The 61,835-nt window shown below is 38.4% G+C and overlaps 1 protein-coding gene, 1 long non-coding RNA gene and 1 pseudogene across 3 annotated transcripts; 2 read left to right on the top strand and 1 right to left on the bottom strand.

Moving 5' to 3' along the window:
- Positions 1-2,128: 2,128 nt before the first annotated feature.
- On the top strand, positions 2,129-4,646 carry LOC610188 (proteasome subunit alpha type-1-like). The gene is made up of 2 exons (XM_038579853.1): positions 2,129-2,220; positions 3,710-4,646. Exons 1-2 carry the CDS (start codon positions 2,129-2,131, stop codon positions 4,587-4,589), a joined length of 972 nt encoding a protein of 323 aa, XP_038435781.1. The 3' UTR covers positions 4,590-4,646.
- Positions 4,647-18,250: 13,604 nt separating this feature from the next.
- On the bottom strand, positions 18,251-20,372 carry LOC111093127 (annotated as a pseudogene).
- A 2,595-nt stretch (positions 20,373-22,967) lies between these two features.
- LOC119866712 lies at positions 22,968-49,840 on the top strand. 2 transcript variants are annotated; one of them, XR_005381080.1, is made up of 5 exons: positions 22,968-23,029; positions 25,129-25,200; positions 38,923-39,006; positions 39,996-40,146; positions 49,743-49,840. It is a non-coding gene; the product is annotated as an uncharacterized LOC119866712 (long non-coding RNA). The 2 variants fall into 2 exon arrangements; XR_005381081.1 differs by lacking the exon at positions 38,923-39,006 and having other exon boundaries at positions 23,014-23,029.
- Positions 49,841-61,835: the final 11,995 nt, after the last annotated feature.

Genomic DNA, 61,835 nt, shown 5'->3' with positions numbered 1-61,835 from the left:
GGAAAATTTAGAATGTGTTTTCTTTTTCATGCAGCAGTAGTTCAAATTCAGCTGAAAGGCAGGGACATATTCAGGAGCCTATCAAGAATGATCATTGAGAATACTGACCTTGGAGTTCTAACATGGGATAAAATCTAGGCTTTGCCCCTTACTGGCCATGTAATCTTCGCAAGCTTCTTAACCTCTCTATCCTCAGTATCGTAAACTGAAGATAAATAGCACTTAGTTCATCAGTTTATCGTGAGGATTCCATGAGATAATGCAGGAAGGACTCAGTACAAATGCAGGCACATGGTAAAGATTCAATAAAGGGTAGTGCTAATATTGCTATTATTGTCATCATATCATTATCATCTTCTTCATCGTTGTTCCGATTCCCTGAGGGTGAGACTTGCAAAATTCACATCAACTGTATTGAACCAATTACCTGAAGATGTCCAAGGTAGAAAGAGTATCTTGCTAATCAAAGCAGTGAGACGTGGTATTATAGTCCCCTTAATTAAAAAGAAGATATTCTAGATGCAAAAATAGAGCTGTAAGATAGGAAGAGATTATCATATTAAATGATCTACTCAGTTGTATTACTTCACACAAAGAAATTATAATAAGGGAAGAAAGTTTTGTACCTGAAGGGTAGAAAATAGGAGGAAATAGGAATTTTGGGTGATTATTCAGGCCTGTCTACCAAGACAAAAAGCCACAAGACACAGCACATATGAGTAATCTGGCCGTTAAGGGGGTAAGGGTAATAACAAAGGGTTTTCTTCATTTCTGCCTAAAATACTATCTCTCACAACTAATGCAAATGATGAGCACATATATAGCATCTACTGTGTGCCAGGTACTGTTTCAAGCACTTTATCCACTGCCCTGACTCATTTACTTCTCAAAACAGTGTCATGAAGTAGATACTACCATTACTCCCATTTTTTTCAGGTGAGGAAACTGAGGCACACAGAGAGTAAGTAACTTACTTGCACAAGGTTGAAGCTAGTAAGTACCATATTTGAACCAAAGTAGCATCTTAAACACTGTCCTGCCTCCCAAAGACTTGGCTACTAATATCCCAGGCATACCACTCCCCTTTTCATTTTGCCAAGAGGATTTTTTTGTTGTTGTTTTGTTTTAGGATTTATTTATTCAAGGGCCCCTGGGTGACTCAGTGGTTGAGTGTCTGCCTTTGGCTCAGGTCATGATCCCAAGGTCCTGGGATTGAGTCCCCCACTGGGCTCCCTAGGGGAGGCCTGCTTCTCCCTCTGCCTATGTCTCTGCCTCTCTTTCTGTGTCTCTCATGAATCAATAAATAAAATCTTTAAACAAAATTATGTATTCATTATATATAGAGAGAGAGAATGCACAGGAGTGTGTGAGCACAGTGCGGGGTAGGCAGGGGGCTGGACAGAGAGAAAGGGAATGAAAAAGTCCTCAGGCAGACTCCCTGCTGAGCATGGAGCCCCACATAGGGCTCAATCCCACAACCCTGAGACCTTGACCTGAGCTAAAATCAAGAGTCAGATACTTAACCAACGTCGTCGCCACCCAGGCACTCCTTGATCAAGAGGTATTTTGATGACTAATTTTACTTCCCTAGTGTGTTTATATGGAAAAGGAGTAGGGCAAGATACTGTGGTAATTTTCTGGCCACATACAAAATGAATATACTGACAAACTGCGTGTATATCTCTTGTATGTTTGAATAATGATAATCAATCACATTGGGACTGATTCTAACCTCACTAATAACTGACTAACTGGACCTACACAACTCAAATAATGCTGCCAACTTACAAAGCCCTGCATTCAGCTTTCTTAAGTGACACTTCTGTCTTTAATCTCCATCTTTAAATATTAGGTTATAATGTTTAATTTTTAATATGTGGCATATTTATTAGCAATTATCTAAAATACTTCATGTCAATATCTTTTTATCACTTGTTTATTTCAATTATATTATGAATCACTTGAAGTAAATCTATCAAACTGTGTAGACACCTTTCTTATGAATCATCAATAAACTATTAACTCTGATATGCTTTTTGCTTATAATTTCCAAAATGATGCTGTCTTGATTTTTCATCCCAATTAGTGATAGCCTTTGTTAGGAATTAAAAAAAAAAAACCTTAAGCGATGAAAAATGTTACAGAATGCTGTAACATGATTGTGAATTTATTGAAAAGAAGGAGAAAATTAGAGCAACGAAGCAAACAAAAGATGACTTGGTAAGGAGAAACTATTCTTCTGCACACTGGGGAGCCAGATACTCTGTCTAGGACAGGAGGTGCTATTCCTCCAGTCTAGCTATCAAGGAGTAAGTAACATGGGACCTACTTCTCAAACATGCATCTCTGTAAATGCCAACTACTGCTCAGTCAAGCAACTTATCTCAACAACCCCAGCAGCACTAAAGGTTATGTTGTGCCCAAGATTGTGAATCCGAGAAACCACCGAGGAGCCGACACCGATGCAAACACACGAGGGTTTATTTACAAGCTCGAGCTTGGGTCCAAGTATACCTGACACAGCGGAGCAGGGACTTGGACCCCGAAGTGGGTTACAGCTGGGTTTTTTATAGGCTGGTCTAGGGGATTTTTCAGAAGGGATGGAAGAATTTTTCAAGTTCTGTTTACATTTTGATATGGGGCTTTCAAGGGTATTGAGCTCTGTTCTCATTCTAATATGGGACTTTCTACCACTGGTGTGGGCTCTGTTGTCTTTCTGGTATGGGATTACCTGCCGAGGACATTGAGGACATTCTGCAGTTTTTCCTGTAAAGTTCAGCTCTTATTCACAGGGGCCTAAGATGGCTGTACTTGTGCTGATGCTAAACTTTAGGTGGGATGGCCTTAATTTTTTTCGGCCTCCACAGTTAAATATATATTTCAGCAGAATTAGTGGAACTCACACCAGCTAGACCCCAAGACTGGACCTTTAGTGCCCCTTTGCTTGTACTTACTGACCTTTGTCCTCATTTTTCTTTAAGTTCTTATTTCCAGCTTATCTCTTAACTCAGGCAAATGAAAACCAAAACCACCCCTCAAGCGATAGTGACTGCCCTGAGAAGACTTCCAGTGTCCCAGACCACCCAGACCTGTTAGAATCCAACCTCAAACTCATACCGGCACAGAAGGACCATAGAGTGACCTCTCGAATGACTGACAACTACTTTTACTTCATTATAATAGGAAAATCTCTGCCCCAGGAAGAGCACAAGCCTCATTTACATAACAGTATTGTGCATAGGCACATTCCTTAAGGCACATTCAAGACCTTGTGCCCACCTCTACAAACAATCACAGGGCTCCCCTTCCTGGGGGAGTTTATATATTCATCCTAGCCCTAAATAAAAGGAACCTATTCACTTGCTCAGAGAGTCACAGCTTTGGAAGTCATTCCCCGTGATCTCCTTACTTGCTGCAAATAGTTTACTTTGTGTGACAATTCCCACCTGGTCTGTGACTCACCAAGGAGTGAACTCACATTGGTTCAGTTACAGAACCACCATAGCCTAGAGTGAATTTAAATTAAAAAAAAAAAAAAAAAAAAAAAGACAACTCTGCAAAACCACTCTCCTTCCAAAGCAAATGTTGGCCTATTTCCTATGGATGATACCTCTCTCCAATCCTCAGATGGTTTTGATCCTGAGAGAGATTTTTGTGATGTGTAAGGATATGCTAAGGTTCCACAAACACGATCACGCTGACTTACTAGGTATCTAACACAAAAGATTTATGATGGCGGCCTTGCTCCTGAAGCCTCCACCTCTGCGGGAGGCCACAGCTGGACCCGCAGGAACCACGTTTCCAACCAGTATGACAATGACGTCACAGTTTGGAGCCCTCAGGGCAGGATTCATCAAATTGAATATGCAATGGAAGCTGTCAAACAAGGTTCAGCCACAGTTGGTCTGAAATCAAAAACCCATGCAGTGTTGGTTGCATTGAAGAGAGCACAGTCCTCTGACCTTGCAGCTCATCAGAAGAAAATTCTTCATGTTGATAACCATATTGGTATCTCAATTGCGGGACTTACTGCTGATGCTAGACTGTTATGTAATTTTATGCGCCAGGAGTGTTTGGATTCCAGATTTGTATTTGACAGACCTCTTCCTGTGATTCGTCTTGTATCTCTAATTGGAAGCAAGACCCAGATACCAACACAACGGTATGGCCAGAGACCATATGGTGTTGGACTGCTTATTGCTGGTTATCATGATATGGGCCCTCACATTTTCCAAACCTGTCCATCTGCCAACTATTTTGACTGTAGAACCATGTCCATTGGAGCCCGTTCTCAATCAGCTCGTACTTACTTGGAGAGACATATGTCTGGGTTTATGGAGTGCAATTTGAATGAACTGGTTAAACGTGGTCTGCGTGCCTTACCAGAGACACTTCCTGCAGAACAGGACCTAACTACAAAGAATGTTTCCATTGGAATTGTTGGTAAAGACTTGGAGGTTACGATTTATGATGATGATGATGTCTCTCTGTTCCTGGAAGGTCTTGAAGAAAGACCACAGAGAAAGGCACAGCCTGCTCAACCTGCTGATGAACCTGCAGAAAAGGCTGATGAACCAATGGAGCATTAAGTCACAAACCAGTCTATATGTGTATTATCAAATATGTAAGAATGCAGGAGCCCTTACTGATGACGGTAATCTATACTTTGAACCGAAAGATGCAGCGTGGTCTTCTGGTATGTTTTAGGAATCGGTCCAGATGTGTTTTTCCCAAGTAACTTGTCTGAACCATATAATGGTGTGCATTTTTCTTTGAGAGGGTCTATATAATCATTTTCTAGAAAGTATAGTTATCTGTACTAATGTTTTTATATGAAGAACATAGTGTCTTTGTGGTTTTAAAGACAACTGTGAAATAAAATTGTAAAATAAAATTTCCCACTTGCCTGTGGGGAAAAAAAGAAGATTTATGATGAGGTCATGAGGAACATCAGCTAAACCTACTAATTTTGACTGGGAGGATTAGGAAATCAAAAATTGAATGAATGAATGAATAAATGAAAGAATAAATGAATTTTTAAAAGAAAAAATAAGTGGGCCCAGGTAGCTCATTTAAGCATCAGACTCTTGATTTCAGCTCAGGTTATGATCTCAGGGTCCCGGGATGGAGCCCCAAATCACACTTTGCTCAGCAGGGAATCTACTTGTGGTCTCTCTCTCTCTCTCTCCCCACTCCTCTCAAATAAATAAATCTTTAATAAATAAATAAAAGAATAAAATGCTGGTAATTAATTAGGTAACCATGAAGCATATCTAATAACCAGGTTCTCAATCTCTTATGTTTAAATTCCCTTTGTACATACATAATTACATCTAATTGATTTTGCTCAATAGAACATTCTTCTAAATATTTATGAGTACTCAAATACAGTGTTTGAGTAAGATGGCAGCATTGATTTGCCCTTATGTATTTCTTTAGACTCTCCTCTTCAATTTGCCACTTTTCTTTCTTTTGTCTTTTTTTTTTTTTCTTTTTTTTTCCTTAATGCTTGTTGTTCATCTTCCAGTCTAGGCCTGAAACAATTGTCAGTGGTCGATGAAAACCAATTGGCTAGAATTGATAACAAATGTTTTCTACTACATCTGTCTCTAAAATGTATTTTAAGATCCCTTTGTCTGTAATGGTTGCCATTAACAGTCATATTGCTAGACATATTTTATTATCAAATCATTGCCAGAGAACCCAAGATTTCATAAACCTTGGTATGGTTATTCCTTACTATCAGCATATACTGACTCATGTAATCTGTTTAGCTCAAAAAAAATTATCAAAAGCAACACATTTTTCTACTTTTTATTTCATTATTTTTAATAGAATGGCATTATAGCAAAAACTTGTGGTCTTAATTAAGCAATGACAATATTTCAGAATATTTTAGAATTCCAACAGACAACAAAGATGTATGTCAAACCTTCTACAAATTCCACTGCTACTTAATTTCAAAATAGTCTCCCTTCAGTGAAGACTTGCAATTAGGTTGTAACAAACTGGTTCCTTATGCAATGAAATATGCAAGACTAAATTTTTCTAATATGTGTCCTATCTCTCCTTGGAATAAATGGGCTCTCTCTGTATTTGTTCAGCGTTTGAGTTACTATCTACAAGTTTTGGGGGGGGGAGGTGGTTTGGGTTTTTGTTTTGTTTTGTTTTACCACGTACAAGTTTAAGTGTCTGACAATTTTTGTTTCCTTCAGAATGCCTAAGGTTAAAATATGGGTCAGCTACTTACAACTGTGCGACCATGATCATCTGTCATTATCACTCTGCATTTTACATGTGTGGAAACCAAGGGCAATAGCTGTTTGATAATATACTAGTTGTTAGAAAAGTCAAAATACTAATCTATCTTATTCCATATGATGCTCTTTCACTTTATTTCTAGGGATCAGTTTGAATTGTAGTTGAATCCTTTGAATATCCAATAACACCTCAATTATCTCTTGCTTCTGTAACATTTTTCTTTTCTTTTCTTTTTTTAAGATTGTATTTATTTATTAATGAGAGACAGAGAGAGAGAGAGGCAGAGACACAGGCAGAGGGAGAAGCAGGCACCCCGCAGAGAACCCAATGCCAGACTCCACCCTGGGACCCCAGGATCATTACCTGAGCCAAACATAGACGCTGAACCACTAAGCCACCTAGGCATCCCACATTTTTATTTTCAAAGCTATTTCTGTCTAGAGGAATATTCATTAAGGTCCATTAATGTACTTGTAATGCAATTGATCAACTCATATTTTCCAACAATAGAAGTATGTGTTTGAACATTGTAATATAATTTTTTGGTAATTTCTTACTACCTGTTTTTAGAATAAAAGAGGTCATTTTGGAGAATGTTTAAAAAACACAGGCTTGGAGTTAGACTTAGCATTATTTATATTTTTTAAATTTTATTTCTATTATGGTATTTTGTCATCTTAAAAATCTTGCAGGCTAGGAAGAGACTCCCCATCTCTGGGCTAGCTCATTCATTTCCAGATAAAGAAGAGCTCAGCCACTCAGCCAGAAGCTTGCCTTTGATATGCAAACTAACCAATCCAGAACCTGATTTCTCAATCTGGCACACAGGTCATGTCATCTGGCAGAGGCAATATTCCTCTGCCTTAATCATCCAAAGAGCAGCTACCAGGCAAGTAAGTACCATCCATATAACTCAGAGCCCAAGAAAATTATTTAAACTAGCCAATCCTAAACCATTCGCCTTGCCCTGCCTTGACCTTGGAAACCTAAATAAATGTTCTAGCCTCAGCTTTCCTTTTGCTCTTCCTTTCTACCTCCTCACCACCCTGAGGCAGCCCCATGTGGCTCTGTGTGGTGTGCCTGCTTCCAGACTTGAGGACTTGTGAGTATAATTAACTTTATTTTCCTGAGACTCTCCTGTATCTGCTTCTGTGGCAACATCTGACCCTCTATCTCATAAAAGAACACCGCCTTCCATGGATTTGAACCCTAGTTCTAGTACATACCAAGTTTGTAGATTTTAAGTCTCATCTGCCTCAGACATACAATCAACAATACTAATAGACCCATATTGTAGGGTTGATGTGAGCTTCCATGAGAAAATGTCAAGCACTTAGCACAGTGCCTGACAAGACATACTCAAAAAATTTTGACTGTAATGTTGTTGATTATACTGGAAGATATGTCAGAGATAATCCGTATTTCCTCCTCTTCCTTTTCCCCATTTTAAAGGTAAGCAATGACTAGCCAAAAAAAACTAAATTGATTTTCTCACTAATCTTACCTCTTACTCTAAATTTTTTTTTTTAATTTTTATTTATGATAGTCACACAGAGAGAGAGAGAGAGGCAGAGACATAGGCAGAGGGAGAAGCAGTCTCCATGCACCGGGAGCCCAACGTGGGATTCGATCCCGGGTCTCCAGGATCGTGCCCTGGGCCAAAGGCAGGCGCCAAACCACTGCGCCACCCAGGGATCCCCCTCTTATTCTAAAATAGCTCCCATGTCATCAGTCTGCTACTTATGAAAAATTAGAGATTTAAATGATATATTCTTATTGGTCAGAATTTAATATTTTAACAAATCTCAAATGCCAATATTAAAAACAAAAGGGGAAGGAATCCGGAGAAAAGAAACCAAACCATAACTTGGAAGTTATTGTTGACAGTCTAATAGATTTAAATTTTTATTAGATGACACATATTCATAACCGAACTAAAAGAAAAATTAACATAAACCGCTAAGGCCTAGTTTAAAACAATATATTCGGGATGCCTGGGTGGCTCAGCAGTTGAGCATCTACCTTAGGCTCAGGGTGTGATCCCAGGGTCCTGGGACCGAGTCCCACATCGGTCTCCCTCTAGGAAGCCTGCTTCTCCCTCTGCCTATGTCTTTGCCTCTCTGTCTCTCTCTCTCATGAGTAAATGAAATCTTAACAATTAAGAAATAAAAATAAAACAATATATTCTACTGCCTTGTGTCATAAATAAGGAATACCTTATATTGATAGTGCCTTATATATTAGTACCTTATATTGATAAATTTTATTTTTGTTGTGCGTGAATTATTTAAAAACAACTAACAGAAGGTTGGGTAAGGTTTTTTTTTTTTAGGTTTTTAAAATTTTATTTATTTTTAAAAAGATTTTATTTATTTATTTGACAGAGAGAGAGCACAAGTAGGCAGAGGGGGAGGAAGAAGCAGACTCCCTGCTGATAAAGGAATCCTATGTGGGGCTTGATCCCAGGACCCTGAGATCATGACCTGAGCTGAAGGCAGATGCCTAACCAATTGAGCTCACCCAGTGCCCCTTTTTCAGGTTTGTTAAATGAAATTTTTCCTCCAGCCAAAATTTTGAGATCTAATTATATAAATGCACTCTTGACTGTGTGATAATCCTACATAAGTTGATACATACTCTAAAAAGAATAAGCTTTTTTTTATAAGATTTTATTTATTTATTCATGAGAGACACAGAGAGAAAGAGAGAAGCAGAGACATAGGCAGAGGGAGAAGCAGGCTCCATGCAAGGATCCGGATGTGGGACTCGATCCCAGGATTCCAGGATCATGCCCTGGGCTGAAGGCAGGTGCTAAACTGCTGAGCCACCCAGTCATCCCAAGCTTTATATTTTGACAAGGAACCTCCACAAGCTTTCATGCTTTTAATTCCCAAGACCATGTTTCAGGCCCAGACCACTCTTCTGTACTCTGTTTGGTTCCTGGAAGAGGCTTGAGAGCCCTCTGATCACTTTCTTTCATATTCCTAATGCTAATGGTCACAACTTCTCTCTCTTTTTAGTTGTTCTCAGTAGTTATAGGACAGTATTCAATTTCCTCCAACTCACTTCTTTCTTACTACTTCTAAGAAGAAAAGACATAAGCTCAAGACTACTTGACCACTCATCATAAGAAAGTAAAAAATCTGAGAGAAGCACAGGCTAAAAAAAAATAATAAATAACATCTTACCACTTCTATTCTGCATTGTATTGGAAGTTCTAGCCAGCAAAATTAGGCCAAAAAATGAAATAAAAGTTACTCTAATCAGAAGAGAAAGATAAAACTATATTTGCAGATGATAGATCTTACATAGAGATAAGTCTAAGGGATCCACTTAAAAAAAAAAAAAGAAAAACTGTTGAAACCAGTATATTAGCTAGGCTGCCAGATTGAAGCTCAATATACAGAAATTAATTGTATTTCTATACATTTTCAATAAACAACTCAAAAAGGGAATGAACATAACAATTATAACAGCATCAAAAAGAATAAAACAGGGGATCCCTGGGTGGCTCAGCGGTTCGGCGCTTGCCTTTGGCCCAGGGCGCGATCCTGGAGTCCCGGGATCAAGTCTCATGTCAGGCTCCCGGCATGGAGCCTGCTTCTCCCTCTGCCTGTGTCTCTGCCTCTCTCTCCCTATGTATATCATGAATAAAAAAAAAAAAATTTAAAAAAAGAATAAAACATAAAGATACTTAATAAAAGAAGTATAAAACTTATATTCTGAAAAGTATAAAACGTTGGAAGAAATTTAAAAAGACCTAAATAAAATGAAAGCTATCTTCATAAGTTGGAAGACTTAATATTGTTAAAATGATAATACTCCTCAATTGATCTACAGATTCAGTACAGTTCCCATCAGAATTCCAACTAGCTTCAGCAATTTGGCATGCTGATCCTAAAATCCATATGGAAATGTAAGATAGAATAACAAAAACAATTTTGAAAAAAAAAAAAGAGCAACGTGGGAAGGTATACACTTTCTGAATTCAAAACTTACTACAGAGCTCTGCAGTAATCAAAATGGTATGGTACTAGCATACGGACAGACATATATATCAGTGGGATTAAGTTTAGAGTACAGAACTAAAACCTCACATTTATGGTGTGATTGATTTTGATTTTAGACAAGAGTGTCAAGATAATTCAAAAGAGAAAGAACAGTATTTTCATCAAAGAGTGTTGGTACAACCAGATAGCACATGCAAAAGAATGAAGTTGGACACCTACCATATTATACACAGAAATTAATTCAAATGGATCAAAGGCTTAAATGCAAGATCTAACCTATAAAATTTTATTTAAAAGGGGTGCCTGTGTGGCTCAATCCATTAAGCGTCCAAGTCTCGATTTTGACTCAGGTCATGATCTCAGGGTCGTGAGGTGGAGACCCATGTTGGGTTCTACACTAGGTGTGGAGCCTGGTTAAGATACTCTCTCCCTCTCCTTTGCCCCTCTGCCTCCTCCTCAGCTTCAGCTTTCTCTCTTTAAAATAAATAAATAAATAAATAAATAAATAAATAAATAAATAAATAAATAAATAAATAAATAAAAAACGTTATAAGAAGATGTGCCTGGGTAGCTACTTGGTTAAGTGTCTGCCTTAGGCCCAGGTCATGATCTTGGCATCCTGGGATTGAGCCACACGTGGGGCTCTCAGCTTAGCAGGGAGCCTGCTTCTTCCTCTGCCTCTCCCCCTATTTGTGTTGTCTCTCCAGCTCACTTTCTCTTTCTCAAATAAATAAAATATTTTAAAAATTTTATAAGAAAACATAGGTATTCATCTTGATGGCATTGGATTAAGAAATGTTTTTTCATGGGGTTCCCTGGGTGGCTCAGCAGTTTTGTGCCTGCGTTCAGCCGGGCGTGATCCTGGAGTCCTGGGATCAATCCCGCATCGGGCTCCCTGCGTGGAGCCTGCTTCTCCCTCTGCCTGTGTCTCTGCCTCTCTCTCTGTATGTCTCTCATGAATAAATAAATAAAATCTTAAAAAAAAAAAAAAAAAAAAGGGATCCCTGGGTGGCGCAGTGGTTTGGCGCCTGTCTTTGGCCCAGGGCGCGATCCTGGAGACCCGGGATCGAATCCCACGTCGGGCTCCCGGTGCATGGAGCCTGCTTCTCCCTCTGCCTGTGTCTCTGCCTCTCTCTCTCTCTCTCTCTCTCTCTCTCTCTCTGTGACTATCATGAATAAAGAAAAAAATATTTAAAAAAAAAAGAAAATTATCAAAGGAGCTTAACAGACATTTCTCCAAAACAGATATACAAATGGCAAATAAGCAAATGAAGAGGTACCTAACTTCTCTATCCATTTGATAAAAACAGATCAAAACCACGTGAGATACTACTTACACCTAAGAGCATGGCTATATTAAAATAAGAAGATAGATAATAACAACTGTAGACCAAAATGTATAAAAACTGGAATCCTCATACCCTGCTGGTGTGTACTTAAAAGGATGCTGCTAATTTACAAAACAGTCTGGCAGTTCCTTAAAGGGTTAAATACTGAATTATATCACCCAGAAATTCTGCTTTTTACGTGTATACTCAAGAGAAATGAAAACACATGACTACACAAAAACTTATACACAAATGTTTATAGCTGTAATATTCGTAATAACCAAAAAGCCAAAATAATCAAAACACTCGAATATCCATCACCTGGTAAAAGATTAAATTAAATGTGGTATGACCGTATGATATAATATGATTTGGTGATAAAAACAAATGTGCTGATACATGCTACAGCATGGATGAATCTTGAAAACATGGTTCTAAGTGAAAGAAATCCATCCTAAAACACCATATATTATATGCTTCTAGATATGAAATATTCAGAATAGGCAAATCCATATAAACAAAACATACAAAAAAGTAGATTCATGGTTTCCTGGGGCTGAAAGAGAACAGGAGGCAGAGTAGGGGGGAAATATGGTGGATGAGCAGAAGGTAAGGGCCAGAAATAGGGAGGGGGATATAAGGGGGTGGATATGGCATTTCTCTTAGGGGTAATGAAAACGTTCTAAAATTTATTGTGCTGATGGTTGTACATTCAATTGTACAGTTTAAGTAGGTAAATTGGTGTGTGAATTATAACTCAATAAAGATGTTATTTTAAGAAATAACAATAATTGTTAAACTTTGTTGGCTCCAAGGTCCTCTTGAACTCCTGTTGTGTTTTTGTTAATTGTTTGTAACAGAGAAAAATATTGCTATAAAACAGAAACACAGTTATAAACAAATCCTAAAAGGGGGAGCTTTATTTGGTGAGCAGGATGATGAGCTTAAAATGCAAGTTTAAAAGCAAAAGGAAGTTAAATGACTTTGCATAAGTTTGAGACCTTGTGCGTGTGTGTGGATTCGGGAAATGAGAGATGCTTGGTGAGACCAGAAAGAGGCAAAGATGTAGTATGGAGAGAAAGCAGAGTAACAGATAGATTGAGTTGATTTGAATTTTGGTGAAATAAATGAGAATATTTCCTATTTAGTAAAGCCACCGTTCTATCTTTCTTGCCATGCTGCTGGGCCTGTTTTGAAGCTCTGGTCTGCACGGGAAATACTGAGCCCAACAGAAGCCATTATATCTGCAATGTTGGTGTGGATTTCGTTTTTGAGAGAAGTCCTTTTTGGTCTCTGCCTTGACTCACGTTAAGAATTACAATTTTTTTTTTTTTAATTCTTTCTGATTCTCTACATTTCAGCTCTTAGGTTTAATGCTGCAAATGCTCTGCAACTTGTCTTTCTTTTTCACAAAAGTGAAGCTTTTGAGAATTATCCCTGATGATACATGTCTACAGTACATTGATTTTCACTGCTCTGTGCATTCCATTAAACCAATATAGCACAATTCATTTATCCACTCTCCTGTTCCAAGTTTTTACTAATGCAAACAACATTGCAATAAAATTCTCATCCATGTCTGATTTTCCCCATGGCCTAGAGTTTTCTCCAGCATATAAAACTAGCAAAGGAATTGCTTTGTCATAAGGATGCACCTATTCAAATTCACGGGACATTGTCACATTGCTCTCCAAAGTGGTTGTGTCAATTTATAATCCCTCCCACAACTTTTGAGAGTTCCCTTAGCCTGAATCCTCACTCAGGGTGAAGGGGTAGCCTGAATCCTCACTCACCTCACTCAGGTGAAGGGGTAGCACTATCAAGATGTGGGTCTGAATCCCAACTCTCTCTCTCCCTGTACTGGTACTAAATTCAAGCCACCTGGGGCAGCCCGAGTGGCTCAGCAGTTTAGCACTGCCATGGGCCCAGGGTGTGATCTTGGAGACTTGGGATCGAGTCCCACGTTGGGCTCCCTGCATGGAGCCTGCTTCTCCCTCTGCCTGTGTCTCTGCCTCTCTCTCTCCCTCTCTCATAAATAAACAAAATCTTTAAAATAAATAAATAAATTCAAGCCCCTGGATTATTAAATATGATAAATACCACACCCCCACCCCGACAGACACCGTGTCAGCTCTGCGGTTCACTGTTCTTATCCTCAGTTCCTTCTTCATTTCTGACCTAAGGCGATTTTCCTGCCTTTCTTAGCAGTTCAGCCGTGCATTTATAAGGATGTTAGTTATAATTTATTGAGCAATTCATGTTTGTAGCTAGAGGGTTTTCAAGTTATCTGTACCACCAGACCCTTATATGCCTGATGACATTTTCAGCACGTGAGCAATCTTTAAACTTTCAGCTGCCCAGATGTTGGGCATCATAAAGAAAATAAGTGAAACCAAGTTAGCAACTACAATGAGCAATTAAACTGTCTTTACATGTATTCATCAGTCACCACACTGCAGCACAGAATGGCATTAAATGGTAGGGACCCTACGGATAATCTGGGTTTAATCCCTAACTCTCTTGCACATTAGCTGTGTGACCTTGGGCAATCTATTTCATCTTTCTGGGCCTCGGTTTCTTCATCTGCAAGGTGAGGATGTGATCATAGAACCTGCCTTTGTAGAGTTCATATAAGGATCCAATGGGTTAGTATTTATAAAAAATACTTAGAACTATATTGACACACCGCATGTATCATGTCATCAGGTGATAAATAAAAAATGGAATAATAAATATTAGAAATTCATTTTTGTATTACCTATGAATATTTGAGTAATGATTTTTCCCTCCATCCCCAGCAGGACGAACTAACATTGGCAACATCATAGCTCTTCTTTTCAAGTTTAATGATTCTAGTGTTAAATGGCTTTTACCTAAAAGAATCTCTGTGCCCCAGAGCAAAATCCTTGTGGTCCATTGTGCCCCACACACAGGAAAAATTTTGCCTACCCAACCAAGGGGTTACATGGGCTGGAAACAAGGATGCTAAGAGATGGTAAGATGGAGAAGGAAATAAACATGAGAAGAAGGAGAAAAGAAATGTAGATGCATTTTTCCTCCCACCCTGGGACAAGGAGGCTGGCTGAATGTTCCCTCAAGGAACCTCTTTCCTCCTCGCTGGGTCCCCACAGCCTCCCTGCTTCAGCCACACAAATTTCTACCTGCTCCCCACACGGTCTCCTCAGCTTGCTTAGGTTCACAGAGGAGAGCTGAGCAAAATACTGCAAAAAAACTTCCTCTTAGTCTAGACAATTTGCATGCCTGAGAGTGTTGGGTCTGTGAGAAACTGCACCTCGGTGATCTGACTCTGCACCAGAATGGAACCTTAGAAAAAAAAACCCATGTGGCACTACCTGTTCTGTCATCATGCCGTGTGTTGTCATGACTATCCTTTCACACCATACACACACTACAATATTTTGTCCATAGCAGATACAAAATGCACTTTACTTAAATTGAGATGAACGGATTGAGGCTCGCCACATGGCCCTACAACAAACCTGGCAATGATGCCTCGTGATAACATGGATTTGGGATATAACATGGCAGCAAGTTAGCTCCCTTCCTCTGCACCACGTCCACTCTCCACAAGGCAGGCCAAAGTCAGTTCTCTTCTGAAGGGGAGTGAGGGGAGGTGATTACCCCATGACCATGGTGGACTTGCTCATGCCTAGAAAGGTATATATTCTGTTAGTAATACATAGTTAATTTCTTACACAGCTAATGGAAGTCATTGTTTCCTTTTCTCACACCATAACTGGAAGACTGCCTGGAAAAGTTTGTTGTAATATTGTTTGCAATCCCACATTTGACTTGAGTGAACTTTTAGACCTGGCTTACAGTTTCACAGGGGAGTAGGGGAGTATCACTTTATTTCAAGCATAAAGATAAAAAAATTCTCTGTCCAATACGGGATAATCTACATGGTGGACACATCACTTACTAATTCTATAGCTTTCCTTTTTTTTTTTTTAAGATTTTATTTATTTACTCATAAGAGACACAGAGAGAGGAAAAGACACAGTCAGAGGGAGAAGCAGGCTCCATGCAGGAAGCCTGATGCAGGACTCCATCCCGGGACCCCAGGATCACGCCCTGGGCTGAAGGTGGCGCTAAACTGCTGAGCCACCCGGGGGTCCTTAGCTTGTCTATCCCATAGCATTCATGATTCAGAAAGAGATGTAAGGCTAACCAATGGCTGATTTTGAAGGTAAAAGAATTTAAATTGTTTTTAATTCTTGAGATAAAATAATGTTCTAGTTAATGAACTAGATGGCAGGAATCCTTTCAAATGTATACATGTATCAAATCATCGTAATGTAGATTTCAAATATCTTATAATTGTATCTGCCAACTCTATCTCAATAAAGCAGTGGGGGAAGGGCCTGGAAATACAGTATTCCTGTATGTATATTTTTGGAGGAATAATTTTTTCAAAAAATAGTTATCTGAATGATTCAATGTAACATCACTGCAAATTAAATTTCATTTTCTTATTTTTTTCCTAAAAAGTCAAATCACCTTATAACTTACGATGGAAAAATAAAAATTGTCTTCTAGTCTCTTCCTCACCCCTGATTTATGTTTTCCAGAGAAAAGATGTTTGACTCATTTTCCTCTGTTATTTACCATCATATTCCTAAATTATACCATGTATTATTGTTTGACTCTTTCAATACTAATATCTATTGACTTCATACTATGAAAGATGAGGATTTCATTTCCTCATTTCCAATATACCCTTTCTCTATTCACCTAATGTAGTTATATACCATGTTAGGTTTATATTCAATTTGACATTAATATTGTCATATAATAATCACAGCTGAACCATGTACTCATTAACGAAGGAAGCATTTCCTTGTATAACTTTATTTCCCTGGCCTCAATCAATGCTTCTTATTGGTTTAATTCGTTTCATACGTACCTTCCACTGATTCATGCCTAACTCCCTCCCATTAGTGTGACTAAAACTCACCAGAACATGTCCATAAACCAGAGGTAAATATAGCTATTTTGTTTCTTAGAACAAGCTTTCCAGAATCCCTGGATATTCTTGCTCTAACTGGATGAGTTTGCTTCCTGGACCTGATTCCCTGCCACCATTCTAGGATTTCTCTTTACCATGATGTCAGGAATTAACTTTACCTGGCTCTCTAGTTGGGTCTTCTGTTACCCAAATTCCATATCTTTTCTAGAAATTTGTTTTACTTGAGCATCATCCAGGAGGTTCCTGAGAAAGGATGCATGAAGACCAATGTTTTGCATCTTTTAAAATATTTTTTTCTAATCTCACCACTTGACTCTTTGAACATACCATCCTAGATTGGAAAGAATTCTCTCAGAATTTGGAAGGCACAATTCCATCATCTTCTGACAATAGTGTTGCAATTAAGAGTCAGATGCCATTGTTGTTCCTAGCTTTGTTGACAACTTCTTCTGCTGCCCTGCTCATCCCACCCCATACCCCACAACCCCTCCCCTGCACTGTGCTTGGAAGTTTTCCAAATCATAACTTTATTCCTAGTATTCCAAAACTTCTTGGTGGTGGTAATTTCTCTCCCTAGTCACTGTGCTAGGCACTTAGTCATTCAGCTGAGGACAGTACATTCTTTTCAACCTGTTGTTGGAAATATTTTTCTATTATCATCTTCTCCACCTCTTCCTCCTTCTTTGCTAATTTCTTTTGTCCCATGTTTTTAATTCTTACTACCTGGAATACCACTTAGTTAATGTTGCCTAATTCTCTAATTTTTTTATTGTCTAGTTTTATCTTTTTGTCTTTTGAGGAGATTGACTCAACCTATACTTCCCATCTCCCGTTGATTTTGTGCATATTTGGGAGATAGGATCTACTATAAGACATTGTTGCTATCTGAATACTCCTCATTTAAAGCATCTTATTTTTTAAATGTTTTAATACTGCTTTCATTTTTTTTTCTTTACTGAAAGAAAAGTGAATTTGCTTTTAATCTGGCTTATTTTGTCCTGTGCTTCATCTGTCGATGTATACATGGACATGTCCTCTACTAATAATAAAGGATCTTTGTACTTCCTTCGATGAATTCAGTCGTCTATTTTAGTTCTGTGTATTAATCTGAATAATGGATGCTTATTTTCATTTTCAAGGCAGATGGCAAACTTTCCTACAGGTCTCATGAGATTTCACTTTCTCCTGGACTTTGTTTTTTAAGGTTGAAGTAATGAAATGTTGAGCAACTAAACAGTGAAGCTCCACAGGCAATGGGACATGGCCTCAGATGCTCTCACGTCCTCTGCCTCCCTTTAGTTGGGGTAACTTTCTACCTGCCACAGTGCAAAACAAGAACTGCTATACAATCTGAAAATGAACTGTTCTATACCCAAATCCCAGAGCATTTCAGTAAGCTCTGCTCTGGGCATTTTTGAAGCATTTTAAGGAAAGTGCTAAGGAAAGCTACCTCTTCAGAACAGATCTAAAGAAAAGCTCTGCTTCCCGATAGGATCTTTTTCAATACCATCACATTATGTTCACTTCTTTTGCTAACCAGGGTGAAGAGCCTTAGACCAGCTTAAATAGTGCAAACTGCACTTTTGTTAATGCTATTTTTCTCAGTTCTTCACTGACATTTCCAGTTTGGGAAGTACAAATACTGCATTCTTTGCATTCTTTCATTCCCAGAGAGTTCCTCTTTCTACCATCTTCTTCTGAAGGATAATCAAGGGCTTGACATGGCTGTTTGAAAACATAAGCTGCTGCAGGAAGACCCTCTAGGCTCACCCAGATAGTATGTGCCTTATGCCATACATGTCTGATTAGAAATAATGCCCTGGTAGAGCATTTCTTGGCCTGGTAAGCAATAGAACCTGGCCTGTCTCAGGTGCACAGATACAGCTCATCTTGGTAAGCAAGCTGCATAAAGGTTACAGTTTCTCCTCTCTTCTTGGAGGTCATTCTTCTTTCAAATGGCATATCTGTTACAATAGTATCCACAGAGCCAGGTCTCAGTGGTGAGTTGCAGACAGTCCAGTGAACAGCATCTATGGGCAAGCACTGGGACAGTCTGTCTTCATTAATTTGGCTCTTGGTCAATCAAGAAGAGATATTATTTGCTGTCCTACTCACAGCCAATGTATTATTATCACCAGCTTCTGTAGCCCCCTCTCTTGGTGTTGCCCTTGTCCTACACATCCCATCAACTATTGTATCAGCAGGTTGAGGAACACAGGGCCTGAGCATCCTGCACATGAGAGCAGTTCTGAGTCAGAAGTCCAAAATGGAGATGTTTCTCTTCTGTGAATGCGATGCCCACAATGATTTGATTATCATGGATTTTCAAAAGATTCTCCACATCAGAGTTGGTGTTGTCAACTTTCCACTTAATCCTAAACAGCATCCCTAGAATTTCTTGCAGCCTGATTTAAGTGAGATACAGCAGCGTTTCTCTCCTGCCTTTTTGCATAGGACTCTAAGCTTTAACACTTGAAGATCAGTTTCTTCTTTTGAGCTTTTGTCAGTTTCATCTTTTAATGTATTTAAGATTTGTTGGAAGGACCAACATATGATCTATCTCAGTGAACATATCAAGTACACTTGAAAATAATATGTATTATGCAACTAGCTATTGAGTGTAATATTCTATAAATATCATCCAGATCAAGGAGTTGTTAGTTTGTTCAGATCCATCTATATATTTTTTAAAAGATTTATTTATTTATGCATTTATTCATTTATCTATTTTTTTGAGAGAGAACGGGGAAGGGAGAGAGAGAGAGACAGAGAGAGAGAGACTGAGAGAAAGGGACTTCTCTTCAGCAGACTCTGAGCTGAGAGTGAAGCCAGACTCGGGGCTCAATCCCAGGACCCTGAGATCATGTCCTGAGCCAAAATCAACAGTTAGCTCCTTAACCAACTGAGCCACCCAGCTATCCCAGATCCATCTATATCTTTACTGATATTCTTTAGTTCTATCAATTGCTGAAAAATAGTTTTAAAAACTCTTCAACTACGATTACAGAATTGCTTATTTCTCTCCTTCTGTCATTATCTCATGAATTTTGAAGCTGTTATGAGAGAAAAAAATTTTATAAATACTATGTCTTCCTAATGAACTGACTCTCTTGGCATTGTGAAAAGTCTCTCTTTATTTCCAGTGCTCTTAATTCCTTCTTGAAGATTGAATTTTAGTGTGTGAAGATTAAATTTTAGTGTGGTGTCATTTCCCTTCAGCCTAAAGAATTCCTATTAGCATCTCTCAAAGGGTATGTCTGCTGGTGATGACTTATCTTTTTCTTAGCTACGGTTGCCTTTATTTAGCCTTCTTCATTTTTGCTGGATATAGAATTTTGAGTTGTCAGATCTTTTTTCACTTCTCTTTCAGAATTCTAAATATGTGTTCTGCTTTCTTGTCCACCTGTATAGAATGTGTTGTTTGCTCTGGATGCTTTCAAGATTTTCTCTTTATATTTGATATTTGTAATTTTATTATGATTAGCTGAAGTTTGGTTTTATTTTAATTATTTTATTTTATTTTTATTTTATTTTTCCCATTTGAATTTCCCTTATTTTTCAAAAGCAGCCTTTTGAGGTATGATTGACATACAATAAATCAGTGAATATTCAAGTGTACATTTGGATACATTCTGAGATACATACATACTCAGGAAATCATCATACAATCAAAATAATGAACATATCTGTTACCCCAGGAAGTTTCCTACTATCTCTGTAATTTCTTCCACCTTTCATCCCATTCACAGGCTCACTGATTTCCTTCCTGACAATATACATCATTTTGTATTTCCTAAATTTTTTTTTCTTTTTTTGGAGAGAGAAAGAGAGAGATCATGAGTAGGGGGATGGGAGAAGGGGCAGAAGAAGAGAGAGAATCCTAACTAGGCTCCATGTTCAATGCAGGACACAACATGGTGCTCCACCTCATGACCCTGAGATCATGACCTGAACTGAAATCAAGAGTCAGATACTTAACTGACTGAGACATCCAGGTACCCATGTACACTCTTTTGTCTAACTCTTGCAGTCAACATACCTATGTTGAGATTCATGTGCTATTGTGTGTATCAATAGTTCAGTCCTTTTCATTGACGAGTAGCAATCTACCATAATGATATAGCACATCATGTTTATCCATTCACCTCCTAAGGGACATTTAGATTGTTTCCATTTGCAAGCCATTACAAATAAAGTTGCCATGAACATTGATGAACAATCTTTTCATCTCTCTTGGGTAAATACCTAGGACTAGAATGGTTGGGTCATATGGCAGGTGTGTGTTTAACTTTTTATGAAACTATTAAGCTATTGGTATTTTCCGAACAGTTTTTATATCTCACATTCTGGCAAGAAGGGATTGAGAGGTCCATTTGCTCCCTATCCTTAACAACATTTGATTTGGTTAGTCTTTCCTCACTTTAGTAATTAAAAAAAAAAAAGAACCTAATAGTATAGAATTTAATAGGTCTATACAATTTTATCACCACTCTAATTTTGTGTATTAAAATTGATTTAAATAACTTAAAAATCTGATTACAAAAATTATGTATTTTATAGAAAATTTCTAGAATATGAAACTATGCAAAAAATAAAATAAAAACACCTGTTATTGTGTCAGTTAGTCTTAACATTTGTTACAGTCTCAACTTTTTTTCAATACTTACATACACTTGTTTTATTTTATTTGATTTTGTTTTATTTTTTTTTTAGAGAGGGAGAGAGAGCAGTGCGGGGTGGGGGGGAAGGTGTAGGTGCAGAGGGAGAAAGAGACAGAATCTTAAGCAGACTCCATGACCAGCACAGAGTCTGATGTGGGACTTGATCTCATGACCCTGAGATCATGATCTGAGCCAAAATCAAGGATGCTTAGCTGACTGAGCCACCCAATTTCCCCTAAAATGCTTGTTTTAAAAAATTGATTCTAGTTTCAACAGCTTTCTAACCCACATTTTTTTCTTAATACTGAATCATGAGTTTTTGAAGTCATTAAAAATTCTTCTATAATGTATCAACTTTAGTGACTTTAAAGGTTTTCATCAAATGCAATGCCATACTTCATTTAATGTATGCTATCTATTGTTAGATGCTTAGGTGTTTTCTAGGTTTTCACTTTTAAAAAAATCTGGGGCAGCCTGGGTGACCTGCCTTCGGCCTAGGGCGTGATCCTGGAGACCCGGGATTGTGTCCCATGTCGGGCTCCCTTCATGGAGCTTGCTTTCCCCCTCTGCTTGTGTCTCTGCCTCTCTTTCTTTGTGTCTCTCATGAATAAATAAACAAAATTAAAAAAATAAAAAGAAAAAAAAATCTGATAAGGTGAAATACATATAACATGAAATGTACCATTTTAACCACGTTTAATGGTACAATCTAGTGTTATTAACTATGTTCACATTGTTGTATAATCAATCTCCAGAACTTTTTCATCTTGCAAAACTGCAGCTCTATATCTATTAATTACTCCCATGTCCTCCTCCCCGCAGGCCCTGGCAGCCACAATGCTACTTGCTGATTTTTTTGTGAATTATGTTTTGGGGTCATATCTAAAAATATTTACCTAACTCAAGATTACAAAGACTTTCTCATAGATTTTTCCTTGAAGCTTTGTAGTGTTCAATTTTACATTTTGGTCTACGACCTATTTGGAGTTAATTTTTCAATATGGTGGAAAGATTTGGATAAAAGTTCATTTTTAATTTTTATTTTATTTATTTATTTATTTTTTAAAGTTCATTTTTTAAAAAAGATTTTACCCATTAATTCATGAGAGACACACACAGAGAGAGAGGCAGAGACACAGGCAGAGGGAGAAGCAGGCTCCATGCAGGGAGCCTGACGTGGGACTCAACCCTGAGTCTCCAGGATCATGCCCTGGGCAGAAGATGGCGTTAAGCCGCTGAGCCACCTGGGCTGCCCAAAAGTTCATTTTTATGTGTGGATATCCACCCGTTCCATTACCATGTTAAAAGATTTTCTTTTGTCCATTGAACTGCCTTCACATTTCTCTGGAAATAAGTTATCCATTTTTGTATGGATATATTTCTGAACTCTTCAATCTATTCTTTCAATATCTATGCCAGTATCATACTGTCTTGATTACTATAGCTTTATAATAAATATTAAATCAGGAAACATTAGTCCTCCAACTTTGTTCTTTTTCAAATTAGTTTTGCTATTTTAGGTACTTACAATTCATATGAATTTTAGAGTCAGTTTGACAGTTTATGCAAAATAATCTGCTGGGCCTTTGATTGGGATTGCGATGAATCTGTAAGTGAATTCAGGAAGAACTGACATTGAAACAGTATAGAGTCTTCTGACCATGAACACAGGATATATTTCCATGTGTTTAGGTCTTCCTTCATTTTTCACACCAACATCTTTTTCCTTTTCAGGCTATAACTCAGAATGGCAAGGTCAGGTACTATTTCCAGCTCTGTGTGAGTACCAAGCACTATTTCCTCTAAATCCTTTCTGATCATTCTTTCTATGGCCTCACATAGTTTCCTTACCATGTACATGCACCTATCAATTCTCCGCTCATGCTAAAGAGGACCCTCTGGAATCTCTCTTTGTAACTCTTCCCTCTTTAATATTCTGTCTTACAAACTCTAACTCTTTTGCTCTTCTTAGACTCTCAGCTCTGTCTCATCAACTTAGGGAGACTGAGCCCAACTGGATTTGTTTTCGGTTCAGTGTAGCTTGGAAACACTCTAAAAGCAGTAAGCTGGAGCAACCATAGTAGTAACCTCATTTCCCATCTTTAGGCATCACTATTCTTTATTGTCTGATATCCAGTGTCTTGAAAAGTGTTGTTTCATATATCTTGTTTAATTTTTTTGGTTGCTTCACATAGAAGGGTAAATCTGGTCCATGTTACTCCCTGTTGGCCAGAAGTGGAAGTCACAGCCATTATTTTATTTTTTTTTAAGGATGCATTTTTTAAAGATTTATTTTAATTTAATTTAATTTAATTTAATTTAATTTAATTTAATTTTAAAGATTGTATTTATTTATTCATGAGAGACACAGAGAGAGATTGGCAGAGACACAGGCAAAGGGAGAAGCAGGCACCATGCAGGGAGCTGGACATGGGACTTGATCCTGGGTCTCCAGGATCATGCCCTGGGCTAAAGGCGGTGCTAAACCGCTGAGCCACCCAGGCTGCCCTATTTATTTATTTTAGATAGAGAGAAAACACACACACACACACACACACACACACACACACACACAAGTGAGAGGAGGGGCAAAGGGTGAGGGAGCAAAGCAGACTCCCCACTGAGTGCAGATCCCAAATGGCCATCTCATCACCCTGAGATCATGACCAGAGCCAAAATCAAGAGTCACATGTTTAACCTACTGAGCCACCCAGGCACCCTGCATAGCCATTATTTTTCACATATTTTTCTCTCCTGTGCTCTCTCTGTTTTCCTTCTGGGACTCAATTACACATGTATGTTAGGCATTTTCATATTGTTTCACGGGGTTCTGAGGTTCTCATCCTTTTTCCCCCATCTTTATCTCCTACTTCTTCAGATTGACAAATTCTACTGATTTATCTTTCTTCCGCCACTTCCATTTTGCTAAATCCATTCACTGAATTTTAACTTTAAATATTGTATTTCATATTCTAGAATTTTCATTTAAATTTCTCTGCTGTGAATTTCTATTTTTTCATTTGTTACGAGTTACATTTTCCTTTGCTTTATTCAGCATAGTTGTAAAATCCATTTTTAAAACCTGCCTGCTGTTTCCAACATCCGGGTCATTTGGGGGTTCAGTCTCTTTGTTCTCTCTTCTTTTGAGAATGGGTAATATTTTTCTGTTCTGCTTTGCGATGTATTTCTTTATTGTAGCCTCACATCATGAATTCTGTAATTTAGAAACTGAGTTCTGCTTTATTCCTTCAAAATGGTTGAATTTTATTTTGATTAACTTGGTTGGTCTTCTACTGAACTCTATGCTGTTTGGAGTCTGTTATACACATGCATGGATAAGGCTTGACAAGAGATTGAACAAAGCTTGGCAAAGCTTAAACACAGAATTAGAGGATCCCACTCCCTTTCTCTCACTTTTTCAGGATTTCCTCCAAGACTCTCCAATATCTCTGGTAGCTCTGAATTCTGTTCTCATTTCTTCAGGACAGAAAAAGTACATGTTTTCTCTCATAATCTTAGCCATTCAAAGTGGTGCCAACTTCAAGCTGCTCTTAGGCTAAAAGCCATTTTAAAAGGGAGGGTCCCTCCTTCCAAATGCTGCCTTCTCTCTAAAATTGGCCTGTGTTTATTCACTCATTAGTGAGGTGATTGTTTTTCGTATCAGTGGAAAAGGATTGGTGCCTTCAGGAATTTTTGTTGTTGTTGTTGTTTGTTTGTTTGTTTGTTTTGCCTTCAGGAATTTATTGTTGAAGTGTTGTCCTATCCTCTGCGTTCTCTCTTTTCTCCTAAAGATTTCCTCCTATTATTCATTTGAGTCCCTTTCTTTCACATTAAAACTGTTCTTAAGTAATCCTTGGTTGCATTTTCTTTCTTAACAGTGACACTCTAAAAGGCAGATTAGAAGATCCACACGGGTGGCTGTACCAGTGAGTGGTAGACTTTCCCTAAAGGTAACTTTGCCAAGATTTTTTCGTCATTTTGATGGTGGGCCTTCAAATGTGCATATCTACATGTCTTTTTTTCTGGGGCTGGTCAATTATATGGTCAAATAGCTTAGAAATAATTTCCATACTGAAAATCTATTAATTGGGTGGTTGTCAATCATATAACTATAGATCTTTAATACAATTCCACCTTCAAATATAATGCATATACTTTATTGCTACTCTCCTGTGTTTTTCTCACTGAACCTATTGACTTAAGTAAATATTTAAGTTTAAATATAAAAAAAAGACAAGTAGAACTTCCTCAAATTTTAAAAGTTGGTTTAAGTGCTGGATGATGGCATCATATTTCAATCATCTCTTATTTTCATTGGAAATTTATTTCCTCCCCAGTAAGAGAGGCTACTTTGTCACATGTATTCTATGTTACAGCTGTCCAAAACTATTTCTATTCTGTCAAACAGATCTTATTCTTTCACACTTTCATGACTTTACACAGAATATACTTTCTTCTTAAAATGTCCCTTTCCTTTCTCTGTTTGGCTACATAATTTCTACTTTCTCTCAATATCCAGCATAGTGATCTCTTCTGTGAACACCTCTGACTATTCCAGACATACAGTTTAACTTCTTCATCCCTTTCATACTTAACTGAAGTAGGGCATCTACCTCTATTGAAATACTTATTGATTTTGTTTTAATAACTTTGTATGTCTCCTTTACTAGTTCGTGAATGCTCTATAGTCAGAGACTCACACAATTTTATGAACCCATCTTACCAACCAAGACTGTCTCCACTGATGACCAGAGAGGTCCACATCAATTACATTCAATGTTCTCTTGTGGCAAGAATCAGATTACCCCAGAAGAGAACTTAGACTTGTACTATGGAATAGCATTTAGTTAAAAAAATACATAAATACACACACGTGTGTGTGTCCATGTGTATATGTGCATTATTATCAGTATTTTAGGAGAGTATTATCTGAAGCTATTTCATATTCAAGTATTTAAAATTCTAAGTGATGATAACTTAGAGCCTCTATCTGTAAACTCAAATGTATGCATTATAGGTAGCCCGGAATCTGTTAACCTTTATCTACTATGCTTTCTGCTGTGAAATTTAATAGGAGAGGGTTGGTGGTTTCTGTAGTGAATTTGCAATATGTTTCCATTTTGAAATATTGTGTATGCATGTGTGCAGGTGTCAGCTGGATAATATATATAACAGCTTTTTAAGTATTACAGATTTTACACAATAATAGAGATGGAATCACTACTTATAAAATAATTGGTGGAAGCTTATGTTTCAATTAAAAGTGACAAACCCCAGGCCCAGCCTATAGAGTGAGCCCTGAACAGCACTTTTCCCAGATCTTTATGTTACTAAACTGTTTGCAGGAGAGCCCAGCAGCTGTTGTGTGAATCTGCTGAAGTATTAGGAAAAAATATTCTCCAAGTAAGTTTAGCTTAAAATTCTGTAGAATTTTTTGAGGATTGTGAATAGATATAGCTATAAGAAATGTGACATGATAAAGAAACAAATGCTTTTACAGATGCAATAAGACTGCTTTAAGCAGCAACTTTAGCCATCCTGGAAATAAACAAAAAGGGAAATTACAGGCATGTCTATCTTCACTTTAAATGTACCTAGTGTAAGTTTCATAACCATCAAATGAAATAGTTCTCTGAAAATAAGTGTGCCACTAATTTCCTGAGAATTCTTACAAATTTCCTCACTCCAAATGTGAAAAAAATTAATATTTAAAACCATGAGAATGTTTACCTAACCAGATGGAATCTGGAGAATCAAAGAAACAGGAAAAAAAATTATAAAACATGATCAAAACAAACATGCTAAAGCTTTGTACTCATGAACATATGCAAATATGATATGTGCGTGACTACCAGAAGGCAGGATTGGGGGTGGGAAGTTAACCATGGTTGAGTCCTTGACTGCAACCCCTTCAAGACTGAAATGCACTGGCTGTGCTCCACTGAATCTGGTGTGGGGAGGGCAGCTTTCCTCCATCTAGTCTCTCAGTTAAGGACTTTGCAATCGCCTATGGTGGGACCTGAAAGATCTCTTATAAAATTTTGGCCTGAAGCTGGATTCCCCTAAATGCCAGTCTAAATAATTGGTATTCAAATGCAATGTTCTGTTCTAAGGACTAGCTCAATCCGACCTCATCTATGAACATAAAAAAAGAATTCAAAGTGAGATAGGTGATTCAATAAGTTATACAGATCAGTTAATAGCCTTGGAGTTAATATCGAGCTAAGTAGATCATTACTGTATTTTTAGATATTTGTTTTTAATTTTTAATTCAAATTCACTTATTTAAATATTAAAATAATAATAACCCCACACAAAAATAATCAATTGATCTCTGACAAAGATGCAAGAAAAATTCAATGAAAAAAGAATGGTCTTTTCAAAAATTGGTACTGGTACAATTCCACATCCATATGCAAAACAAAACAAAACAAAACAAAAGAACCTAGACACAGACATTATACCTGCCATGGAGATTTACTCAAAATGGATTACAGACCTAAATATCAAATTTAAAAATATAAAACTTCCAGAAGAAAACATAGGGGGAAACGTACAGAACCTAGTGGATTAGTTTGCTAGGGCAGCCAAAGCAAAATACCAAAGACTGGGTGAACTGAATGACAGAAATGTATTTTCTCACAGTTCTAGAAGGTGAAAATCCAAGAACAGGTATTGGTAGGTTTGGATTCTCCTGAACCCTCTCTTTTTGGGTAGCAGATGGCTGTCTTCACACTGTGACTTCCTGTGGTCATCTCTCTGTGCACACATATCCCTAATGTCTCTTCCTTTTATAAAGATGGAGATCACATTAGAGTAAGGCTCCAACCTAAAATCCAAAAAAATGACAATACCAATTGCTGGTAAAGATGTAGAGAGTTGGAGCTCTTACTAATTTTTGCTGGGAATGCAAAATGATACAGCCACTTTGAAGACAATTTGGCAGACCATTCCATTTACAGCTAAACACAGTCTTACCATATGATTTGGCAATTGTACCCCTAGGTATTTACTCAACTGATATGAAAATTTATGTCCACAAAAAAAACCTTTGTCCAATTGTTTATATATCTTTATTCATAATTGCAAAACCTAGAGGTAATTAAAATGTTCTTCAATCCATTCAATGGAATACTGTTTAATGATAAAAAGCAATGTGCTATCAGGAATGAAAAGACTTGGATGAATCTTCAATACATATTGCTGAATGAAAAAGCCAATCTAAAAAAAGTTACATACTTTATTATCCCAATTATATGATATTCTGGAAAAGCCAAAATTATACAGATGTAAATGTATCAGTGATTGGGTTTGGATTGGGGATGGGGAGCCATCCCTAATCCCCTAGGGATAGTGAAGCACAGAAGATTTATTTAGACAGTGAAGCTCTTCTTTATGATATATAATGGTGGGCATATGATGCCATGTGTCTGTCAAAACCTATTGGAACTTTACAGCCCAAAGAACAAACCTTAATATATGCAGATTTTAGAAGATCACTTAGGCAATTCAGAGATCTCAGAATGAAATCAGATGGTGACAAAAATAATCTAACTGAAACTGTTAAATTAATCAAACAAGCAGGCCATTAGACTAAGGTGGCTTTATTTTATTTTGCTATTTTATTTATTTTTTACTTTTTAAAATATTTTATTTATTTGTTTGACAGAGAGAGCAAGCAAGCACAAGCAAGGAGAGTGGCAGAGGGAGAGGGAGAAGAGGGTTCTCTGCTGAGCAGGGAGCCCAACATGAGGCTTGACCCCAGGTCTCTAGGATCATGACCTGAGCCAAAGGCAGACATTTAACCAACTGAGCCACCCAGGGGACCCCAACTGAGGTGGCTTTAATGCCTTAGTAGCCTATATAAGCAAACCAAAATTGAAGCCTGAAATTCCTCAAGGTTGAGGAATCAAAACCTAAGGACAACCAATCACAAACAGCCAAATGGGCTTTCCCAAATAAGGCAACTGCTTAAGCTACAGCCAATCAAATAATTTCCTTGCTTTGCTTCCTCATCATCTCTTTCCCCTGGCTCCTGTTGCTGGAGCACTTCCAACCGCTTCCAGTTGGCACTACCCAACTCCAATTTGATTTTCTTCAAATAAACTCTTCAAATGCTCAAAAAGCCTCAGTTTAACAATTTTGCAAATGTATATAACCTCCCTGGGGGAATGAAACACGAAATAAGCGAGATGGGGGAAAGGCACTGACCTGAGTAACTTTGGAAATTAATAGGCTGTAGGACCAAAGGCAAAGAGACTTCTACAAAAGCACTATACTTTAATTAATAAAGTTATTTCCCATAGGGATGCAGGTTATTAGTTCTGAAACCTGAGTAGATACTTGAACAGACACTTCACCAAAGACGATATATGGTAAGCAACTCGACACATAAAGTGATGTTCAATATCACTAGCTATAAGGGAAATGCATCACAACACAAACATTAGAATGGCCCAAATTAAATTTACTCTCCAGGGGTGCCTGGGGGGCCCAGTCGGTTAAACATCTGACTCTTGATTTTAGCTCCGGTGATGATCTCAAGGTCGTGAGACTGAGCCTCACATGGGGCTCCACACTTAGCACAGAGTCTGCTTCTGATTCTTTCTCCTTCTCCCTCTGCCCCTCCTGCTTGTGCTCTCTCTCTCAAATAAGTAAGTCTTTAAAAATAAACAATAGGGATGTCTGGGTGGCTCAGTTGGTTAAACATCTGTCTTTGGCTCAGGTCACAATCCAGGGCCCTGGAATTGAGCCCGGCGTGGGGCTCCCTGTTCAGCGGGGAGTCTGCTACTCCCTTTTCCTCTGCCCCTCCTCCTTTACTCATGCTCTCTCTCTCTCTCTCTCTCTCTCTTTCTCAAATAAATAAATAAAATCTTTTAAAAATGGGACATCTGGGTGGCTCAGCGGTTGAGTGTCTGGCTTTAGCTCAGGGCGTGATACCAGTTCAGGCATCGAGTCCCACATCAGGCTCCCTGTGAGGACCCTGTGTCTCCCTCCGCCTATGTCTCTGCCTCTCTCTATGTCTCTTATGAATAAATAAACAAAATATAAAAATAAATAAGTAAAGGCTGCTTTTCAAAAAAATCTTAAAAAAAATAAAGTATACAAATAAACAAATAAAATTTTTCACCAAACCAAAGGGTGGTGAGAATACAAACCGGAACACTCCTACAGTGCTGGTGGGAATGCAAAATAATACAAGCACTCTGGAAAACTGTTTTCCGTAAGGTTAAACACAGACTTCACTGTATGCCAGTATTCCCTCTCTTGGATATTTACCCTAGAAGAATAAAACATTATGCTCACACACAAACCTATATGTAAATATTTATAGCAGCTCTATTACAATTGCCAAAATCTGGAAACAGCTTGAATATCCTTCACTGGATGAACGAATAAACAAACTGTGGTCCATCCATACAATGGGATACTACTCAGCAATAAAAAGAGGGGATTTTAAAATTTGATTTAATTTTAATTAGTGGAAATTTAACTTTAAAAACTGATATTTGATTTAGTTCTTGAAAAATTTTAAGGTATGTTTGGAACAACTTGGGTATATGAATATTCTTTTTCAACTGTGAATCTTATGAAATCTAAATACAGATGAAGTACATCTGATAAAATTTAACTTTCAAATCAAGATGTGTTGTAAATGTAAAATTATAATTGGATTTTGAGCACTCAGTCCAAATGAAGAATATAAAATATATTACTTTTATATGGATTGCATTTTACAATGATAAGATTTTGGATTTATTTGGTTCAATAAAAACATTATTAAAATTAAAAAATAATAATGACATAAAGAACCATGTAAGTTATCACATAGTGGATATAAGGATGTATGAAAGAATGAAACAATAGTAGTAAAACAGAGAGTGCTAAAGGGCTTTGGGAAGATACAAGAGATAAGAGAAGGATTTAGGAGGGAAGATGATTGCAGTTAGCCCACCACAATGACAGTGGTGCTGAACTGATTAATTTAGGCTCTGAGGTTCCACTCACCAAGTATTAAACTAATTTTTCTTTTAATAAATTGGCCTATGGAGATCATTGAGATTAGCATCTTTTTAAAGTTAATGAAGGGTAGGCTTCTAAATGTTTCTGTATGCTCTTTCAATAAATTGCAATGTTCCTTCAGAGGGAGAAATTGAATTAGGAGGTGATGAATTAACATCTTAAAGGTGTAAAACCAGTTTTCAAGGTCAATGCTATATGTGAGGTTGGTGGGTCAAATTTTGCTAATTTAAGAGAAGGGAGTTTAGGTTCCTTTATGACTTAACATCATATGCATTTTCATTGTTTGGAGGCATCCCTCTATCTTTTTATTTTCCTAGAATGAAGCCTTTATGCTTTTGGGTGAAGTAAACACGGTAGTGTGGTCTGGTCTTAGAATCCCTTCCTGTCCATGCTTGACCCAGAATAGCATTCTGATACTTCATTTATTATTACAGACATTCTTTGCCAGTATATAGTGTATACAATGAGATTCAAAATTCAAATCAAATTTTAAAATGGGTGTTCTTGTCTGTTTCTCTGTAATAATAAAAAAAATTTCCTTCAGATACATGTTTTTTTAATCAGTGATTGAATCTCTCTCACTTTTCCAGATTCTGATAGAAGACAATCTGTGTCCCAGTTAATAGTGCTGGGAAAAATACAAGGACAGAAGAGAGTCAAGTAATGGGTTTAGTATTTATTAGCCTTTTCTTCTGTATAACTAAATAATGGCTCTGAGTCACTGTTCTCTTCAATGCTTCTCAGATCAGGACAGGGTTGAGGAAGACTGTAAGACATATGAAGGAATCTGAATATGATTTATTTATGCACATGTAAGGTGACCCTCCCTCCCACTCTCCTGATTACTCATGCCACATGAAAAATTTGCTAGTTGTTTCTATTTCTCCTTATAGAAAGGACTTAACCAAACACACAGATTCCAAGAATAATTTGGTCAAGATATACTTTTTTTCTTTTAGTTTTTTAATATCAGTAATAGGTTTCATTTGATTTTATGAGAACATTTAAACATTGCTATGATGCATGAAGCTATTTCTGTACTTTGTGTCATTATTACATTTTTAAGGTTATGTATTAAAAGTTAATGGTTTGTTTGGTTTTGGAAACTCAACTAACAATTAAGTGAAACTAATTAATCTGATAATAATGAAAAAGAAGATGACAGACTCAGATATTTGTATTGCTATTATTTTTTGAAGCAACAAAAGAGCCCCTTGTATATTTTTATACAAAGATTTTTAAAAATGAAGTATTAGACTGTCTGATATCTGGACCCCAAGCTCCTTTTCAAAACTCCTTATTCTCTTTCTCCAATTAAACCAGATGGTTCTGCTCATTATTCTCTAGAACTCTCATCTTGGTTGGCACTTTTACTCAAATCATTCCCCCAGTTAATATCACGCGCCACTCCACCTTGAAATCTACAAATCTTTGAAGCTTTGCACCAGTGGCACCTCTCTCTTTCTTCTGGATCTGCACCCATGGCTGCTACTCAGTAGTGTATACCAGGTGGCATCCATTCTGATTGGTTAGCTCTTTTTTTTTTTTAAGATTTTGTTTATTTATTCATGAGAGACGGAGAAAGAGAGGCAGAGACATAGGCGGAGGGAGAAGCAGGCTTCATGCAGGAAGCCTGATGTGGGACTTGATCCCAGGTCTCCAGGATCACCACCTGAGCCAAAGGCAGACCCTCAACCGTTAAGTCACCCAGGCGTCCCAGCTCTATATTTTTATTCACTGGAAATTATGCCATATCTATTTTTAATTTTTAAAATTTTACTTCTGCTGTCCATCATTAATTCAATGAGTATTCATTGAGCCTCTGTTCTACACTCTGGGGATAAATAGTGCATAAAAAAATCAACTCAGTGTTTCCCCTCATGGAGCTTATACTATAGCAAGCTTTCATTCACATATTTGACCACATTCTAATTCTAATATATCTTGGTAATTATATTTATACAGGTATAGATCTTGTGACTTAACTATATTTCAAACACTTCTAGGATTGTCTCAATCATTGTGTCCGACATAATGTCCAGAATAGAGCTTACAAAAACAGAGTCAAAGAAACCTAGAGGAATCTTTGGAGATTAAAAAAAAAAGGTTGAATTACAGAATAGAAAATTAACAGGGAGATAAATTGTCAAGCCTATAGTCACATGGTGAAAGCATTCCAAGCAAACTGGTTGATTTGATAAACTTGAAGAAATCTCTGGTTCAAACTGTCATGAGAGTCTTTGCCAAACCATCTCCCTCATTTGCTGGTTTACATTTTTCCTCAGTAGTTTATTCAGTAACAGATTTTCAGAGGCATATTCTCAATGAATCTCTCTATTTTTACAAATGGGAAAATGAGCCAGAAGACAATTTGACAATCTGATTTGTTCAAGAACATATCAGCTGAATATAGACAAGCAACAGCAATAGCAGCAAAAATCTACATAAACTATAATTTGTTTTTTTTACAGGGCAGGGAGCAGAAGCATAACTTGTACTGATGAAGAACAGAGGCAAACCTGATTAATCAAAACATAGTCATGAGGGACACCTGGGTGGCTCAGTGGTTGAGCATTTGCCTTTGGCTCAGCGCATAATCCTGAGTCCCGGGATCGAGTCCCCACATCGAGCTCCCTGCATGGAGCCTGCTTCTCCCTCTGCCTCTGTCTCTCATGGATAAATAAATAAAATCTTAAAAACAAAACAAAAAAACATAGTCATGAAATAAAATATAGTGCAAAAACAGATACATACAAAGCCATCTGACTTTGAAGTATAACACTCACAGATTTTAAAATTCATGATTTTAGCCAGTTTAGTACTTCTAGCCCAGGTAAGATGGCTTAGACTTTATTTCTCTCTGCTTTTTCTGACTTACTAATAGTTGTAAACCCCAGAAAGAATACACAGGCAACTGAAGGAGAACTCTGAAAGCCTGTAAGAGGAAGAAGACTGGTTTGGGACCCCAACAACTGGAGGAATAACAAAGCTGTCTCCACCCAACGAGCAGCAGAAACTCACCCAGGTCTGGTGTTTTCTGATATCCAGTCTAGCAACAGAAGGAAGAGCTCAATAAGTTCATTCCTCCTCTGAATTGAAGATGAGTCCCACCAACACCACCAAACAAAAAAAACAAGAGCCTGGATAATTTAAGTGGCCATAAAAAGGGTTTAAATCTCAAACGCTCCAGATGTAGGAATTCATCCAAAAAGCTTAGCGATATGGTGACTTTTTTTTTTTAATTGCATGGCCATAAAAAAGAATTAAAAAAAAATAAATCGCATGGCCATGATTCTTCTCACTGTATATCAGAAATACATTACTGTATTGGAGGTCATAGAGATGAGAATTCCACTTGTTTCCATATTTAAAAAATATTTTATTTATTTATTCATGAGAGACACAGAGAGAGAGAGAGAGGCAGAGACACAGGCAGAGGGAGAAGCAGGCTCCACGCAGGGAGCCCGATGCGGGAGTCGATCCCCGGTCTCCAGGATCACATCCCAGGCCAAAGGCGGAGCTAAACTGCTAAGCCACTGGGGCTGCCCTGTTTCCATATTTTAAGGTCTTATTTTTACACCCGCTTTACTTGGGGACATCGCTACAATATGTCATAATATTCAAAAACTATTGACTGACATGATCACTGACTGCTTGGCAGTGAAGGTTCTCCCCATTCTTTCAGGGTACTTCTACGTAGAACCCTGCCAACATAGCCAGCAAATTCTGGATTGTACTTATGTTGACTATTGTATTTCCAACATAATTATTTTTTGGAATTGATTTGTAGCATCACTAGGAAATTCTGGCATAGAACTCCACATTTTTTGTTGAGCCTACATTAAACTTTAATGAATATAATACAGGGAAATTGGCCTTGTGATTTAAGATTTAAGACAATAGCAGGAATCAAAATTTATGAGTTTACAGATGCTCTTTCAGTGAATATATGAAGACAAATGTTCCAAAATTTTAGGGGTGCTTGGGTGGCTCAGTTGGTTAAGTGTCTGCCTTCAGCTCAGGTCATGATCCCAGGGTCCTGGTATCAAGTCCCACATCAGGCTCCCTGTTCAGTGGGGAATCTGCTTCTCTCTCTGCCTGTTGCACCCCCTGCTGTGCTCTCTCTCACTCTGTATCTGTCAAATAAATAAATAAAATCTTAAAAAAAAATCCAGGGGATCCCTGTGTGGCTCAGCGGTTTAGTGCCTGCCTTTGGCCCAGGGTGTGATCCTGGAGTCCTGGGATCGAGTCCCGCATTGGGCTCCCTGCATGCAGCCTGCTTCTCCCTCTGCCTCTCTCTCTCTCTGTGTGTGTGTCTCTCATGAATAAATAAATAAAATCTTAAAAAAAAAGAAGAACCAACTTTAAAAAGATTACAAAATTTTGTATGTGAACTTCTGTTTATTTAAAAATACCTGTCCCTGTCTTTAACATTTTTCTATAATAAGACAAATTGTATGCTTCTGTTTTACCTAAGTAATCCTAGAATTGGGAATTTATGGAGTTTTTTTCCCCCCATGGATTGTTTTTATGCTTAGAACCAAAAAAGAAGAAATAAATGAAGAAAAAAGTGGCTAGAGTCTAGTGGAAAACATTATGCATAAATGAGTTAAATGATTTACCTTTGAGTCTTCTATTCATTAAGTTCCCTCTGAAAGTCATACTTGATATTTTCCCATTTAGTTAGGTTAATATCAAGTCATAATGTACTATTATCCTTCATTACCCATATGGCTAACCCTTATACTTGAAACTATCAAGATGATATGAACAGAATGCCTTTAGTTAAAACAGTCTCATGTCAGGCGAAAAGCCATTTTCCCCAAAGATCGGATTTGAGAAAATAGAGCAGAGGTGAGGCAATTTGGAGTTATTAAATATTTCAGACGCTAGATTTGAAATCCAAATGATCAGAGTCTCACTTTCTGCATTACACATATTTCAAAGTTAAGGGTGAAAGCAATTCAGCTTTCATGACAGATAAAATCAACTCAGCTTATTAGTTCTGATGAGACGTAGGATGAAAGGGTTAAAAATGATCAAAACAGGGACGCCTGGGTGGCTCAGTAGTTGAGTGTCTGCCTTCGGCCCAGGGCGTGATCCTAGAGACCCGAGATCGAGTCCCATGTCAGGCTCCCTGCATGGAGCCTGCTTCTCCCTCTGCCTGTGTCTCTGCCTCTCTCTCTCTGTCTGTCATGAATAAATAAAATCTTAAAGAAAAGTTTTTTGTTTTTTTTTTTTTTTTTTTTAAGATCAAAACAGAGGTGTCTGGGTGGCTCAGTCAGTTCAGTGTCCAACTCTTGATTTTGGCTCGGGTCATGATCTCAGGGTTGTGAGATCGAGCTCCACATTGGGTACTGGGTCTGGGGCCTTCTTAAGATCTTCCTCTGCCCCCCTCCCCCAACTTCTCTGTCTCTTAAAAAAAATCAAAACAGATTTTGATAACAATGGTAATGAAAATTAGATTTTACTGACAGCTCATGGGACATTGACTTTCATTAAACTCTTCACATGTTTAAATAATTAGGAACCTTATAAAATAAGTCATAGGTTAATTCTCAGTTTATAGTGATGTTGAAACTAAGTTCAAAGAGTATACTCAAGGACATACAGCTTTAGGTGGCAAAGTTGGGTGTTGACCTTAGAGCCACCTAGCCTTGGAGTACATTATTCTGTCATCTCAGTGATGAAGCTGTAATGATTGATAACTTTATTGCTTTATCTACATTATTCATTCAACACTCCCTATGTGCCAGTCACTCCGTAGACATTATATTTTCCAAATCTAGAGAAGGTACAATTCAATCTGCTGTAGCTATGCAAATATAATGAGAATTAGAAACATTCAACAAAAGGAAATGATGATTTAGGGTAAAAGGAGACATATCAACCTGAATTACAGGTGTCCCAGTGTTTCACTGCATCTGTATCTTTGGGGAAAATCCCCAGCAGTGCAATTGCTGGGTCGTAGGGCAGATCTACTTTTAACTCTTTGAGGAACCTCCACACAGTTTTCCAGAGTGGCTGCACCCACTCACATTCCCACCAACAGTGCAAGAGAGGTCCCCTTTCTCCACATCCTCTCCAACATTTGTTGTTTCCTCTCTTGTTAATTTTCACCATTCTCACTGGTGTGAGGTGGTATCTCATTGTGGTTTTGAATTACAATTTCAGTATCAGTTGTGATTTATTTCTGGTTTTCTGGTAAATTTATCAAGGTCCAGGGCTCTCCTAAAAGATTGTCAAAGCCTTCTAGGATTAGTTGCTTGATCTTGACATTGTCTCAGGATTATCAGATTTGGGGTTCTGACTTATCCTAACCCAATTCTCAAGGACTAGAGTCCAAATTACAATTGTAGTTTTTAATTTATATAGAAAATTTTAATTGCCAAAAAAATAAGAATTTCCATTTCTGATTATCATTTTTTTCCTCTCTGCTGAAACACGAGATCTGAGGCCAAATTGATGGAAAGTTGTAAATTTAATCATGGAGCCTAGGCAGAGTCATTGCTCTGATTTGAGTCTTTGGTGACAGTATACTCCATCTCATGTATCCTATAGTCCATAGAAGAAAGTCAGACTTTGCATGAGTTTGTCAAAATACTTGTGATGCTGAGACACAAAGACAAAAAAGTGTCATTTGTTTCACCCCAAAGTTGGCTAACCAACCTCTCATTGAGATAGTCTTCCTGGGGTGCCTGGGTGGCTCAGCAGTTGGGTGTCTGCCTTTGGCTCAGGGCATGATCCTGGTCCCTGCATGGGGTCCCTGCGGGGAGCTTGCTTCTCCCTCTGTCTGTGTCTCTGCCTCTCTCTGTGTTTCTCATGAATAAATAAATAAAATCTTTTTAAAAAGGGATAGTCTTCCTAAAACTAAGTTAATACTCTTCCTACGGTAGTCAATTACTTGTTCAGTAATTACTCCATCAAATGCGATGCTACCATTTTATAATAATTAGTTGTAATCCCCCTTTATGATCATGAAATGCATAGAAAAGAAAGCCAAACTTCACCCATATTTTAAAATAAATACTTGGTTTAATATGTAGTATATTAATAACAAATTTGAGGTATGATAAGGACAACAGATCAGGAGACAATTGTCATTAAAAAGTTTATTTATAGTTCCCAACAGGAGGGGGCATACAATGTCACTAAGGGCCACACAGGGAAGCACCAAGGTTGGTCAGGAGGCAGAGGAAAAAGGGAGGTGGGAAACTGAGGCCAAGAGCCTTTATTGTAGTTTCCACAGGAAAGAACAGGCGAGGTTAGGTAAGCGGACTTAGGACTGGCTGGTTGGAAAAATTTCAGCAGACTCCAGAGCACAAGGGCTGCCCTTAGTTGCCTGGTACCTGGCCCTGGGGTGATTAGAGCAGGTGGATAGTGGCCTGAAGTGTGAGAGCCTCTAAAGGAGATGGTTGGGATGTGGCCTCTGAATTGACTGGTTTGTACTGGAAAAGTACGCCTTCAGGCAAACCGTCTACTACCTCTAGAGACTGGCTGATCCTGACAAGGGCAAAACCCAACAGGGTTGGCAAGACTCCAGATGTCAAAACGTTGAAATACAAAAAATGAAAAGCCATGATTAATACAACATTACACCCTTAACCTATTATAGGAACCTGATCTGAAATATATATTTCAATATACAGATGCTCAGGCATGACTGCACCAGGAGATGTAATGAAGGGATCTGATCTTTGCATGAAAACATAGAATCACCACAGAAATGACACGTGAGCAGAATGATGCTGGTGGGGGTTTTCATTTATACTTCTTTGTGTATGTTTATTTTTCTTTTTTGAGATGAAAAAAATCCTAATTGGCATTGTAACCAGAGGACTGCCTTCCTCAAGTGGTGAATAGCCCTTAGAAAAAAATATAATCCCTTCTTCAATTTGCATGGTAATGACATTTCTTGAAATTTCAGTCTATATTTAAGAATAAACTGTTTAAAACCATTTTAAGATTGTATGTTAAATTGAGTTGGGTTCTAGACTTAGATAATTATAGCTTTTCTTTTATGTTTATGCCCATAGGGACATGGGAAGTAATGTCCAACATAAGAAAATTCTTGGTTTTTCCTACGCATGGCTCTGACTAGCATGCTCAGCACCAGCCCATTAGATACAGTGGTACAGTCAGTTCTGTCAGAATGTGACATACTCCTAAAAACACCTGTCATGCAAAATTGTGCAATTAAAAAACCACAGGGCTTATGATGGAGGAAAATGGGAGTTAGAGGCACAAAATTCAAAAATTTTGTCAGCAATATGTTAAAAAGCCAAGCAAAACATTGAAACCTAATAAAAATGGTAGCAAAATATTGTGTGTTCAGTGTTAGTAAATGTATAACTTCTAGGGTAAATATGGCACCTTACCTTGCAAAAGACCTGGAGTTTGCTTGGGAAGTAGAGATTGGAAGGGCTACAACTTGCAAGTTATTGTGAAGTGATCAAAGAGAGGTAATCTAAAAGCCTGAGGGGCGGGTGGGAATTGTAATATCCAATGTGGACAGGTATGACTCATTGTCCTCCTGTTGGTGATCTCTCTCAGTCTTCATTCCTGTGGCATGTCTTTTTGCCTTTGAGCTGTAGGTCTTTTGGAGCATGTGTTTATAGTAGATACCAAGCTCATCAAAATTGAAGTTTTGATTCAATGTATATATAACCTTAGTTTTCAATTAATGTCCACCTCATTGCTGGAATTTTTTTTTTTCCTCCAGATTTCCCATCTGCATTAGGAGCTTCACCTGGCAGCTGAAGACTGGAAATTGTAGTGACGTGGAAAACTCCTAAGCCTGGCAGTACTAACACCAATAGGATCCTTAGAAGTCTTGATGATTTCCATTAGGATCCTCTAGTGGTTTCTCCTTTGTAAGCACTACTTGGTGTTTTGAACTAGAATTCTTTTTTTTTTTTGTTTAAGATTTTATTTATTTATTCATTAGACACAGTGAGAGAGAGAGGCAGAGACACAGGCAGAGGGAGAAGCAGGCTCCATGCAGGGAGCCCAACATGGGACTCAATCCCGGATCTCCAGGGTCACGCCCTGGGCCAAAGTGCGTGCTTAACCCCTGAGCCACCTGGGCTGCCCTTGAACTAGAATTCTTAAGCAGATTTAGGATGTTGCATAAGTGTTTTTGTTTTGTTTTATGTATAAAATTTTACAAATACAAAAGAATAATAAAACATAACCTTGTAGGATAACACATGGTGACCTGAAGTAGCTGGTAGATATTTGGAGTGTGTGTGCGTGTGTGTGTGTGTGTGTGTGTGTGTGTTATGGGGTGGAAAACTTTTCCCTTCTTCCATTCTAGGTTTTTTGGCTGGTCTGCTAAATAATTGACATAAGCAGAGTAACAGGGGAAAAACAAATTTCTTTTTTTTTTTTTTTAAAGATTTTATTTATTCATGAGAGACACACAGAGAGAGAGAGAGAGGCAGAGACAAAGGCAGAGGGAAAAGCAGGCTTCATGCAGGGAGCCTGATGTGGGACTCGATCCCGGAACTCCAGGATCATACCCTGGGCTGAAGGCAGGTGCTAAACCACTGAGCCACCCAGGGATCCCCAACACATTTCATATGTACATGAGCCCCAATAAAATATTAGACTTGCCAGCAGTCAGGTAATTGAAATTTACATACTATCGTGAGTTAAAGAGAAGGAGATAGTCTGGAGGCGAAGTCTGAGGCTTCAAAGGGAAGGGAGATAATTCACAGGAAAATGAAAAGAGCAAATGTTTGATAAATTTTTGCCTTGCCATGCAGTTAAGTCTTTTGGATATAAAAAGTTATCTCTGCTAATAGCTCTCTTCTTCTAACAGGCCACCTATCTAAAATCTTAAAAGCAGTTAATGGGCAGGTAAAAAGCTCTTCTTTACTCTGATGGGCCCTGATAGTCTTCAGCTCAAAATAATCCACATGTGAAGTGTGTGAAGTGGCATTTTCTGGGGTGGTGTATTCTGCTCCCTACCCAGTGCGTGTGTATGTTGTGTATTCCCACACAATTGGGTTCATCTGGGTGCAGTTTTCTGCATTTACCTTAGTGTTTCCTGTGGATGAATTTTGCAAAAAGCAAACTCGAAATTCGCCTCTATGCTCAGATTGTTCCCTAGTATATTAATTGCCTTGGAACGAATTCACAGGTTTGAAACCAACATCATAGCAGAAGTGACTGCACATTCGATCATTGTTATAACAATAACATCCCACAAACCTTTTCCATGGCTCTCTAGGAATGAGAACTGCCACTGGCATATTTTTTCATAATTCCTGTTGGGGAAATGTTATCTCTAGAGTCTTTTTGTCCTGCTGACCTCATGTATTAGTTTAACTCATTAGTTTAACTCATTTACACTGCTCTCAGAGCTACTGATACATCCCAAGTTATATCAGAGCACAAAAAAAGGGGAAAATTAACTCCATTGTGAAAGACCAGAGAAACTTGAACAATGAAGATGAGATGAGTCATGAAGAATCAGTGAGCATTCTTCAGGCACCCTGAACAAAGGCCCTAAGGCATGATTTTATTGAACAGAGAGTAGCAAGGAGTTGAATTTGTTAGAATGTGGACTGTACAGAGGGAGTGGCAGGGAAGAGCTTGGGAAATTCTTTGCTATGCTAATAAGCTTGGACTTTATTCTTGGGTGATAGCCAACCATAAAGACTTGCAAGCTGAAGAAAGACGTGCTCCGTATGCATTTGGAAAGATTAGCTATAGCAACAGACTGAGGCCATTCCTGCAGAGCTTGGTGGGATGATGCTCTCAGTCTACTGCAACCATCAGCAAAGGTTTTCAAAAATGCAAAGTATAAACTTGAGCAAAGGCACACGTGTCTTTAAAAAAATTATAGGAAACATAATTCCCACTCTTTGTTAAGTAACTACTCTGTATGCCAGGCAGCATCCTGTGCCCTCCAGGCATTTGGTTTTTAAATTCTCATAACATCTATATGAGTTTGATCTCATTTAATCAATTTTTACCACTGGTGCAAAGACTAAGCATAGTTTAATTAATTTGCCAAAAATTATTAGATAGTGGCCGATCAAGGATTGGGCCCATGATCTGTGATCTCCAAAGCCTTCTTCCTAATCTTTACCTTGAGCCACTTTTGTTTAAAATAGCAGCAGTTTCTAAAGAAGTATGTCCCAGGAAGAGAGGGGCTACAAAAATAGAGTCTTCCTATGTGCTAGACTAGTCCAACCAGTTCATACCAATTCTGGTGAACCTTTTCTTTCTCAACAGTGTTCCAGTTTGGAGAGGAGGGGGGAGAAAGCAAATAAAGATAAACTCCTGTAAGTTTCTTGTATTATTTACTTAAGGTGCAGTACAGTAAGTCAAGGATGCCTTTGGAAATGTATACCACTGAAATACAAACATGTAGAACTAAAAATCACTAGTAGAGAAAAAAGGGTAGTAATAAATATATTTGATTAATTGGAAAGAGGGCAGGAAAAGAGAAGTAAAAAACATCAAAGAAAGAACAGGTGGGGCTAGTAGAAAACAAACAACAAGAAAATAAAATTAAACCAACTATATCAACACTTAAAGTGTTAAGCAGATTAAAGACTCAAAAGACAGAGGTTGTTATATTGGATAAAAAAATAAAAATAAGATTCAACTTGTACTTCAGATATACACCTTAAATTTAAAGACAGAATGGGCACAAAGGGAACTTGAGGAAATGGTGAGCTCTGAGGATTGAGAAAGGGAGTTTGGTAGAAAAAAAATAGGAGCTTTCCATTTAACCTTGAGGGCCAATTTGAACTTGCAGCTCACAAATTTTCAGAACTCACATCTCCAAGAAAAAGTCAATTCAAAAATACTGCGACAAAGATAAAAGTTAAGGATGCAGAATTAAATTAAGACATAATGAAAATATTCTTGCTAAAAATCCAAGAGTGGAAACTTAGGCTTCTAACTAATATAGGTAATATGTTCCCTGGTACTATGTGACTCAGACATTTCACAATTAATTTAAATGAGAACCGTTTCTGATCACATCGTCACACATCCAACTGTAACTTCTTTTTTTTTTATTAAAGATTTTACTTATTTATTCATGATAGACAGAGAGAGAGAGAGAGAGAGAGAGGCAGAGACACAGGCAGAGGGAGAAGCAGGCTCCATGCCAGGAGCCTGACTCGGGACTCGATCCCAGATCCCAGGGCCATGCCCTGGACCAAAGGCAGGTGCTAAACTGCTGAGCCACCCAGGGATCCCCCCAACTGTAACTTCTTAATGAAACTGCCTCACAAGAAAACATACAATGAGCAGTTTGCCCAATCCAGTTTTATAACAGCCACATCATTAAACACATAAAAGAATTTTGCAGTTGCTTAATAATAAAGAATTTATGCTTTCTTAGCAATAAAAGCATTATCTGGGTTGACAATTAGTTTCCCATCATTCTTTATATAAACAATCAAAGTTAATTGAATGATATTTCAGAAAATATTTCAGTCCCAACAGCATTTTAAAACCTTTCAGTTAAAGGCAGTAAAGATTTTATAGCTAGTATATAAGTTGCTAGAATTTATCCACATAGCATATATTAATTAAATTATCACATTATAGGGATTTTTATGTTGGTTGGAGGGACTAATCTGTTTTCTAAAAAGGTTTCCTTTTTTCAATTCAAGTGACAAATTAGAGAACTAGATCATTTCTCTTGGGTGAGCTCAGATATGTCTCACATAGAGCATATTACAAAAAAGAACATATTACAAAATATCTGCATGTCAGATAATCTCTGTGTGTTCCTGGCTGGACACCCTGACCCACTATGAGTTAAGTGTGGGCTTAATACCAAAAGTTGACCTTATCCTTTTGATGTAGAATAAAAAGATGTAAAACACTCCTTCATTCTGAAGCATTTAAGAATATTGCTTCTTTTTTGTGTGTTTGAAAACAGCTATTGACAGCAAAGTCAAAAGAATAGCTAAAAGCACTCTTTGTACATAGAAATCATCTTCTGATCTGTGGCTATTTGTACTTAGTGGCTAGTCTTTTGCTTTGGGGCTGTTTATAGGGCTATTGCTATCTGAACTCTGTGCACTTCTCAGTGCTGAGCTAAGTACATCAATTTCTGACTCTATAGTTGAAGATTATCTGCCTGGAGTTGTTTTCCTGGACCTCACAGCTTGATTGGGAAGTTTTCTCATTGGCCAAAGTTGAAGCTGTATACAGGGCGAGATGGATGACGAAATAATTTCAAAAAAGGGGTTCAGGGGATCCCTGGGTGGCGCAGCGGTTTGGCGCCTGCCTTTGGCCCAGGGCGCGATCCTGGAGACCCGGGATCGAATCCCACATCGGGCTCCCGGTGCATGGAGCCTGCTTCTCCCTCTGCCTGTGTCTCTGCCTCTCTCTCTCTCTCTGTGACTATCATGAATAAATAAATAAAATCTTAAAAAAAAAAGGGGGGGTTCAGAGAGATCAGGAACAATGACAACTGAGTAAGGTGGTGGATGGAGGGAACCAGGCTGGTAGCGGTCATCTTGCAAAAGGGGACACCAGATTGCATGACAGGGCACCCAGAAGCGCCTCTGCCAGCATCTTGGGTGGGACTCATTTTTGTGTCTCTGCACTGTGCTCTGTGTCCCCCCCCCTTTCCTGAAGGTCTTGGTGTTCTTTGTAATTTGATTCCCAGATCAGAGCAACACTGAGCATTTTATAAACCGAATAAGAGCAATTTGTGGTTGCTCTTCACTCTCTTGCAGAGGACAGAAAGTCAGCTCATCACCACAAATCGACCAGGCCAAAGGAGAATAATATCAGACTGAACCAAGAGAAAGAACACCCTCCACACCGCTGCTACGTATAAAACCAAACCAAACTGAACATCATTTCAAAATAATTAAGTTCCACTTGAATTATATCTTCAAATGAAAATCCAATAGCATTTCTTTGGGTTGTAACTGAGGGGCAAAGGATAGCATGCAAGTTTAACAGTGATATTCATATTCACATGAACATGTGCATATGTACAATAATAAAATCCATTTTTCCAGCCAAGAATGCCTATGGAAAAATTCCTAGTTATGGTACCATTTGATTTTAAATTTGGCGAATGTATTTTTAAACATTTCAAAAATAAATTCAGTATTCGAATTATATACATAACATAATTACTACGGTTTCTTTTTTTTTAAGATTTTATTTATTTAATTGACAGAAAGAGAGAGCACAAGTGTGCAGAGTGGCAGGCAAAGGGAGAGAAAGTGCTTAGCAGGGAGCCCCACGTGGGGCTTGATCCAAGACCCTGGGATCATGACTTGAGCCGAAGGCAGACACTTAACTGGCTGAGCTATCCAGGCGCCCCAATTACGGTTTCTTTTTTTAGGAGAAAACCATTTTGTGAGACAATTGACCAGATCTGTAATATTTAAAAAGAGTAAATAGCTTTTTAAAAAATTCAAGAACAAACCAACCAACAAAACAGAAACATCTTGCACTTTTCTAAATATCTACCTGGACATGAAATTGAGTAGAGAATTACAGGTAAAATATATAACTTATCAAATTATAGCATACTTAATAGTTTTAATAAAGCTGACATTCAGGGTACCTGGGTGGCTCAGTCGGTTAAGCATCTGACTTTGGCTCAGGTCATGATCTCTGGGTCCTGGGATCAAGCCCTGCAGTGGGCTGCTTGCTCAGCGAGGAGTCGGCATCTCTCTTTCTCTCTCCCTCTCTCTCTCTCCCCTGCCCCCTCTGCCCATCCCTACTGATCATGCTCTCTCTCTCTCAAATAAATAATAAAATCTTAAAAAAACATAAAGTTGACAGTCCCCTTAACTATTTCCAAATACTGTATCTATTTTCCTGAGTAAAGAAATAATTATTTTTTGGAGATGTGATCTCCTGAAAGATGAACTTTATTGTGCATATCATAGAAGATATAGGAACTAGATACTTTTTGCAAAGTATGATGCCACAGATCCATGCGGATTCAACTACTCTAACAACAAATATTTACATAATACTTGAGTTTTTAAGCACTTTCTGTAAACTTCCCATGTAACCCCTATATTAATTCTGTGACTGGTTCCTTCTAAAGCTGAGAAAACAAAGCCTCAAAAACTCACCCATATGGGGCAGCCCGGGTGGCTCAGCGGTTTAGCACTGCCTTTAGCCCAGGGCATGATCCTGGAGATCCAGGATCAAGTCCCATGTCCAGCTCCCTGCATGGAGCCTGCTTCTCCCTCTGCCTGTGTCTCTGCCCCTCTCTCTCTGTGTCTCTCATGAATAAATAAAATCTTAAAAAAAAAGAACTCACCCACATTTACAAAACTACAACATAGAAGAATGGAGATTTGGGATCAGGTTTTTCCACTAACTTTAATATTTTTCAGGTAAAATTACAATTGTGATAGAGATTCTTTAATGAGCCTCAAATGTATATTATGAGGCAATTCCAAATTGTGTGCTTCACTTTGCAAAATGGACAGAAATGCTATTAAAGTCATAGATATACGCTAATAGTGAACTATGTAACATCTTTTTATAGTCAAATTTGAATGGATGGACGCCAATTATTAGCCTCGAACCCTGAATTAAAAAATGCTTTTTGCTGTCATTATTTTGCATACTGTAATTAAAAATGGAGAATTCTTTTATTTATAAATTCCAGGCTACATGAAGCCGTTAGTTGGGCTCTTCTGTATAAATAGATAGCTAGGACATGATGTGATAGATCTTGTGTGTATAAGGCAATAAGATAATATGGATGCAGAGACCATCATTCTGCAGATGAGAGGGAAGAAAATTCTGGGAAATCTATGGATTAGCTTGGTCCATATTCTCTAAAATAGACGATAAAGCTACAAAGGGGCAGAATCTGGAGCTGCTGATTCTTTCTTCACTTCGCTCCAAGGCTTCCAAAGGCAAAAATAAACAATACCTCACTATGCTGCTGCCAATTTTTAAAAAAAGAATCCAGAGAAACAGGTCTTTTGTGTAAAATAACATCCCAAAGTATTTCAAATGAAAAAGACCTGGGGTCTTTTGCCCAACCTTTCCTTCTTCAAACCACTCTCCCTAGGAAGGAACAAAGAAAAGAAACTCTATTCTAAAGCTCCACCTGTTTAGGCTTCCCTGGCTGGTTTCTGCTAGAGCAGGATTTGGTGTCACTTGGTTGAGACAGGTGGTTATTTGCTTCTGGCCGAAGAAATTACAGTACAATCCAAATCGTTACTACTAGTGGTGTCTTTATGTATATAACTATATACGCATTTGTTCTCACGTTGCCATTTGCCTAGGAAACATAAAATATCCCACAGGGCAAAAGTTCTAATAAAAACAGAACTAAAGGGTGGTTTCCCAATCAATTAGGGGTGGTTGGGTGGGTGGAGAGAGAATGGTCTCTTGAACCCCGTAGTTACACTTCCTCAGAGGGGAAATCTAAATGGCCAGAGTTGCACTCCTGAATCAGTCTAAGAGGATCTGCAGCATCATTCTGAAACACAGGAAATATTTTCTCATTGCTTCAGAAATAAGGGGAATGAAAACTTGCCTGTGCTTCAGTGCCCACAACATTTTCAGCCCCACAGTGAACACGCATCTATCAAGGCACCATCTGCGAACAACATAACCATCCCCAGAAGTGCCAATCCGACTGCAGGCAGCTGCCTCTGGCTCCCGCATCTTTGTCTTCTTGGGGGACAGCCAGCTCCCTGGACTACATCCCTTAAGCAACCTGGAACTTAATTTTCATTTCCCTATGAAGCAGGAAATGTTTTCCATTGATTTCAATTCCAGAACCAAATGATGTTTGATAAACTATTATAAATGGGGAGGGGGGACTGTTACGTTTAATTTAGTAAAAAAAAAAAAATGGTATAGGTTAGAAAGAAGTGGAAATGGAGGGTGTGCCTGGTGGCTCAGGCAGTTAAGTGGTCGACACTTGTTGGCTCAGGTCTGATCTCAGGGTTGTGAGATTGAGTCCTGTGTTGGGCTTGCACTCAACAGGGAGTCTGCTTGGATTTTCTCTCCCTCTCCTTGTGCTCCGCCCACTTTCCTTCAAACAAAAAATAACTCTAAAAAAAAAAAAAAGTGGGAATGGAGCTGTGGGCACAGAAATCTTTGAGGGTTTAAATGGGGGCAAAATTTTTGAAAAGGGAATGGAAGATACTCTACCCCTCAAGGACAAAAGCTATGCAGAGAGGTGTGGTAATGATGGCAATGATGAGAAAATAAAACTAGGATGCCATTTTGCACAACATAAGAAATTGGCAAGGATTTCATGTGGTGTCTTAAAGTATTCAAAGGACACTGCTGAAATCAGTTAGAGACTGCATAACTGGGTCTGAGTTGTGGGGATCAGAGCCCATCACAACATGGGCAGTAAACAGAAATGCTGAAAAAATAGAATGGAAAGCTTGCCCTCACCTTCAGGCACCCCAAATGATGTCAAAACACATCACAAAAGCATAAATGAGATGGCAAGGCAAAGGGGAAATAGAGGAAATACTATATATATTCTGCTGAGTTAATATTAAATTGTGTAATATGTTGATTACTCTTTCTAGCTTTCTACACTGACGGATTTGATACTTGTGTAGGGGGACGAGCTTAAACACCTGGCCATAGTGCAGTATCATAAAACTTAGAATCTTGGCTCTTGGTTCAGAACAGGTAGGGTAGTATTTGACCAAACACATAAAAGGCAAAACATTTCCTATCGTATACTTCGCAATGATTGAATGTATTTTTAAGAATTATGAAAAAATAGGTTAGTCAGAAGTCTTTCATAAATAACCTGTTGTCAATATATGCCAATTCCACTACCAAGATAAATTCCTTTATTTTCCATTCTTTTCCATTTCTCTACTTATTTCCCTAAGTCAGCCTTTGACTATTTCTCACTAGAATCATTGCTTTTAACTAAGCAGCCTTGGCCTTGCTGTTGAATATTTCTGAAAATGTCTACCTTAAAAGCAGACCAGTGTCACTACACAACATGTAATATACCAATATAAACAAAAACAGAAACAGACCCATAAATACAGAGAACAAACTGGTGGTTGCCAGAGGGGAGGGGTGTGGGTTGGGTAAAATAGATAAAGGGGAGGGAGAGATACAGGCTTCCAGTTATAAAATAACTAAGACATGGGGATGAACGGTACAGCATAGGGACTATGTGCTGTACAGTAACAGCTAGAAGGTACACTTGCGGTGAGCACAGCATAACATATGGAGAAACGAATGTAACATTGGCTATCAATCATACTCCAAAAAATTTCTTTAGACTTAAATATTTTTATATAGAAAAAAAAAGTAAAAAAGCAAGATGCTTTTCAGTCCACTTGTGGTAAATGAACTTGCTATATTGGACTTGAGACTCAAACTGACCTTGTTTATTGCCACATTCCTGGTGCTCACTTTCTAACCCTCATTAGACTTTGTCTCTCCTTTTGGCTCGCACCTCACCCTTCGGATGTGATTCTGCTTTTCTGGGATTGATCTCCAGCACTCTCTACTAGAGCTCCAAGATATCTCAGCAAGAAAGACTGGTATGAAAAAGAAAGAAAGAAAGGAAAGAAAGGAAAGAAAGAAAGAAAGAAAGAAAGAAAGAAAGAAAGAAGGAAACGTAAGGCGGCCTTACGAATCCCGAACGTCCTGCCTCCCCTAGACCTCCTCACTCCACCTCCCTCCCTCCCTCCAATCCCTGACAGCCCGACAGCCCTCCCTCCTCCTCCCCTACCTCCTCCCTCCCTCCTCCCTCCCCCACTCCCCCTCCCTCCTCCCTCCCTCCTCCCTCCCTCCTCCTCCTCCCTCCCTCCCCCTCCCTCCCCTCCTCCCTCCCTCCCGCCCTCCCTCCCGCCCGCCTCGCCTCCCTCATCCCTCCCTCCCACCGCCTCTCCTCCCTCCCCCTGGCCTGGTGTGTTGTTTTCTTGTTAATTCAAATCACATTTTTTTTATTTTTTAGATTTTTTTATTTATTCATAAGAAGACCACGGGGGGGGGGGCGAGACATAGAAGAGGGAGCAAACAGGCTCCATGCAGGGAGCCCGAGGTGGGACTTGATCCAGGGTCTCCAAGATCAGGCCCTGGGCCGAAGGTGGCGCCAAACCGCTGAGCCACGGGGCTGCCCAATTCCAATTGTTTTAAACCTCAGTAATGTATTGGACATTTATCTATTTGCAGTTTGAATAACTTGGGCACATATGATTATTACTGTATTTTGATACTCTGTGTCCAGAAAATCTTAAATGTAAAATATGTATTATGAATTGGAAGTACTATGATGTCATTTAGCTTATAAGAAATCACTTGGAATTTAATTAAATATTAATACATTGCTGTAAGCTAAATAAAGCATATAATTTTACATGTATAAAGAAATAAATAAAATTTATAATTTATTAATATATTACACATATAAATATGTATGCATAAAATTGTAATTATAAAAATAATTAGACCGTGTAATAATAAATCTAATAAATATTATATCTTTCGAATTTCTTATAAATTCAAAGAGTAACCTTTCCTATTTTCATTGCTAATGTTCTTATTACATAGGGCTATTTTTATAAATAACATAAAAAAAGGAAAGGTTGCAACTGAAAATTAATAGAACTCAATTAATACAAAGAGTTACCATCTGTGGATGCTTGCAGTGTTGCTGGACTGGGTGTTTATATACATTTGGCATTTATTCCTTATAAGCACCACTGGGTGCTCCATATGCCTCCGTTTCTCAGGTGAGAGAAATTAACAGTTAATTTTCCCAAGATTAGGCAGATTAGTAAATAAAAGAACAGAGATTCAAATCTTCTAAATGCAAATTTCATGCTCTTATCCAATGCTGAATCTTGATTTGTTTGCATAATTATTTTTAAGGCCAAAGTTGGAAAGATATTTTATAATAGCTAAGCTAGTCTCTTCGTTAAAGAGGTTAAATGATGATGGTGCTTTATTGGATTTAAATGACCTTTTTCTGTAGTAATAAACTGTTGTAAAGCTCCTGATATATTACTGTAGGATTTTTACTGGAAAAAGTATTTCACGATTACAGCTTCATGGAGCAAATAATTCTTGGATAAAACCAGACTTTAGAAAAGAATTGTCTCCAAAAAGCACATGAATCCTAGTACATATAGTAGCTTTAGGGTCTGGAAAATACATGCCTGAGATCCCCAAAGACTTCAAAATAAATAGTACTGTAGGAGGGAGTAGGAAAAGGAAATGTATTACATCAAGTTTTAAGTCAAGTATCAAATGGTTTGATTCAACTACATTTGAATTTGTATTGTCAAAATGCTAGTTCCAATGGACCTTAACACATCAACTTTGCTGAGAGTTGACAGAAATCGGAATTGATTTTTGTTAAGTTCCTAAGTTAACTGGCATTATAAAAACAGAGATTGAGTAATGCAGCAGAGGTAAACTGAGGTTAACACAAGAATATTCTGTGTTTGCTGAATTTTCCATTTGAGTTTTCATTCATACTATAAAAAAACCCTGGTAACTAAAGATGTGCAGTCTAGGAAGGAAACATTGGCAGTGTTTTCTTTTGTCAAATTACCTACATAGAGGAAATTTCTCTAATTAACAAAGTAGAGGAAATAGGCTTTAATTGCATCTGGAAGAATTAGGTTAAAATGATTAAGAATAGGGGGAAGGAAGTATATAAATTAAATGTAAGAAAAATTTCTGTAGGAGATAAAGTGTGTGAGATATATATATACACACACACATATATACATATATATGTATATATACACATATATACATATATATGTATGTAAATATATGTATATATATGTGTGTATGCATATATATACACATCATATACACACACACACATATATATACACACATATATACACATATATACACACATCAGACTGGGAACATGGGTCAGGTTTTCTTTATGATAAGTGATTTTTTTCTTGGCTTTTATAATGCAATGAATTTATAATTCTAATATATATATACTATATATATATATATATATATAGTATATTTAATGCATTTACATGCAAATGTTTTAAAATGGGTGAGAATTTTGGCTACCAGGACTTTTTTGGATAAAATTGAAACTTTGGAAGGCAGATATCCATCCTATTTGGTGGTCGAGGACCTTCCCTGACCCAGATCCTCATTTTATTTCACTAAAATGTTCTAGCTTGATCTTGTGAAAGCCCATATTAAAGGCAGTGAAAGGTGGGGGTGAAGAGACACCTGTCAGCTAATTTACAAGATGGAGGAGTACTGGGAAGTGGTGACTTCTTTTAGTATTTTCCTTGAGCCTTTCCTCTTTCATCTTCCACTTAAAAAAAAAGAGAGAATATAAAGCTTTCTGCATACATTTATTCTTGCTTGAAAAAATAAGTTTCACACAGTTATAATATGAATTGAAATTAAAAGTTATGGATAGTCCCAGAAAAGGGAAAGTGAACTTGATTCTGATGTCAAGTATTGGAGTTTTACAATCATATTTTCCCTCCCACCAATCCTTTACTACTTAAAGTATTGGTGGAGTAATACTGAAACCTGTGTAGATGATCTTAAATGACTAAGTCAAAAAGAAAAGCTACTATGGAGAAAAGAATTATAAATTCATTGCATTATAAAAGCCAAGAAAAAAATCACTTCTCATAAAGAAAACCTGACCCATGTTCCCAGTCTGATGTGTGTATTATTAATATCAGATGCCATTGTCCTCTAGAGGATAACATTTGGTTGCTATTTGCATCTTTATTATTTAGCTTTTATATAGCACATTCATCTTTTATTGGATTTAAAAAGTCCATTTTGATTTAGGTTTTTCCAGGTCCACCCTTCTTTTCTCTTCTTGGATTCAATTAGAATGTTTGTTCGGTTTGCTGTGTTCTGAAGGATTCCATGCTGAGTGGGAACCCCATCCTAAGGATGCTTCAAGGAGACACGTCTTGGTGACCCTGCTGAGGTATATGTTGAAGACAATGTGCATGTGTCTTCATCCAATTCAGGGCATGGCTCAGATTTGCTGTTCACCCCCAGCCTCTTCGATGATTCTTTCTTTTTATTTTTTAAAAATATTTTATTTATTTATTTATTTATTTATTTAGTTAGTTAGTTAGTTATTTATTTAGCTAGTTAGTTAGTTATTTGACAGAGAGCAAGGACAAGCAGGAGGAGGGGGAGAGGGAGAAGCAGACTCCCTGCTGAGCAAGGAGCCCCACGTAGGGCTTGATCCTAGGACTCTGGGATCATGATCTGAGCCGAAGGCAGACACTTAACCTACTGAGCCACCCAGGCACCCCTCAGATTGCTCTTTAAAGCAGATAGGAGGACAGGCACAGATGTGTTTACCTCAGGCTTCACTTTCCAGAGGAGGGACGGACTTGCTCCTTTTTGGTAGGTGCCATAACCCGTCACTGACATCATATACTAACAAATCACTCAAATGGCTTCAGTTCTTGATGTGTTCACAGGCATGATTGGATTGTTCCATGCCGCTCTTATCCTGCCTCATCACACCCAATTATGTAATCAAAAGGAGCTGCATTTGGAATTGTTTAAGGAATTCTTGCCAGAAATGACAGGGCTCTGATTCTTGCATGTATGGCTTTCCAGGGCTAGAGGAAGTCTTAGTGGCCTGTGTGAGCAATGAGCCGAAGGACAATTTAGCTTCTCTTACCACACTCTGAGGCTCCCCTTTCATCACCCATCACTGATGGGTCGATTTGGCTTCTATTCTAGCTCTGTGCTTAGTATGGAGACCAGACCTGAATTCTAACTAGGATAAACCTGGGAACTGCAACTGATTCAGCTAATGCCAACCCTGACCGTGACTGGTAATCTTGAAATAAGACGCCACTGCTTTTTCCATAAACCTGTGGTGTTGTCATAGAAGAACCCTGAGTGAGATTATGGTGGCTGCGGCCCAGGCTCTGTTACCTTTCTACCTAAGGTATAAAGCTGTTGATCTTTTAAGTCAGGAAGTCAGCCACAGGGCAGAGATTGTTGTCTGGCTTCAGGCATAAATGAGAAGCTCCTGCCTGCATCAATAGGGAAACATCTCTTCATCAAGTCCTTTATCCCTGCCACTGTTTACCACTCTCACAGATCTAAACCTTTCAGTCTTCTTCACAGTTCTAAATTCTCATCCTAGACCCTGGGTCCCCAAAATCATGTTTGTTCTTTTGACCCCCTGATCATATCTTTCCATTGTGCCCACCTTACACCCTCAAGCTAAACCCACCCCAAGATCTCAACATAAGTATAGTCCAACTCTTCTTCAATCGGGCTGCCACACCTTGCCTCTCCTCCCCTATGCATTGTCATCCTAGAGCAGGTGGCTGTGTTCCTCATGCTCTCCACGATCACTTCTAAACAGTTTCTTGTTCCTCTTCCCCAGGGCTTTTAGGTTGATCGCAGCTGTTATTAGGACTTACTTCCCTTTTGCTTCCAACTGGATAAAAATTACCCAAGTTCTTTGAAAATGTTGTCATTAAAGCTTAAAGTTTGACTCTACTCTTATTCCCATTTTCATCCTGGATGACTTAAATATCCATGGGAGCATTCAATCAAAATCACGGTCTCACAGTTACTTGCTTTTTTCTCCATTTTTGAGGGTTTTGTACTAGAAGTATACATTTGTATTTAAAATTGAAGAGATGCCATGCTATATCTGGTGTAGTATCTCCTAGTCCAGGGATGGTAAATACACTTTTTTTTTGCATGATAATCTCAATTGCTCAGAGTGCCAGTGACTCATTTATATTGGCTCCTGGACACATGGCTCATAATCTGATAACAGGAGCTACACATCAAGGGTTAGGGAAGGCAGATACTTCGCAGCCTAGAACAGACATCCAAGTAGTACCTGGCTAACATCAATTCAACCTTTGGTTTCAGATTACACATGGCATCTTCAAAAACTGTCCCGCCCCAGACTGGATTGGATGTTCTTGTCAAATGCTCTCTTAACAAAGCTGCTAAATAGTCTCTCTTCCCCCCAAAGACTAGAAGTTTCCCTAAGGAAACCTACCTACCATACTATTGTAGCTTAGGCTTAGGATAGTGTTTGGCGCATCGTAAGTCCTTAGTAAATACTTGCTGAATAGATAAACTGTATGGTCTCAATCTGCATGTTCGAACTTGTTCTCTACCTGCTCATCCCTGTTGTAGCCAAACTAGACTGCTTGCTATTCTTCTAAAGTCTCCACATTTCCCAACTTTCATTTCTGTAGACTTATTGTGGATTGGATGGCTCCCTTGGGAATGCAAACTCAAAGCATGATGGATTTCCATTATGTATCCTTCCTTGTCTATTCCCAAAGATATCTTCTCTAGAAGCATTTCTTCATTTTTCCTTCCCACTTGGGATTCCTGAACCTTGAACATTGCCTTTTATATAGTTTTAGAACTATATAGAAGCTACTTTAAATTTAATTTGAGCCAACTCTCTGATTCAACATTTGAGAAAACAGGGCCCTGAAGCGTGTAGGGCGCTCCCCAGGGTGACTCTACTCCAGGGAGGATCTGAGCCTCAAATCAAGTCTCCTGTGTTCTTTCCCCTGGACGATGCCACCTTCCTAAAGTCAGTGGCCTACTTGACCATTACCAGCGGAGAATCCTAACTCACCCAATGGATGTATGGATATACTAGTTAATACAAATGATCACAGTAGGGATACTTAGAATTTTAAAAATGCTGCCAAACTTTCTATAAAGAATTACTTAGGCTTCCTCTCTATCTGTTTTTTTTCTCTCTCTCTATATATATACACACATACATATAAATATATACTTTTTTTTATAAATTAGGGTATTTGTGTATCAGAGATGTTTACAGCAAAATGCATCTGTATTAATGATTATACTATTTGTGTTTTTTAAAAAAGATTTTTAAAAAGATTTTACTTATTTATTCATGAGAGACACACAGAGAGAGGCAGAAACATAGGCAGGAGAAGCAGGCTCCTAATGGGGAGCCTGATGTGGGACTTGATCCCAGGGGATCATAACCTGAGCCAAAGCCAGAGGCTCAAACACTGAGGCACTCAGGTGCCCCAATGACTATACTATTTGACAAGCATTGCTCACTGTCATGCAACTGGGAAATATTCACCCTGATTCTAGATTTTTTTTTTTTAAAGTGCTTTAAAACTAATTACATCATGGTGATATTCATCTCCGAAGAGAAGCTTTTTTTCTCAACTAAACTACAAGCTTTTATGGTGGAAGCACTTAACAAAGGTCAAGGAGGCGTCTCTGTAGCAGTGTATCTTTGCCATGACCCCCACAGTGCTTCCCTGGTCCCTATTACCACCTTGCTGCCTGCCCTATTTTTGGTTTAACTTGTTAACATGTCTTGTTGTTCATATGTCATTTTTAGCAAAGATTGATTCAGGGCCCCTTACGGAAGAGAACAGAATGACAATAGTCAATGCATCATTGTTCTACTGGAGCCTTACGTTTTTATATTTTCTGAACATCTTAGCAGAAACCCGGTGTGCTTTTCCTTCTTAACTACATCTAGCAAAGTTATACTCATCTTTTAAGGCCCAGCTATGTTCATGACTGACTCAGAAGAATTCCTACTCCAATCAGTCAGCACAGATTGCTCCAGCTGCCACAGCCTGGGAGATGGATGGACCCTTGCACTAGGAACAGCATGAATAAGCATAAACATTTTGAGGTTGGTGAAATCCACTTTTCCTGCTACCTATTGTGCTGAAACTTAACTATGTGGAGAAAAAAGAAGAAATATTGCTAATGCTGTAAAACTGAATGGGCATGGTTGACAGTCTGGAAATTTCTGATAAACAGACAGCTAGAAACTAGCTGATATTAGAGGAAAGTTTAGACAAAGAAGACTTAACGTTTGGATTTCCTGAAAATACCCCTCACATACAAATAAGTAAGGATGAACGTCACTTCCAGAAGTTGACAGAGAAATGAAATTATCATGGAAAGAGGGATAGGGGTGTATTAGAGCAAAGTAGCATATATTAAATACTGCTCTGTGCCAGGAATAATAATAATAATAATAAATTAATATATTAATATAATAATTATTATTATTTTGGGAAGTCAGGAAGTATTTTAAGTATTTAAGTATTTTATGTTATTTTATTCCATTTATACAATCATACTGTGAAAGAGTGAAACTTGGCCAAAGTATCTGGTTAGCTGGTGGTACAGACTGCTGGCCAACAGTTCTCATCAAATGGGTTTATATATGTTTGTTCATTCCACAGTACCTGCACGAAGATGCAAAATAGACAATTTTCCTAAAGAACCAACAAATATGGGCAATATGGGAACTGTTGTGGTAACGTGCAAGGCTTTTCCTATGTGTCTGGCCCTGACAAATAGAACTGTGCCTTAGTCTTTTTAGGCTGCTTTAACAAAATGCCGTAGAATGAGTGACTTAGAATCAGCAGAAACTTATTTCTCACAGTTCTGTAGGCAGAGACGTCCAAGGTCAAGGAGCCAACAGATTCAATGTCTGAATAAGGACCCACTTCCTGGTTCATAGAGGGCCATCTTCTTACTGTGTCCTCACGCAGCAGAAGGGGTGAAGATTTCTGGGGTCTCTTTTAAGGGCACTAATCCCATTCATAATGACTCCACCGTTACTACCTAATCAACTCCCAAAGCCCCTACCTCCAAATACGATCGTACTGGGGATTAAGTTTTGACATAAGAATTTTGGAGAGACCCGTTCAGATACACAGCAAACTGCCACAACACCAGCCTGTCAACTGGCCAGAGAAGAGAAAGTTGGGAGAATTTCACACGTTGAAAATAAAAATAAAAATTGTAATGAGTTTTTGCTATTGATTTATAAACCTAACACTATTATTAAACTCAAGTAAGCATTTTTTAAATTAAAATTTAAATCGTAATAGTAAATATAATTGGGAGTTAAAAGCTAATACATGAAATACCAAGTAAGACTATGCACAAGATACACAACTTTATTTGGTGTGATTATAACTCTGAAAGGCCTATAGTTTTTACATAAAATATTGGTTTAGGACAAGTGGGCACTGAGCAAATTTTATAAGTAGAAGTCTTTAAGGGCCAGGCAGTGGGTTATTAATCACCTTCCAGCCTTGGGAAAAGATTTAATTTAAATTCATCCCAGTAAGCTTTTTCTCTGGGCTTTTCAAAGTCCCTAGAAAGAGAGAAAGAAAAGACTCTATCTTCCTTTGGCAGAGTGTTGATAAAGACTCAGAAATGAAACAGTTTTTATCATTTGGACAAGAAATGACTTTTTTGGGGGGTATGACCAATACCCACAGTACTTTCTTACTTGTTATGCATCTTTAGCGTTTTTAAATTCTCTACCATCTGGTTCGCTTTGCCCACTATACTGTGCAGCCAGCCCTTGCTGGCTCTCCATACCCCACCCCACCCCACCCCACCCAGCGGTATGAAGTGAAGATGTTGCCCGGTGCAGCCATGACCAGGGCCGAAGCCCATCTAGACACATATGCGGAGTCAAGGGATTGCAAGAACACCTGGTGCCCCAAGGTATGTCTTCAGTGTGTCTAAACTGGGTCCTGAATCTAGCAAGAGCACCAAACGCTAGCCCCCTCTCTTATCCCTTCTGGTTTGCTAAGTTTAGGATTGTATTCGTTTCCTGGGGCTGCTGTACAAATTGGTGGCTTAAAGCAACAGAAATTTATTCTCACAGATCTGGAGGACAGAAGTCTGAAATCAAGGCGTGGGCAGGGACGTGCTTCCTTCAAAGGCTCTGAGGGAGAGTCCTTCCTTGTCACTTCCAGCTTCTGATGGCCCGCAAGAGTTCCCTGGCTGAGGTGGCATGAACTGCAATGTCTGTCTTGTCTTCAGAAGGCTTTCTTCCACGTCTCACCTATCCTTCTGGCTTTATCTTATAAGGACCTGTGCCATTGGACTAAGGGTTTTCCCACATAATTCAGGATGATCTCATCTTAAGATCCTTAACTTAATTACATCTTAAAAGATGTTTTTAACAAATAAGCTTTTGTATTGTGTTAAAGCAGCCTATATAGACTAAGACACAGTTCTTAGTTACATCTACAGGTTCCAGCAAACTGGTTAGTACATGTACTATCTTTTGGGGGCCACTATTCAACCCACAATAAAGAACTTGTTTCAGTTACGATTGGATCTTATTTCTTTCACCTTCAGTATCTGGATAACACTTCTGGAACTTCTCACTGACAGCCACCACCCTCACCACAAGTGATCTTCCACTCAGAAACTCCATTCCCATGCCCCATCCCTCCAATCAGATCCTAAAGCACCCCGAGGTTGGGTGAGGCAGCAACCCTGCAAGAGCTTTGGAAACAGAAGGTCTGGATACAAATACAGATTCCACCATTTCCTTCCTTCCTTACATCATTCATTTATTCATTCATAAATATTTACACCTACTTATCGCCAAGTAGTATTCTAGGCAATGAAGATAGAGCATTATAGGAAAAGGAAAAGTCCGTCTTCTTGGAGGTAATATTGATGGATGGGGAAGAGAAGCCACAAACAAATATATTCAGTCCATAATATAATACCAAGTACTGACAAGTGCTCTGAAGAACACTATAGCAAGGCAAGGGCACAGAATGCTGCGGACTAGAAGGTAGATTTTAGATGGGGTTACCAGAGGAGGCCTCTCCTGGGAGTAATATTTAAGCAGAGATTTGAGCAAAGTGTCACACAGAACCGGAGAATATCTGAGAAAAGGTTTTCCTTGTGGAGAAAAGAACAATGAGGCCTTGGGGCAAGAAGGGCCTTGATGAGTCTGGTGTATATGAGAAGAGGCAAGAGGACCAATTACTACACTGATGGTCATAGCAGTATATTCGTAATAGGCAATAGGTGGAATCATCCCAAGTGTCTGTGAACAGAGAAATGAATAAGTACAACGTGTCACATACATACAATGGAATATTATTCAGCCCTAAAAGGGAAGGAAATCCTGTCACATGCTACACCTTGAGGACATTGTGCTGGGTGAAATAAGCCAGGCACAAAAAGATGATACTATAAGATTGCACTTAGATGAGGTACCTGGAGTAGTCAAAGTCATAGCAGCAGAAGAACAATGGTTGCCAGGGAGGAGGGACGGGGAGTTAGGGTTTAATAGGTACGAACTTTCAGAGATGCCTGGGTGGCTCAGCGGTTCCCCCCAGGGTGTGATCCTAGAGTCTAGGGATCAAGTCCCACGTCAGGCTCTCTGCAAGGAGCCTGCTTCTCCTTCTGTCTATGTCTCTGCCTCTCTCTCTCTCTCTCTCTCTCTCTGTGTCTTTCATAAATAAATAAAATCTTAAAAAAAAAAGAGGTACAGACTTTCAGCTTTTCAGATGTGCTGAGGATCGGTTGCAGAACAATGTGAATGTACTCAACACTTTTGAACTGTACACTTAAAAATGGTTAAGGTGGTAAATTTTACGTGTATTTTTATTTTCTTTTGTTAAAATATTTTTAAAGATATATATATATATATATATATATATATTTATTTATTTGAGAGAAAGAGAGAGTGAGGGGTGGGGAGGGGCATAGGGAGGGAGAGAATCCAAGCAGACTCTGCACAGAGCGCGGAGGCCAACTTGGGGATCCATCTCATGACCCTGAGTTCACGATCTGCGCCAAAACCAAAAGTTGGCCACTCAACTGACTGTACGACCCAGATGCCCTATATGTGTATTTTAAAATACAATTTTGATAACATTTTTGAAAGACCAGTTTTTAAACCTTTGTAGGCCTCCGTCGCTTCACCTGTAAAATGAAGAGAATAGTAGATCTGTCATCAGTTGTGTGTGAGAAGGACACAGGGTTATCAATGTAAAATACTTCAGCATTCCCGGACTTGTAAATTCTGTTCCTCACCCGCTAACTCCCCTTAGCATCACAGCTGCTGTGGCTCTTGTTATCCTGCCAGCAGCAATTCTCTGGGACGCTGTCTCCTTACCAGGCTTTATAGTGTTCAAAGCACTTACCACTCCTTGGGATTGTTTTACCTGTTGAGGAGTTTACTTTTTCATTTGCCATCTCCCTCATGGGAACAAGAATCCCTCTTAATTTATCGCGGTAGCTCCAGGTCCTGGAACAATGCTGGTGCAGAGCAGGTGCTAATATGCATCACTTGAAATAAATAAATTCTGTTATCCTATTGCCACTCTTATGTGACACTCAGATATTTTTCCTTGGGCTGGTATATCCTGAATGATAAAATAACCATATGATACAGTGATCTGAAGTGACTCCTAGGTCCAGTCCACCCTGCTGAATCAGAACCTCCAAGTAAATTCTCAAGAATCTGTATTTTAAAATAAGGTCCCTGGGGTGAATTGTGTGCTGGACTCTGCTACTCAAAATGTGATTATTGCTCCAGGGAGCTTGCTAGAAATGCAGTATCAGGCCCCACTCAGAACCACTGAATCAGAATCTGTGTTTAACAAGATTCCCAGGGGATTCATACACACATCAAAGTTTAAGAAGTGCTGGTTTAAGCTATATCACTTCAGAGTTTCCAAACCTGGCAGGTCACCAGAATTACTTAGTAAAACTGGAGTGAGGCCTGGAAAAAGGTGCATTTATGTCTTCTGATTCTATCAGCGATTCTGCT

Source organism: Canis lupus, chromosome 29 (genome assembly GCF_011100685.1).
Source record: "Canis lupus familiaris isolate Mischka breed German Shepherd chromosome 29, alternate assembly UU_Cfam_GSD_1.0, whole genome shotgun sequence".
Taxonomy (NCBI): domain Eukaryota; kingdom Metazoa; phylum Chordata; class Mammalia; order Carnivora; family Canidae; genus Canis; species Canis lupus.
This window is presented reverse-complemented; position numbering and strand designations above follow the sequence as displayed.

Bases quoted from the DNA above. Each gene is read 5' to 3' on its own strand.
- LOC610188 (XM_038579853.1), top strand. From the start codon at position 2,129: ATGAAAAATGTTACAGAATGCTGTAACATGATTGTGAATTTATTGAAA. The intron at 2,221-3,709 runs GTAAGGAGAAAC...CTGACTTACTAG, and splicing joins AGCAAACAAAAGATGACTTG to GTATCTAACACAAAAGATTT.